The sequence below is a fragment of the Lycium barbarum genome, chromosome 9 (genome assembly GCF_019175385.1).
Source record: "Lycium barbarum isolate Lr01 chromosome 9, ASM1917538v2, whole genome shotgun sequence".
Taxonomy (NCBI): Eukaryota; Viridiplantae; Streptophyta; class Magnoliopsida; order Solanales; family Solanaceae; genus Lycium; species Lycium barbarum.
Genome location: NC_083345.1, coordinates 9,600,619 through 9,672,707, shown reverse-complemented (window position 1 = coordinate 9,672,707; position 72,089 = coordinate 9,600,619). Strand labels below are relative to the sequence as shown.

At 34.7% G+C, this 72,089-nt stretch overlaps 2 protein-coding genes and 1 long non-coding RNA gene across 6 annotated transcripts; 1 reads left to right on the top strand and 2 right to left on the bottom strand.

The window, feature by feature from the left end:
- Positions 1–17,699: 17,699 nt before the first annotated feature.
- Positions 17,700–20,294, bottom strand: LOC132610202 (uncharacterized). Its single transcript, XR_009571062.1, has 2 exons — positions 19,898–20,294; positions 17,700–19,806 (listed from the first exon to the last, which is right to left on the bottom strand). It is a non-coding gene; the product is annotated as an uncharacterized LOC132610202 (long non-coding RNA).
- A 28,687-nt stretch (positions 20,295–48,981) lies between these two features.
- Positions 48,982–54,512, top strand: LOC132610078 (protein unc-13 homolog). The gene is made up of 5 exons (XM_060324329.1): positions 48,982–49,701; positions 50,624–51,511; positions 52,125–52,577; positions 52,746–52,932; positions 53,222–54,512. The coding sequence occupies exons 1-5, from the start codon at positions 49,147–49,149 to the stop codon at positions 54,193–54,195; spliced, it is 3,057 nt and encodes a 1,018-aa protein (XP_060180312.1). The 5' UTR covers positions 48,982–49,146; the 3' UTR covers positions 54,196–54,512.
- Positions 54,513–54,645: 133 nt separating this feature from the next.
- On the bottom strand, positions 54,646–69,439 carry LOC132610079 (protein NRT1/ PTR FAMILY 5.2-like). 4 transcript variants are annotated; one of them, XM_060324330.1, is made up of 4 exons: positions 69,087–69,439; positions 61,610–61,827; positions 56,559–57,124; positions 54,646–55,874 (listed from the first exon to the last, which is right to left on the bottom strand). In XM_060324330.1, the coding sequence occupies exons 1-4, from the start codon at positions 69,217–69,219 to the stop codon at positions 54,956–54,958; spliced, it is 1,836 nt and encodes a 611-aa protein (XP_060180313.1). In that variant the 5' UTR covers positions 69,220–69,439; the 3' UTR covers positions 54,646–54,955. The 4 variants fall into 4 exon arrangements, with proteins under 4 accessions (XP_060180313.1, XP_060180316.1, XP_060180315.1 ...); XM_060324333.1 differs by lacking the exon at positions 61,610–61,827 and having other exon boundaries at positions 69,087–69,222; XM_060324332.1 differs by lacking the exons at positions 61,610–61,827; positions 69,087–69,439 and adding an exon at positions 69,017–69,064.
- Between the last annotated feature and the right edge of the window lie 2,650 nt (positions 69,440–72,089).

Sequence of the window (72,089 nt, the reverse complement as noted above, 5' to 3'; positions counted from 1 at the left end):
CATTTAATTCACCCCCAACTTAGGCATTTTGCCTTATCTATCTAGCAGTATCAAGGAGGGAACGGGTGTGAAGATGGATTAATTGCACAAAGGGTAAGGTTTCATAATTGGCTAGCCAAGAAAAAGGTCAAAAGGCTCAAAAAGGAAAACTAGGGATATTTTCAATTTTTGGTGAGGCTTATTTAGGCAAAGTGACTAGTTATACAAAGAAAGCCTAAGATCATCTCACAACCAAACTAACTTTCGAATTTCAAACACGACTAACCGGGCAAGTTCTAGATTATACATGCATAAGCAGGACCAAACTAACAACTCACACACACATTGGCATAAGGACAATTATTTTTACAATTGTGACCTCCTAAGTAGTCATTTATCGTACACAATACCCCACCAATCATAATGTCATATAAAGAATCAATCATGTCAACCAATAATTGTTCTAAGTATGGATTTCTTCAAAAATTCGAGGGGTCCAAAATTTTCATCAAATGATAACAACATGCCATTGTCACACCCCATTTTTATCCGGATTAAGGGTAGAAGTATGACGTATTGGAGATTCCTGTTTTTTATTTGTTGTTAAGGAGTCGCCACCTAATTATTTATGGTGAATTAGGACACCTAAAGTTTATTAAAGTTAGGTTTAAAGTTAACTCTGTTTAAGGTCTGCGAAACTTAAGATTCTAGGTAAGGGTTCAATTAGTCTAAAGGGAAGGTATTAGGTACTCTTTAAGACCCGTTAACAATGATTAACCGACCGGACTAAAATTTAATTAGGCTAAGTGTAAATACAGTATTGTAAAATATTTAAGAAAATATCTTTAAAGTATTGCTAAAGTTTTAGATAGAAGTAAAATGTTATTTAAAGTAAAAAAACTTGTAGAAAAATAATGATTTAATAAAAAGAGTTTAATTATAAATAAACCAAAAGAAATGGAATGAGTGATGTTCATATGTATTCTGAATGTGAATTACGCCAACTAGCAAATTAAAATGTATTTGTAAAGTTATTGTAATATTAATATTAATGTTTTAACAAATGTGTATTTCAAGTGTTGGAAAGGAACTAAAGTGGAAAAGTTATCCATTGAAATTTGTTTGCCTTTCATTTCTTAAAATAAGCTAACGTTAGTGTAAACTTGTGACATTTTAAACTTCTAAGATAATAAGCATAAAGTATGATTCCCTAAATATGTAGTCGTGCTATTTTAAAAATCAATTATTCTAAAAAGATAATATTATAGATACTATAAATAATTTTAACATAAAAGGGAAATGAAACCGATGGAGCTAATTGTTAGTTTCTCTTTGTATTAACTACCCATTATTAAAACTAAACCCCACTAATTTCGCTAAGGCATCTAAATTAACAAACACAGAGTCAGTCACACAGTACAAGTTAAATGTACAAAGAAATAAAATGGAGGAGTAAGATGATTTAAATGGGCTCAGCCCATTTAGGAGTGCTGCTATCCGCCATTGTTGCTGTTGGGCTTCGACCCAGAATCTTTTATATATTGTTGCTGAACGTTGTTCCTGTCTATTGGGCTTTGGCCCAAAAATTTGTTTTCTATTTTTTTAGCTGCAGACGGGCTGGACACGAAAAGGTCATGTTGGGATTTTAGCCCAACGCCAAACACGGAGGAAGACGAGTCTGAGGGACTCATATGCGATAGTCATGCATAAACACGAAAGAAACCGATTAGTATGCGATCAATAAACAAGGTTAAACATGTAAAATATAACTCAAAACAAATCAGTATATTATGCATATATCGTGTATATTTAAGTATATTCCATGTGTACACCTTCATAGTCAACAAACAGCAACATGGATCAAGTAAAGTATTATGAGGTTGATTGAGCATATAACAAGAAAAGCAAGCACTTAGAATAATTGTAGACATTTGTGGAAGCACTTTCAGGATGCAAGACAGTAAATACCAATTGTAGTTCTATATAACGTTTAGACAGTAAGGCAAACAGATTGAACTAATATGGACCAACTAGGCCAGTCCCTACATTGATCATATTTAGTTAAGGTGTTGATAAAAAGGGGCAATTATCCTCAGAGATCAAATGAACAAACATGTACATATTCAAAAAAAATAGAGGTGCGTGAAAATGAAATACAATGACTTAGGCATGTGATACACTTAGTTCCTTATAATTAATCATGTAAAATCCTTATGCAAGTGATCTGGCTCAGTGTATGTAGGTAGAATCATAGCATAGGTCCCAACAGCTTTCAACTAAAACAGGGTATATTAAACATGTAATGAGAAAAGGAGTTAAACTCACATAATGGATCCTCGTCCGGATTAGATGTACACAAAGAGTTTTAATAAGCTACACGAGCAACTGAGCAGCAGCCCATATCAATTAAGCAACGACCGACACCAATCAACAATGTTTGGCCAAAGTGATATATGACAGCAGGGATTCAGCCAGCTAATACAGATAAAAAAAAAAGATAAGGCTCCGTATACACTCTAACAGAGGCAGGAAAATGACCAAAAAAAAGGAGCAGAGGAAAGCAGCAAGCAGCAGTATCATTACTATCACTTAAGTCTTGTGAAGGACAGAGTATAATCTATATATGAGATGGTTCCCAGGAATTCTACTTGGCTCAAAACAAAGTTTCTGATATTGTTGTTTAGAAAAAGTACTGGAAACTGCTAGTTTCAAAAAAAAAAAAAAAAAAAAAAAAAACAATCTTTAAACCAGCTGAACCTCCATGATAGACAAAGAAAGATGTATGCAAACAGTAGGCCAAATATGCATTGTTGGGACATATGCAAGTAGTAGATAAAATAAAAGTATGCGGACAATGCTCAAACCAACAGTTTTGATTATCTGATAAGCAATCTCGATTCCTTAACTTATTCTAATTCAGGCAACCCACCATATAAGCATTGAATTTAACATAAAAAAATAAGCGAAGCAACTGAACAGATATGAGACTGGTCGAGTCGCCTGAAGAATTAAACTGTGATTCAGAGAGAATAGCAAAGAATACAGTGACTAGTCAACCAAAGTAATGAAAGTAGCAGCAAAGAGAGGAGTGATAATGCACACAGTGATGATTAACAGGAGAACACAAACAGGGAAAAACAAGCAGATGTAAAAGTAAAACTTACTCAATAACATGAAGGAAACAGAAGGTAAATAGACAAACACTGAGTATCAAAGGGAAACAACATTCAGGCAGTGTGAGCAGTCAAATATGGCTACTGGATTTATGTTCACATTGACATATGCAAACAAAGCTAATAATACTACATAGATGAAATGATTCCTGCGATGTATACAAACTAGTATGCAGCTTATCATGAAAAAGGTTCAACACACCACAAATTTTAAACCTCTTGAGGCCAAACAAGAGAGAACCGATCTAGAACTTTATTAACTCATAAAGGGAAAACATCTAATAAACCATATCTGTTATAGACTCAAAGAGAAGCTTTTCCTGTAAAGTTAGGGAGCGAATTTGTTAACGACTGATCCATTTGAGGACAATCACTCAAGAGTTGCAAACTTGATTCAAAATGGGACCAAAACAGAACCAATACCCAAGCAGATAACAAGCTATGTTAAATCAGCATATTCTTCACAAAAGGGTTAGAAAACGACCACATCTGAACTCTGCTATAGACTACTCAATTAACCTAGGATGCGTGTTTAACACAGACTGATTACATAATGCTTAGACACATATTTTAAACTAAACAGGCTAAACTAACCATTAACAATGCTTAACATAATAGGCTACAACACATAAAGTATACAAGAATAATTTCAAAAAATGCTCTACACGGTTTAATAAACTAAATCAAACCAGCATATTGACACATACTTAATTACTAAACAAACACAGCCATTTTAATTATGCTAGCATATAAACATATTTCACCGAATCACAAACTGAACTTAACACAGAACCATTAATACATCTTACGATCTGAACAAATGATAAGAGAAAAAAAAGAAAATAGCACTGACCTTTTATTGGTGCAGTGAAGTGGGTGTCGACGGCGTCGAATCTACGCTCGAACCGAACGAACCAGATTAAAGTAATTAGAGTTTCGAAACCCAAAACGAAAAAGGGTGAGTGATTGTTGGCTGTTATCTTTCGAGTAAGGTTCCCTTTTTTACGATTAAAATTGACGTTTTGTAGGGGATTTCGGGTTCCAAATCTTTGGTTTTTTTTCGATCTGTTTTCCTTTTGTCTATTCTAAGTCGATTCAGTTGCCCTTCTTTTTCGAATCCCGATCCTCCCCCCTTTTTTGTTCGACTCCATCCCCCTCTTTATAAGATTATGATTAGGGTTTTCTAAAGGGAAAGGGAGCGTGGGGAGACAGAGATGATAGCAGCGACAACGGCGTAGGGGACAAGCATGTGTGGAGGTGCAGAGAACGTGGGGAGCAGATGGTGAGTGGAAGGGGTGTGTGGGAGAGAGAGGAGAGTGGGAGCACGTGAGGGAACGGAGGAAGAAGCAGAAGAGAGAGAAGGGAGCAGGGGAGGGGCGGCGATGAAGGAGAAAGAGAGGAAGAGGGATTAGGGTTAAAGGGTTTAAATTTATGTAGTGGGCCGGGTCGGGTAAGATGGAAAATGGGCTGGTCCGTTTGGTATTGTGATGTGGGCCGAAAATATGGGTTGAGAATGTGGGTTGGGTATTGAAATGTGAGTTGTTTATTTGGGTAGGGAAATAATATTAAATTTGTATTATGGGCCACTGATTTGGCTGAAAATTGTTGATCCTTCCTCCGCTATTTAATTATTTTTGGGCTTCCAATTTAATAACTGGTATAATATAAATTATGTAAAGACAATAAATAATTAATATGTAAAATAAATATTTTGCAAAGTGTTGTCTTGTAATTAATTTAACGAGTCCAGACCCGAAAATGAAACGATGATGAACTGTTTAAAATTTATGATAAAGTAATGCTCATAATGTTGAAAAATAAAAGTAGCAAAAATAATAGTAGTGAAAATAAAGTATTTAGCTCGTCAATAAATTTAGACGCCCGAGTGAATAAAATGAAATAAAGGAGGGACAAAATTGGGTATCAACAGCCATCAGTTACAAAACAATACGAAATAAGTCAAGAATACTATATTCAACCTAAGCACATCCTAAACATGCCAGTTTCAACAAAATGACGCCCCTCAGGAAAAGAACTCTGGCAAAGAAAAGTCGAGGGGGTCCTAAACACATATACAATGCTTGAGGAGATAAGGGTGTAAATGATGAAGAGAGCAGGACAAATGAGGGAGTTTTGTAACAGTTGGATCTGTGATGTTTCTCCAATGGCAATGAAGTTACTAGGAGACAACATAAATTAGTCCATGAAGTGCAGTATTGAGTGGAATTCTGATACAGGATATGAGGTGCTTCATGGACAGTATAGGCATATTGTGGATCTTCCTAGGCAAACTTGTACATGTAGAGCATGGATGTTGAAGGGCATACCATGTCCTCATGCAATAGCAGCTCTTCACCATAGGAAGTTTAACCCAGTGGACTACATTTCTCATTGGTATAAAAGAGAAACATAAATGAAGACATACAGCCACTTCATTCAGCCAGTTCTGAATATGAAGATGTGGCCAGAATCAACAAATCCTTTTGTTATACCACCTGAAGTAAGGAAGTTGCCTGGCAGACCCAAGAAATTAAGGAGGAAAGAAGCTACAGAAAACAAGAAAACTGGAAAATTATCCAAGAGGGGAATTGTGATGACATGCCGCAAATGTCATACCAAGGGTCACAAGAAAAGGAGATGTTTTAGAGAGCCTAATACTACTGCCCAAATTCAAGTAATGCAGCTGCTGGCCCAAATTCAAGTAATGTTACTGCTACTGTCCCATATCCTACAACTGTTGTTGCTGTCCCAAATTCAAGTAATACAGCTGCTCCAACTAGCAGAGGAAGGGGTAGACTAAAAGGTTCAAAGAAGGTAAATCTACTTTATAATTCAATAATAGGTTATAAATTAATAGCTTCTAATGCTTTCTTTTGTTTTGTAGAATATTGGTATTAGCAGGCCAAGTATGGTTGGAATGGGGGTACTGCACACACAAAGTGGGCAAACTATCATTAATGTAAGTTGTTTATTAATCGGCTATCATTTTCTATTAACTCTTAGTTACTTATAAATATCATTAACTAGCCTTTTTTCATTTATGTAGCTTGGGCTGCCAAGTCAAAGGTTTAGAGTTGTTAAGTCTTCAGCAGTGGTAACTAGTGTTCTTGGACATAACACAACATGTGGTGTGAAGTGGAAGGGAAAAGATGCTATGACCTCAAGGCAGCTTGGAGAAATGAGAGGGGGGGGGGGGGGGGGATGGCCAAAGCTACACAATCGAGCCAAGGAAGTTCCACTACTCCACTATGACTGCATTCTGTTGGTGTTACTATTTCAGCTTTGACTGCATTGTAAAAATTAACTTTGAAGGTTTTTGGTTAGGATTTAGGATTTTCCTTGGCAGCCGAGATGCACTTAACACTGTTTTTGGCAGCTGTGATTGCAATTCACTTTGTTTTTGGCGGCTGTGACTGCATTTAAGACTATTTTTAGGCAGTTGTGACTGCATTTAACTAGCCTTAGTGTTTTGTACTGAATTGGCATAGGTAGGGCAGCTGTGAATGCATTTAACTAGCCTTAGTGTTTTGTACTGAATTGGCATATCTGATTAACTATCTTTTGTGAATGAAAATTAATGGTCAACACTTTGAACGTATTGGCATATGTGTACTGAATGGTATTGAATGGTAGCGTAGTGAGTGGTTATGGTGGTCTAACTTTGAACATATTGGCATTTGTGTATTGAATGGTATTGACTGGAATTGAATGGCAGTGTATTAACTGTTATTGAATATTAGTGACTGATTAGTTAGTAGTTAGGGACACTAAATGAATAACACATTATAAATAGGTCTAGCCATTCTACCTAATTCACTCACAACTAATTATTCATTCTCTAACTTTCACTCAAAACTCTTTCACTCAAACTCTCATTCATTCTACACTTCACTCTAAGATGAGTCTTCAGTCCAAAATGTTGGCATACTTCGAGAAAACATTAACGAGATCGTACGTTGAAAATGATGACTTCGTAAGTGTTAAATTCATAATGACGAGATCATTTTTTATTTTCAATTGTTTTAGTTTTAGTAATAACATGTATTTTTTGCAGATCCTTCCTAATAACGTTTTGGAATTTCTTCCAAATTTTGACCATGAAACTGTTGTTCTCTATGACTATCACGCGTACCATATGAAGTACAAAGTTGGTGCATATACGCCCCTATCTCAAGGCTGGAAACAATTTATTGATACTAACAGATTGAGGGCAAGGAATGTGTTGTGTTTCCAAGCCTGTCAAGGTAGGACCTGCGTAGTCTTCATTGTTAAGAAAAAGAGGGAGATCATAATGTTAGATTAGATCTCCGTGTTTGTCACTTTTAAAGTTTATGTATGAAATTTCTGTCAGTTTGTAATTTATTTATGTTTTATTTCCGAATTTCTTTACTTTTCACTTTCCGAATTTTGATACATACTTGGCAATACCAAACATTAAGGGTTCCAAAAATCAAACTAAACCAAACATTAACAATACCACCAAGAAGTTCTAATAAACATTACCAATAGCCCCAAGAAGTTCTAATTAACATTAACAATACCACCAACAAGTTCTACTAAAGACTTAACAAGTACACTAACCTCTTAGGGAAACTTCATATAATAAACTCTTAAGTACATGCTTTGAAACACAAAACTTAAAACTAAAATGCCAATACAAAACAAGGCAATCCAAACTATTGTCTCCCTTTTGTTGGACTTGGCTAGCTGGCTCTTCCACTTCTTCTCCTTTTCTTTCATCTTCTTAATTTGTTCTCCAAAATTATCCATTTCCATCTCTATGCTTTGCATATCAATTTTGCTTTCTACAGATTTTGTAGACATAGTAGGCTTGTCATCAACTTTTGCGGAAGCTTCAAATGATGCTTCAAGTTCACCAATTCTTCTCACTAGTTTAGGAATCACAAATTTGGATCTTGGATCAATCTCATCATCCTTCCAACGATAAAAATCACATGATCTAGCACCCTACAATCAATCAAATATAGGTAAAAGGCATAAAAACTTCCAACTAGAAAAGTTCAATTCTTGATGAAAAATCACTTACACCATAGTATGGACAACTTCAATATCTTCTACTCGGGTTCCTTGGGGTCAGAGAGGTCATCAAAGGCAATAAAAACTCATGATTGCATCGCACTTCAGAAAGCTCATGATAATCTTCCTCCTTACAAATCTTAGACAAGACAAATCTAGCCATTATGGAACCTTCATTACCCAAAATCCAAAGGCATAAACGAAGCTCGTCAGACACGGAAAAAACAACGGAAAAACACAGGAACTAATACAAAAAAATGAACAAAGCATACATTAACAAATCGATAAAAACAGTTCCTACAGGAGAACAAGAAGCTTTACAATGTAGAATAAGAAGCTTTACTATGGAAAACAAAAGGGAAAATTAGTTGGAGAGGAACTAATAAAAAAATGGAGACAAAAATTACCTTTACTTCAAATTGGGGCAGATTTCACGAATTTGGGAGACAAAAATTAGGGTTCTTAATATTTGATGGATCAGGTATATTTGATGTGTGGGTAATGGTAATATGACCGTTTAAGTGGAGGGATTCGAATTTTAAATGATTTTTCCTTCTTTTTTTTTTAAGTTTAATGCGTAATAAATAATTGTTCACGCGCACAAAAAAGTCGGCACACACGTGCTTGGGTTTGGGTGTCTGGAGGGGTAATTAATGTCACTTTTTTTATATATTAGGTGTGTAATAGGTCACTACTAAAGTTTAAGTGTGAAAATGACTTTTGGGGTATAGTTTAAGGGTCAATTTATGACTTTTGCCTTAATATACATAGATTCTTAGTCGTTATAGTTTTACTCTTTTTTTTTTTTTTTAATATCCCTGCCTCCGTTCATCCTCCTCCGGCGAACTCCATGAAAATAGGTGGTTGTGCGTTGCTCTGTTTTTATTTGTACCAACGATGCTTTATTTTTATTTTTTTGACTTCCTGTTGCTGTTGCTTTACTACTACTGCTGCGCTGATTTTCTTTTCCCATTTGATTTTTTGGTATTTTATCTTTCTTTTTTGGTGGTTGTTCGGATTTATTGTAGCTCTGTTTGTAAAAAATTTGATTGTGTTTATATGAGTTTACACGATATTTCATCCTATTTTGTTGGTTTTCTTATTCCTGGTATAGTTGATATTTAACAAATACTACATTTTTGGCCAATGAAAAAATAACCGTCGATTTTTTAGGCCTTCATTTTCAAAGACGAATATATATTAATTTTATCAAGGATGTTGTCCAAAAAAAATCATATGTTTTATAGTTGTTCTCTGTCAAAGTTTGCATTTTATTTATTTATAGGTTACCTTTTTTTTTTTTTACTAACATATTCGTCTCTTTTATTTTGCGAGGTACCCTTTCAAGTGGATTCATTTTTTTTCAGCCGTACAAGTTTAAGATGTGCCCCGTTTACCCGTTTTGTATTTCCCATTCTTAAATGTATACAAAACTTACTAGTATAGTGGATATTTATTTTGGGGGTGCCGGGTGGGGATTATTTATTTACTTGCCCGTTTATTATTTATCGTAGCTAGTATTATTTATAGTTGTCATGTTTAGTTAGAGTCTTAAATTTACGTTCTTAGCAAACTTGAGTAAATAATTAGGGTGGCTTACCCCAATCTTTAGATTTTTAGAATGTGCTTCATAATTGATTAATTAGGTGTATATGTTGACACCCAATTTTGTCCCTCCTTTATTGATTTTTATTTACTCGGGCGTCTAAATTTATTGACGAGCTAAATACTTCATTTTCACTACTATTATTTTCACTACTGTTATTTTTAACATTACGAGCATTACTTTATCAAAAAATTTAAATATTCGTCATCGTTTCATTTTTTGAGTTTGGACTCGTTAAATTAATTACAAGACAACACTTTGTCAAATCCTTTATTTTCTACATATTAATCACTAATTATCTTCACATAATAAATATTGTACTAGTTGTCAAATTAGAAGCCCACAAATAATTGAAGCATAAAAAGAAGAACTCATTTTCGGACCAACAAACGGACCAGCCCACATTATTCCCCTACCCAAAACAATTCAGCATATACTTAAAATTCAACTCAGCCCCATGCCAATTTCGGACCAGCCCACTATTTTATACCTGACTCGGTCCACTACCTAAATTAAAACCCTAAACTCACCCGCCTCCTCTTTCTCTTCTTTTTCTCTTCGGCCCCTCATCTCTTTCTCTCTTTTCTTTCATCGTTCTCCGCCGCCCCTCACCCTTTTCCGCCTCCTTCTCTCTCTCTCTCTCTCTCTGTGTCTTTCTCCTCTCCTCACGTGACACCCACTTCATCCCTGCCACCTCCACTTACCCTGTTCCCCACCTTCTCTGTCTCTCCCATACTCCTTTTGCACGCCTCTGCCATTCCTACTCACCTCGCGCCTCTGTCACCCACTCATCCTTGTCTCATACGCTCCTCTCTCTCCTTTCTTAAACTGGAATCAAAACCCTACTCTTAGTCCTATATATATGAGTATTCAGAGTTCATAAAAGGGGGGATCTAGCATTTTCAGAAGGGAAGAAAAATGAAAAATCAATCGACAAAGATCTGGAACCAAAATTCCTTACAAAACATAAGTTTAAATCAACAAAGGCAACCAACAATAACTCTATTTGCCTTTCCCTTTCTTCTGTTTTAAAACTCTAATTACTTTATAGGGTTTAGATTCGGATTCTCCGAGTTCGAGTGTAAATTCGACGACGTCGGCACCCACTTCACTGTACCACAAAAAGGTAATATCGTTTTCTATTTAGTTTCTTTAGTTGATAATGCTGGTTTGAAATCATGTTCGGACCTGAAACTGTGTACATTCTGTTGCTGTTCAGGTTTATTGTCGTATTAAAATTTTTGTTAACATAGAGAAATCATGTTTTAATGCCTTGTTATGACCAGTCGTGATTCAAAAGCATGTTTGCATTTCTTATTTCGTGTAGCTGTTTATAGCTGTTGGATGATTTAATTTAATCTGGGAGTCTGATTTATGTGTAAGGGTTAAAGGTGATACGAATAGATTTCATGAATTCGCGTATGTAGCATTGTCCCTCTTTTGCTCTATTTGTTCGAGATAATGTATACTGTTATGAATGTAATTTACCTAGGTTTAGGTGTGACGAAATGATTATATGACATATCGATATTGGTTGTTGATTTTATTTGGTCTGCAAGATCATGGTTGTTTGTTTAAGCTGATAAGATTAATGTTGAATGATGAGTTTGAGACTTAGGCCAGTTTACCTTGTCATCGCTGTGTGGTTTAAGTCAAATTCGATTAATGCTAGATGATAGTAGCTCGTCTAGTCTCTTGTAGTCTCTGTTACCTTCTGTTGATTAACATATTGGTATAATGATATTTGGTTTAGCATTAGATCCCAAGTGTGATTAAGTCATTATCCTGTCATGGTCTTTGTCATGATTAACTGATTAGTATGTCTTTAACCCAGCTTAATTATTGCCTAGCCTAACCATGATCATATGATGTTGTTTGGTTCTGGTTTAACCCATAATAGAAACTGTCTGTCTATGGTGATTCTAGCATATTTAGAATTGTTTCATTTCTGTTTTGACTATAGCTTAATAATGTAGTCTTAAGTCGTTAAGGGTTATAGGTATCCTCTCTAGGCTTCAACTTGGACTCAGTCATTATTAAGGCATCAGTGATTCTTTCACGTGTGTAAGTTAGCTGTAGTTAGGTTTGTGTATGTTGCTTTGGTTGTACTTGTTCAAGGGTTGTCAAAGCTATATAAATTGTTCGTCTTGGTCTGGTTTGACCTGATATGCCTTGATTAATGCATGGGTAGTTGTGAACTTGTTCATCTTGATCTTTTAACTTGAACCAGACCTGAGCCTAATGTCTCAATACCATGTTTATGATGTGTGCTAGCATGATAACAGCCTTAAGTTTTGGCTAAATATGAGGTTTAAGTTAAACCCCCTTCTCCCCTAACTTGGGTGACTAAAACACTTTTTTTTTCCTTGTTATTGTGAGTGTGAGTTAAATCTTGAATATGTTGTATGCCATGTCTCCCATAATGAAACTATCAAAGGTTCTCGGTCATGGAATGTGTTTGTTTCCATTTAAGTTTAATAGATTGAGAAGATAATGATTAGTTGTATGCATTGTGATCCTTTTATTTCATGCCCACTCTGAATAGAATGGGATATGCTCAAGTGTTTATCTTTGATTGATTCAAAACCGTATCAACCTATGTATTACCAATATGCGTTATCCCCTTTGGATATTGTTTGAGGTTCAAAGGGAAGTACTTGGTTGGACTTGTAAGATTCAGTGAGGTTTAAGCTGATAAGTTGAGGGATTCATATTGATATATCTCATGTATTGTTTAAAGTATGACCTGCTGGTCTGTCCATCTGAGTGTGTTAAAGCTTATGAGTTGAACTTAGACAAAACTGTGCATGCATAGATATTCTAGTCTATTGATTAGTATTTAGCATGAGTTTGAGTTGGTGTCCAACACATCCGACATATGCCTAACTTGCACTGCTACAAAGCCGCCTATCATCCTTAGCCTTGCCTTATGTGGATACTCACGTATATACGGGAAATATACAAGATATACACCATCTACCAATCTGTTTCGCGTTTATGTTTTACGTGTTTAATCTCATCCATTGATTATATACTAATCCTTGTCTTTTATCTTATGTATGAACATCGCATACGAGTCCGTGGGGACTCGTCACCTCCCATTCGGCGTTGGGCTAAAGCCCAACAAAATCTTCTCCCTCTGTTCCAGTCTCTCTGTCCGCAGCAAGGAAATAAGATTTGGGCCAAAGCCCAATCAATGTGAACAGCAACAGTAGTCGGGTCACAACAATCCAGAAATGGGCTGAGCCCATTTGAACCATTTTACTCTTCTATTTTATTCTATTGTGCATTCAATTGTATTACATGACTAACACTTTACTTGTTTATTTGCTTAGATTAAGTAAACCTTAGCGAATTAGTTGGGGTTTGGTTTTAGTCATGAGTAGTTAATTTGAGAAAATCAACTATTAAATCCGTAAGTTTAACCACTTATAATATCTATACTGTCATTTTCTATTATTAGGATAATGTATTTCAGATAACATGACTACATATTTGAGTTAAAATATTCAAGATTCGTTCTCACTATCTTAAGAAATTTAAAACATTACACATTTGACACTAATGCTAACTCATTTGAGAAATAAAAAGGCAAACTGATTTAACGGATAACTCTTTCACTTTAACTCTTTTTCAACGCTTCAAATGTGTATTTGTTAAAACAGTCTATTGAAAGTCTTACTTTTAAATAGCATCTAAAATCTTGTTTTATGCAAATAATTTATTTTTCTACAAGTTCTATTTTAAAATGACACTCTTACATGTCTATCTATAACTTTAGTCATACTTACAAAACTACTTTCTTTTTTCTATAATAACATATTTATACTTAGCCTAATTAAATTTTTAGTCCGGTCGGTTAACCATTGTTAATGGGTCTTAAAGGGTGCCTAATACCTTCCCTTTAGACTAATTGAATCCTTACCTAGAATCTTAAGTTTCGCAGACCTTAAACAGAGTTAACTTTAAACATAACTTTAATAAACCTTAGGTGTCCTAATTCACCATAAATAATTAGGTGGCGACTCGTTAATAACAAACAAAAAACAGGAATCTCCAATACATCATACTTCTACTTTAACCCGGTTAAAAAGGGGTATGATAGTATATACTTAGAATAACTTCATGTTCATTCCTTATATCTTTTCATTTACTCAATTCAATTAATCTGAAGATAATTTTTAGATTAATTCTTTTTCCATATCACATATATTCTTTACTCTCTTTTTCATTCAAAAGCATCATTCAAAATAAAAACTTTCATATCATATTCTTTTAAAGCTAAAATTGTTAGTCACTTTAATTGTAGGTTCTATTTACTTGAAAATAATTCTTTTCATACTATATTTGTTCCTTAATTAAAATCCTTTTTGTTAGCTACGGATTTATTATAAATTTTCTTTCGTCCTTAAAGCTTTCTGTATATATTTTATTTAAATAGTAAATTGTATTCTTTTATTCTTTAGAACTTAAAATACTTCAAATTTTAATCACCAATATATATATTCATTACTTATTTTTTTCGCCCAAATGCTTTTTTACATATTTTATTTATTGATATTATAATACTTGTTATACATATGAAAATATTTGTAGCTTTTACTATATAACAATTCATGTTAATTGCTCTTTTATTCAAATTCTCGTTATATTTTTTTGTGAATATATATAATAATCAAGCATTTATGCATATCTCTCGTATAGTTAAAATGGTCCAACCGGGAATCACATTTTGCGGATTCTGAAGGATGCTTAACACCTTCCCTTTGAGATAATTTGAACCCTTACCTAGAATCTCATTTTTTTTTATTTATAAGTTACTCTTTTAGCCACAAATATGTTTAAACCCGCTGGTAACTGCATTTGCGGATTTCTTGGGGTGCTTAACACCTTCCTCGAGGATCATTAGAACCCTTACCCTTTCTGTGGTTTTCAAAAATAAGGTTTCGCAATTCCTTTTCAAAGATTGGTTTCCTAATTCCGTAAAAATTAGGTGGCGACTCTGTTTTCACACAAATAGCCAAGTTATGGACGTTCTTGCCGCAAGGTCAAAAATGTATCGTAACAGTCCCCATTGTGGGAAAGACCTCCTTCACTTGACGTGCTGGAGGAGGCTCTCCCGGCGGCTCCATGAAGGAGGAGCGTGACTGATACGCGCAAAAATAGTCGTTATGTGGACGTTATTTTAGGAGAGATGAGAGAGAATTATAGAAAATCTTGTTTTTATTTTCAATAATGTATTATTTAAGTTAAAAATTTCACATTCACGAAAGGTTGTATGCGCGCGCTCAATAAATGGTATCAGCGCATACAGTCGCGCTAGATACGCAAAAATCGCGAGACAATTAAACATTCATTGTATCAATGTATACAATTGCGCTGGATACAGTTACAATACGATGTATGTGTTCTCTCAATTTCGTTCCATCAACGCATATAGTCACGCTGGTCACATTCACACTAAGTTGTATACGCGCGCTCAATAGACTATATCAGCGCATACAGTCGTGCTAGATACGCAAAAATCACGGGATAATTATACATACGTACAACATACAATCTTCCGTCATTGAAGATACATACAACATGCAGTTGAAGAAACGAGGACCCACATCTTTACTATTCTCTGTAAATGTCGGGTTTTGGGTTTTCCCTTTCTATGTGGATTTGGATTAATAAAATCCAATCCAATTTGGACCAACCCACTTTTGTCCGAAAATCCACTATATATAGGATCAACTTAAGTCTTATTTTCATAACACAAGAGTGAATTCATAGTAACCATATAGAGAGAAAAAGTGAGAGAGAAGTGCAGATTTTAGTCCAGATATTTCCTGCTACAGCAGTCCAATTCAAACAGCGTTTCCCGATTCGTTAACCGTTGGATCGTTCTCAAATTTGAAATGAGGGTTCTCAACATCTGGTTCTTCGATTTCAACGGTGTAGATTGGATTTTGTGGTTTGTAGCTCCAGTTTTAGAGTACAAATAGTAGCTCATTTTTTAGGTTATTTTTCTTCTTTCTTCACTTGTTTTGGTGCTATCTTTTATGTATTGCTGCTCCGTGTTTGGCGTTGATGTTGTAGCCATTTGGAGAACATTATTGTAACTCTTGTTGATTATAGTGGAGCTTTTGTGGGCCGGAGGTCCCGTGGATGTTGCCTCTTTACCTTGAAGGGGTTTTACCACGTAAATTTGGTGTCTCTTGCATTCGATTTATTTTTGCTTGTTTTGCTATTTTATTGCTGGTATAGTTGCTGCCCGAATTTCCATGTGTGCTAGTGTTTATTGTCTTCTCTTGATTTAAATAGTGTGGGAAGTTTTTAACTTGGGTATTTCTTCCGCTGTTACCTCATCGCGCAATTTGGTTATTGCTTGTTTCTTTCCAACAAAGATGATGGTAGCACACCCAACAGTACATACATATGAAACCCCTCTCTGTTCCGCCATTACGTACATATATAACATACATTCGTCGAAAAAGAAGAAGACTCAGATCTATGCTATTACATACACAAGAGAAATTGCTCATCATTTTCATCCTCCACATCCCAAGAATCATTTTTCCCCTGAAACCGAATGTCTGAAAAAACCCAATCCCGAAGAACCCCAGTAGATAAATCACGGAGGCGATCCAAACAATGGCACCCAATTCAGAAAGTGTAACCACGTGGAGAGGAGTGGAATTCCTGATTTTCTCATGCTACCTGGAGAAAAGAAAATGCATAAAGGAGCAGGGGGGGAATTTTGTGAAACGATCTTTTTATGTGTAGTAAATACAGCGTATATATTTGCTAAGCTAGGTAAATTTATGAAGCTTCGTTTTATAATGCCAAACCCCTTAATTATTAAATTTATAATCAAAACAATGTATCGTTAGATAACTTGTGAAGTTGTGGAAGCGAATCCTTTTACGTGAATTGTGGATTTTCCCTTTCAGAAGCGAATCTTTTTAAACAACTTGAATTGATAGTTCTTATTAAAAATTCTCATGAAACAGATGGAGATCCTTATTTCCAAAACTTATTAAGCTTCTCTTCCCACGCACCGTACGTTTTTTAATTAATTAAATCTTCATTTATACTTTTTCACCAAAAATGTTCAAAAAATATACTTTCACACACTCATCATAATGTATCATTAGAGCTGTCAATATGGGCTTGGCTCGCGAGGCCAGCCCAACCCAAAATTTGAAGTGATCTCATGTTGGGTAAATATAACCCCGCTTCGCGCGGTCTTGAAATACCTCATTTAAATTTACCAAATGATCTTTTCCTAAACCGTAAATATTAAAAATAACCCAAAAAGTAGATTCTGCAACAACTAATATTGTTGAGTAGTGACCCTTGATCAATTTTATCCTATCTCCCTGATGCACGCAGCGCCAAACTGAAAATTTGTCGTAAAAATGGTCCCGGATAAATATTGGGCAGGTAAGTTCTCCATGTAAAGCATGGTTACCAGTAACTGTTACTTATATGTCAAAGATTTTCTACTAACATTCAAATTAGAATTGGCTGCAATAGAGTTCTGTTTTACTTCAAATTGAATTCTGCTCCAATAGACTTTTGTTTTACTTACTGCAAATGGGTTATATTAGTATGATATGAAGTATGCTCTTTATGCAGGTATTAGTGAAATAAACCATTTGTTTAAGGAGGAAAACAACATGCTGAGCATAGTATAAATGTTCTCATTGTTAATACCATCATCAAAAACAATATTTTTCAATGCAGATGACTCTGGATAGCTAGAAGTACCAAACAGCCAAACGATATTCAATAAGAACCAACTACAGAAATGAACATCTATTGCAGAATCTAATCAATAATAAAGCTATAGTAACAACATTTTTAGCAAATTAAAACTAAACATAGCAGGAATCAAGCATATGGCACCTCATATGTACAAAACTGATATGTGTCTAATTTGTTATTACATGAGAATCAACAAAAGTAGCAATTAATGCTTTTACTGTGTCCAAGTCATAGAGTATTAGAGAGATATAACTACATGACAGATGAAACTCTTACCAAGCTAGCCTTGAATTATTCGAACTCTATTCATTATAATTTAAGTACACAGGAAATTAAGAAATTTCTTTTACAGCCCAACTGCCCCGGAATGGAAAAAATTCCAGCGCTCACCAGAATTCAAGTAGAGGTATTTACAAACTATTGTTAAACCGATTGAACTCCCACAATGATGCACTGTTCTTGAGGTTTTTCATCACCTTATTGCCAGATATCAAGAAAATAGAGTGGTGGTGTCAGTCCTAGTCTTCTTTGTCAAAAGATCGGTTGGCATTTGATGTTTCTATAAATCCTCCTTACAAGCATATTTCATTCCAATAATCCAACTTTAAAACTAAATGACAAAATGGACATGGTTAATTAGAAACAACATGAAGAAGCAATTGTGTATACTGAGCACAAGTAGACATAGGCAGCTGTAGAGGCGGCTGAGAAAAATGAATTCCACTGCTACTGATATTTCTCAGCATTTAATTAGTATAAAAAATTTGTTCTGATAACAGTCACACACAAACATTAACAACAATAATCAAGAAGACCAAAGCATATACCCAAAAATACAATACACCGGCAAAAGCAATGAATCAAAACAGTGGAAGAGCAGAAATTTGAGGAAGTTAATTGGCCACGTCAACGTTTCCAACTTCTAGTTAGAAGTTAGCCCGTATGAAATGTAATTGTATCAACTTTGCAAATGTTTTCCATGATTAAAAATACATTACATGAATCACTACACATGAATTTAATTGTCAGTGAAAGCAGCCAAAAGATTCTAAAGATAAACCCCAAACTCGTTTTCCATATTCAGTAGAGCACAAAAGCATAAACCTTTTTTTCCTTGAGAAAGTAAGAATGTTGTCAAGAAGCAATGATAACTTGGAACGCAAAGCCTTAACAAAATGTTAATAGGTAGAAGTAGGAAAAGAGCACATGACTTTTTTTTTTTCCATTAGTTAGCAAGGATAATTGTGCCTATATGACTGGCCAAAAATCATGAATAAACTTGAAAAAACCGATGAAACATCAGTTGAAATCACGAATGAATATAAATATGAGACATCAGTTAAATTCATGGATGAATGTAAGTTAAATCAATAATGAGCAGATTAAAGTATTCGCATCAGTAATAGAAAGTTTAACTATATAGAAAAAATTAACAAACATAAAAGGAAAATGGATTGTTGGAAAACTTTCAAAAGTTTTTAGGTAGTTACATTTTGTTGAACAAAATATTCTTTATACATAACCTGAAATAATTAAGTAGAACACTCTACTAAATAAAATAACACAGAGAACGAGAGAATGGGAAAGATTTCGGGCACTAATTCTCGATGATGGAATCCAGTTGCGATTTTGGTCACTATTTCGCTACTCAGGGGCTTCGTGTACACCTTGTTGGCTTTCCCACACCGTACGTGTTGAATTTGACAAAATGTACTTTAAAGCATGTGTAAATGTTAAATTAATCAATCATCAAAGAAATGTCTATATTAACTATAAGTATTATGAATTGACACCAGAGAACTACATTCCTTTAATACCAAATGACAGATCAATTGGAAGAATTCTAAAAGAAAAAAACACGGGAACTTACAATTTAAGAAGAAACATAGTAAATTTTCATGAATATTAAGATTGATATTCTCATAAGCAATTAATAACAAGAAAAATAACTTGAAGAACATTAATGAACGCAAATCCATGCGAGCAAGAGACACATAGGTAACCAGAACGTACAAAAGATATACCTTATCTCCACGCTTCATCGATGTAATCCCTTTGAGCTTATCCTCCGTATATTCTCGCTTTTTGAAAAGGATTTTCATAGTAGTATGAAAAGGTATCATAATCGGATAGATACTTTTCTTGAATACTGCTCTCAGATTCATACGATCGCCTCCAGTTGTCTCATCGTCAGTGCAATCTTGGTTGAAACTTTCTTCTCATGCCAGAATCATAGCCTCAACCATTTTTTCGATTCTGAAGAACAGTAAGAAATCGATGAGTGAAGAAGAGAGGAACTTTAAAATTGAGGTTGAATTTAAATAAATTGGTATTTGAAGATGAATACCTTCATTTTGGTCTAAGTGATGGTGCTTGATCCATGAAAGAGAGAGAGACAGAAATGTGGAAAACAAAGCGTGCAAGGGTAATTATGAGAAGAAGCAACTGTTGGCAACGGGAAAAGAAAAGAAGTGACTGTTAGGGAACACGTAACATAAATCGGTTAAATTGAGTAGATAATAATGAATTAATTAATGAGGGGAAAAGGCCAAAAAAAAAAAAAAAAAAGAAAAAAATAAATAGTGTTTCTGATAAATGAGACATGTCACGTCATTGAGCATATGTTCTGCAATTATATATATGTATAGATTACTAATACATAAATTTTTAATTGAACTAAAATACAACTGTTCGATCTTTGGCAAGATGTAATCTACAACTACTACATAGAACTAAATATTACTCCAGGGAGTCATTGGCTACTTTTGCACAGAACACTCAGTTGCCACGGGTTTTTAATCTTTTTCATTTTTTTACGCAGGTTGCCCGTCAAACACACTGGTCTTTAATTTTTTGCCCTCATATTTGTGGTGATCTTTAATTTTTGGCCATGTTACTTATTTAATGAAAATATCCAGATCTACTTCACAAAGCATAATTTATGTAACATTTTTATCTTCGGAAACTGAACTTTTGCCTCGCTCGGCATATGCGGCATAAGTTTTGTAATATTTTTCAGATTATGTCGAGTGTTGAAAGTTTTGTCTTATACGGCATAATTTGTGTGGATGTTATGATACATATGCCGAAATTAAACGTAAACTATGCCTTGCGAAATCTAAATTATGCCGCCCCAAAAATGCTGAAGGACCAAAATTAATGACCACTAATTTAAGGGCCAAAAATTAAAGACTACCCGAAATAGGGGAATTTGTGCGAATGACCCTTTTTTTTATGCAGTCCCTGTTATTACAAAGGAAAAATTACTTGGCACATCTGTCTCTAAGAGGTAATTATTGATAATAACTATCTTTTAATTTATTTATCTTTAGTAATTACAGTGATTTTGTAAACTATCATTCGTAGTCATACCAAATACATTAGGTTTATGGCTTGTATTTCTCCCTCACTCCTCTCATCTCACTCACCCCTCTCTCTTCGTACTCATTTATTCACTGACGGTTGACTACCGCCGTCGTTCCATCCGGCACCGGTTCCTAGCCGGAGCCACGCGAAACTTGACTCACTATTCAAATTGAACTCAAATCTGAAAGGAAACTGAACTCATATCTATATTTGACCGAAGATTTTACCGGAATCTTGGTTGATTCAGACTCACTTGTCATGCCCCGAACCATGGCCTGGGCATAACACTCGACGCCTGACTACATGTGACTGAGCGAACTACATGGCTTGCTGAATCAACATGGGCATGTACCGAGGCGGAATATAAGTTAGATCATGAAAATCTGAATATAGCATGAATTAAATAATCATAATCCTGAAAATCCTGTTTATATCATGAATGCGGAAATAGTCTGAAAACAATGTAAGGTAGCCAACAAGGCTAACCCAATTGAAATATCTGATATGACATAACTGAACTAGTCTATGAAACCTCTGACATGAGTCAGACTACTAAACTATTTACCGGGACAAGGCCCTTGGAATACCTTAACTGCATAAAATGATGTAAGCATGAAATAAAGCTAACACCCCGAATGAAGAGGGGCTCACCAATAGCTGATACGAGTGAACCTAAAGAGCAGATCCGTCGTCTTGTAAATCAATACCTGCATCGTGAAATGCAAGCCCCGAGGAATAGGGACGTCAGTACATTTGAATTGCACTAGTATTTTCAGTGTTTTACTCATGTTATATTATATTCATGTCAGAGTATGTTCATGTTCAACTTACAGTTTCAGTTTCAGTTCTATTATTCCATGTGTCATGTCTATTCATTCAGGCGGAATATAAGTTAGATCATGAAAATCTGAATATAGCATGAATTAAATAATCATAATCCTGAAAATACTGTTTATATCATGAATGCTGAAATAGTCTATAAACAATGTAAGGTAGCCAACAAGGCTAACCCAATTGAATATCTGATATGACATAACTGAACTAGTCTATGAAACCTTTGACATGAGTCAGACTACTAAACTATTTACCGGGACAAGGCCCTTGGAATACCTTAACTGCATAAAATGATGTAAGCATGAAATAAAGCTAACACCCCGAATGAAGAGGGGCTCACCAATAGCTGATACGAGTGAACCTAAAGAGCAGATCCGTCGTCTTGTAAATCAATACCTGCATCGTGAAATGCAAGCCCCGGGCAATAAGGACGTCAGTACATTTGAATTGCACTAGTATGTAGAACAACTGAATGAATAAACATGACACATGGAATAATAGAACTGAAATTGAAGCTGTAAGTTGCACATGAACATACTCTGACATGAATATAATATAACATGAGTAAAACACTATTAAATGGGAGAGCCTTAGTATAACCGACATGTAACCACCACGTGAGCATGTGTCGCCTGATCTCTGCCCGATCAGATAAGCCATCTCATATCTTGCCGGGATACGAGACATGAATGTTGACACCCAATTTTGTCCCGCCTTCCCCGAAATATCTATTTACGCTTCTAATATTTTTGGCAACTTAAAAATAATTATTTATACTTTACTACAATTATTAGCTTTTATTAATACCGGCGTTTCATTATCCTATTATAGTCACTGCTGTTATTATTTTTATTTTACTACCGTTACTACTACCATTACTATTATTATTATTATTATTACCAGTATTATTATGAGTTGCATTGTAACCATTTCAGCATTTTTTACCACCTTATGCGCACACACCGCATCTATTTTGCGCAGTTAAAAAATAGCGTTTATTTACTAATATTATCGCACGACCATTACGACGTCATATAATTTTATCTTTATTCGAGCACTGATAAATACATAGTTTTTAATAGGTAATATTTTAATTAAAATAGGTCTCTCATTTAAATTTAGAAGCCCAAATTGTTTCTTTCATTCAGCCAATATTAGCCCAAATCTGAGCCCAATCAATCCATATTATTTTTCGGACCAGTCCATTAATGACCAGCCCATATTTTTATCAGCTACCTGGCCGGCCCATATTTTTAATTCACTTAACTCACTACCCGTTGAATAACTCAGCCCACATTTTAAAAGTCCGCAACCCAGCCCACTACCGTTAATAACCGGTCCAACATCAACAGCCCATACCCGTCTAATTTGCACCTGACCCGTCCCAGTCCTCTTATTTCACCAACCTAACCCTAGGGAAAACTAAACGCCGCACCCCCTCTTTCTCTCTCTTCTCTTTCTCTGCTCACCCTCTCTCTCTCTTAAGTGTTTAAAATGGCAAATCCACAGAAAACCTTCGCGATTACAAGCCGTGCATGGCCATCTTAGGAAAGAAAATTAATGTTCGGTCCAGAACGTCAACGGTTGAAGTGTTGGTTTTTGTTTTCTTTTCCTTTCTCCTCTGCTTCGATCTGAAACCATTTTAATGGGTTTCGTCGATTTGTGAGGTAAAAATTGTTTCTTCATCAGCTGCTTTTCATTTTCGAGTACGAAGTTTTAATTGTTTGTTGTCTTTGTCACACCCCTTTTTAACTCCGGAGGTTAAAATTAGAAGTATGACGTATTGGAGATTCCTGTTTTTTGTTTGTGTTATGTTAAGGAGTCGCCACCTAATTATTTACGGTGAATTAGGACACCTGAAGTTTATTAAATTAATTGTCTAAAGTTAATTCTGTTTAAGGTCTGCGAAATTTAAGATTCTGGATAAGGGTTCAATTAGTCTAAAGGGAAGGTATTAGGCACCCTTTAAGACCCATTAACAATGGTTAACCGACCGGACTTATGATTAATTAGGCTGAGTGTAAATATAGTATTATAGGAAAAGGAAAGCAGTTTGTAAGTATGGCCAAAGATAGATATGTCAGAATGCTATTTAAAATAGAACTTGTAAAAAATAATAATAATTTGTATAAAAGACTATTTTTTATGCTGTTTAGAAATACAATTTATAAATATTGTTAAAGTTTTAAATAAAAGTATAATAGTGTTGTTTAAAGTAATACTTATATAAAAAAAAACATAATAATTTGCGTAAAAGAAGATTTTAAATGTTAAATGAGACTGGAAGATATTGCTAAGGCATTAGATAAAAATATAATAATGTCATTCAAAAATAAGATTTGTAAAATGGGATGATTTGCTTATGAATAATAGCATTTTTAAAGGATAGTTTGACAAAAGTGATCTTCAAGTAAAAAATGATATTACATGAATATGATAATATAAAAAACGCCTAGACTTAAATATGATAAAAAGTCCATGAATTTCTTTCTATATTTTTATCTCTTTATTTAACATTATTTGCGCTAAAATATGCATGATTAAAAAGTGTGTTCATAAAATGTATTTGAGTTTATATTTTTTGTGTATCCGTGATGTAAGACTAGAAACGTGATCTTAATTCAAAATATATATTTACGACCTCACGTCCTTGAAAAACCGATTGTTCTAATATAGATAAATATTGTAGGTATTGTAACTAATTTAATATGAAAAATGAAACTATGAAATTAATTATTGGTTCTTTCTACCTATTTTACTAAAATCAAAACCCCACTGATTTCGCTAAGGTTCACCTAATCTAAGCAAATAAAATAAGTAAAGTGTTAATCAGGTAATTATAAATTAAATACACATAAAAAAAAAGGGCAAAATGATTCAAATGGGCTCAGGCCCATTTTCGTGTTGTTGCTGTTTGCTATTGGGCCACTGCTGGGCTGAAGCCCAGCAGATTTATGCGCTGCTGCGGATCTGTTTGCTGATGTTGGGCTTGGCCCAAATTTTATCTTCTATTGGTGCTGCAGGCTGGGCTGAATAGAGAATGGAATCATGTTGGGCTTTTAGCCCAACGCCAAAATACGGAAGAAAACGAGTCTCTCGGACTCGTGTGCGAGATGATCATGCATAAAACGAGAGGAAACGATTAGTATATGATCAACGAATATGTAAAATACACACTCAAACCAGATCAGCAGGTTGTATATATTCTGTGTATATTTAAATATATCTCATGCATACATATTCATAAGGATGTGTAAAAGGTTAAGGTTGGAAAACTTCCTCTCCATCTTCCCGATGCCGCACAAGTTCCAAGGAATTTTCATGAATCCCAGGCATGGCTAACACCGGGAAAGGCTTGGATGACCCCAAACTGTCATGGTCCATCTAAAAAAAACAAACATGTCCAAAAATGGGACAAGGGAGCGCAGGGAACTCGAAACAAAACTCAGAACAACTCAAATGATAACAGCAACATTCAAAAGAGTATTGAGCATATAGGATTTCTAGAAAGGAAAGAGGAAACGACCTATTAGCATGACACACACATATTAAGCATAGAAATTAAGTCCATGACTTAAGCTGGTCTAGGCAAGAGTGTTAAACCAAGCAACTTACTCAAAATAGCATAGATGATAGTGTACAGTCAGACTTCAACTAGACAAAACAGTTAAGCATTTCTATTCTTTTAAGTATAGGAAAGGAACAAAGCATAAAGTCACAAATGGGAGAAACAGCAGCCCAATGTTATTGAGGGCACAACGAACATAGCACTCGAATAAAAAAAATCCATGGAATAACAGAATTAGAACAATTTCCAATAGTTCAGATAATGTAAAAACAGAAGGAAAAGGTGTGTGTTCCCAAGAGTTTCAGGTTTCAGGACTGAGACAACATACAACATAAGATCAATATCTGGTCCATAGAAGTTGCGTCTCATTTTGTAGCCACAGAGGAAAAGATGAGAAGCCTATCAATTGCAAGAATAATTAGGGTGACATTCAGACATGAGGGCACAAAAAGAAAGCATAGGACAGTGGCAAATATGAAAAATGAAATACCTGATATACCCTATAGCTAGCAGAAGCATGTCAAGGAATTACTAATCTATTTAAACACAGTTGCATACCCAAAATTTTTACACAGATCATGGTAAAGCTCAACTAGTGCACAAAAGTTTCAGAATTTGACTAAGATTAACATGCACTCTGTGATCAAACTAGTCATGAAAACAGTACAGAGATACAAAACATACTAGGAGATACTGACTTAAGCATAGATAGAGGGTGTTCACATCCAGGCCCAGCAACAAATCAAGAGAAAAACAGAATGCAGTGTTATCACAGGAATGAAGGTTCATACATACATTACAAGGAAAAAGGAGATAAAGAATTAGTATTCTACATGGTGGACTGATACTAAACTTGATTCAGGACAAATTAAACAATGTAGATATATTTAGCTATTAGTTCAAATGCAAATTCAGTTCCAAGAAACAAACGCAATGAGAGATAATCATTAACGACCAGGGCAAGACTAAATTAGTTAGAAGTAAACAGTAGCCTGCATAATACTACTAAGATGCTGAACTTAATCTAACCAACTGAAAATGGAACAAGGTTTGATAAACGACTTGTTAAGGAAACTAAACATAGAATTCAGATTTGGAAACAAACACATTTCAACAACCAATACCGACATGTTAGGTAATCTTTCATTGTATTTAAATCTAAGCGGATTACATTTATGATAGGGTATATTACCTGAAAAAATAGAGTAAAAGCAAGGCAATGCTGGCCTGTTCTAATTACATACGGAGTATACCTAAGATATACACACAGTGATGTGTATATCGAATATATATTGAATGTATATTTTCTTCTTATCCCGGTAACCTACTGTATATCATATGTATATCTGACTCTGGAACAAATTATGAATCATGGAAAGTTCAGTCTAAGCCTCCAAACTACTACAGACACCTTTCAAATTCGACTAACGATTAATATCCTATCCTAACAGCTCCCAAACATCAAACAAATAATGCGACAACAACGAAACTACATAATCACTAAACATACAGCAGGATAAACTAAAAATCTTAACCAAAACAGAAATTAAAGCTTACGAGTGATAAGGCATCGAAGTTTACCTTTTTTGTGCGCAATGAACTAGGGTGTCGAAGTCGTCGAATCTACACTCGAACGTTAACAGATTAGGAATCGACAAAAATGGATTCGAAGAGTTCTATCGCAGCCAAAGTCCACCAAGACAGAACGAACATTTACCAATCTTAAAGTTAGAATCGTAATCAAAATGAAAGTCCTAAAAAATGCTAAAGATTTCTGGGTGATTCTTGTTGTATCCCAAACAAACTCAATCCGTCCTCTCCTCCTTTTCTTAGTTTGTTTTCGTTGTTTTTATACTGAAAAAAAAAAGGAGCGGGAGAGAGAGACAAGTGGGGGACAGGGGTGAGTGGGGAGCGGAGAAGAAGGAGGGAAAGGGGGTGAGTGGGAGCGGCGTGAGGCGGCGAGTGGAAGGGAGCGGAGTGAGATGGGAAAGGAGAGTGGGAGGCGGAAAGAAGGAGGGAAAAGGAAAGGAAAGAGTGAAGGGGGAAACCCTTTAGGGTTTTCCCTTAATTTGAGTGAAAATGGGCCGGACCCCGTCCATTTGTGGACTGGGTCAAATTTTGGACTGAGTATTGAAAGAAATGTCTAGAATTAAAAACATAGCCTGGTCTAAAAAATTGAGATAAAAAATATGGTTTAGTCTAAAAGATATTAGGAGTTAATCGGACTTTGATTTGGGGTCCGGTAAGTCAAAATACGGACCGAGTGCAAGAAATAGTTTGGCTTCTAAATTTGAATAAGAGACTCATTTTGATTAACGATGTACTAAGGGTGCCAGAATATCACCTAATACGGAAATATGTAATTATAAAAAGACCCGGGTAAAAATTATATGATGTCGCAAATGACCGTGCAATAATATTTAATAACAAACGCTATTATTTAAATGTGCGAAATAAATGTGATGTGTGTGCGGAAGTTGGTAGAAACGTTGAGAAATGCAAATTTCAATAATACTGAATAATAGTAGCAAATAAATAGCGGTAGTAATACTGATAAATAACAATGATAATGGTAATAATGATAATGTTGATGATAATGGTGATAAAAAAAAATAATAGTAGATATAATAATAATGGTAAATAACAAACATTGATAATAAAAAAATGATAATAATTAATAATAATAATAATAAAGATGATAGAAATTAATAAATAAAAAATAATAACGATAAATAACAATTATTGATAAAATAATGATAATAATTAATAATAAAATAACGATGATAATGATGATAAATAATTGATAACAAAAAATAACGCTGATAATAATGATTAGTAATTAATAATAATAATAATAATAATAATAATAATAATAATAATGGAAATAACAAGAATGATAATAATAAATGACAACTAGTAATAAATGATAATTTAAGAATAATAATAATAATAATAATAATAATAATAATAATAATAATAACAATAATAATAATAATGATAATAATAAACTGCAGAAGAATAAATAAAACGTGGGTGTTAATAAAAGACTAATAATTATAGTAAAACTTAAATGCATATTTTTTAATTTCTCGAAATACCAGAAGTATAAATAGGTATTTCGGAGGAGATGCGGGACAAAATTAGGTGTCAACAGTATATAGAATGTAAGGATTTACAAAGTGTTGCCTTGTAATTAATTTGACGAATCCGAACCCGAAAACGAGACGATGGCTAACCGTTTGAAATTTGTGATAAAGTAATGCTTATAATGTTAAAAAAAATAAAAGTTGTGATATTAATAGTAGTAGCAATAAAATATCGCGAAAAATAAAGTATTTAGCTCGTTAGTAAATTTAAAAACCCGGGTAAATTAAATAAAAGAGGGACAAAATTGGGTGTCAACAGATGCCCCTCTTCGGCCGGAGATGATGTAAGAGTCTTCGGGCGAAGAAGTTGACGTAGTAGCCAATTTTGTTTGGACTGACGAATATGAGTTTGTAAGAAAGTACGGTTTAGGAAAAATTGATGGAAAATATTATGAGGACCGAAGGAAGTATGGAAAATTATGGTCGAACCCTGTTGGGAGAATGTTATTTATGAATTTTATAACTTTGCAAGGATTGTAGACAGGCGACGAAAATGGAACATATGCTTATAGCTTCCTGGTTATAAATGTGGCGGGCAATACACCCTTGAGTAGGACTCTACTAAGCACGATGCGTATTCTTCAAAGATGCCCCAGTGTTGAGTTAGGGAGACACTGGGAATGTAGAAAGGAATATGAGATTGTGAAAAGAGTAGATTCAGTAGAGTTTTAGCGGTGAATATGAAAGAAATTTTTGGATAACCTACGTAGCACATGTTTATGGATGTAGGCGGAGTCGAGTTCGAGAGTAGATTCGTGACCTTTGCTTGTGAGTTTGGTAATCCTCTTCAGCAAATTTTCCCCAGTTCACTGCGTAAGATAAAGTTCCACGTTGTGTTGCGTCCCTGCAGGTTGTATTTTCTGCCGAAACTGAAATTCATGTCAAAATTAGTAATAGAGTTGAAAGTGTAAAATTGTGAAGAATGTAAAATGATAGTAAATATGAGCGTGGGAATGAAAATGAAGCCGTGTGGCCAATGTTGTCTCTGGTTGTCTTCAGGGACTTGAATGAATGCATGATGCGTATGCTGAGGATGTGATAATATCTCTAGTTGCAGTTGAAGATGATAGTGATAAGGTCTCCGGCTGTCTTCCGGGACTCGATGATAAATGATATCTGCGAAATTTAAGGTAAATTCGTTAAAGTAGGTAAAGTAGATGATGAAATAAAGAAATGAAGTAAGGAGTAAAGTAAGTGTATAGCCGTTTGGCTTATGCGAGTGAGGCCGTATAGCCATGCGATGTCTCCGGTTGTCTTCGGGGACTTGATGATGCGTCTCCGGTTGTCTTCGGGGACTTGATGCTATGTCTCCGGTTGTCTTCGGGGACCTGATGTTGTGTCTCCGGTTGTCTTCGGGGACTTGATGCTATGTCTCCGGTTGTCTTCGGGGACTTGATGTTGCGTCTCCGGTTGTCTTCGGGGACTTGATGATACATCTCCGGTTGTCTTCAGAGATTTGATGACGTGTCTCCTTTGAAGTTCAAGGAAAAATCGTTAGAATTGGTGAAGTAAATGACAAGTAGAGAGTAGATTCATAGTGTAGCCGTATGGCTTATGCATATGAGACTGTATAGCCGAATGATGCCCCCGGTTGTCTTCAGAGACTCGACGCCAATCCTGTAAAATTCAAGATAAAATGTGAATTCTTATTTTAGGGTAGAATGACCCAATATGTCCTATTTTAGGGTGGACGAACCCGATGTATCCTATTTTAGGGTGGACGAACCCGATATCCTATTTTAGGGTGGAAGAACCCGATATGTCCTATTTCAGGGCGGACGAACCCAAATATCCTATTTTAGGGTGGAAGAACCCAAGCATCCTATTTTAGGGTGGAAGAACCCAAGTATCCTATTTTAGGGTGGAAGAACCTAATATCCTATTTTAGGGTGGAAGAACCCAAGTATCCTATTTTAGGGTGGACGAACCCAATATCCTATTTTAGGGTGGAAGAACCCAAGTATCCTATTTTAGGGTGGAAGAACCCAAGCATCCTATTTTAGGGTGGAAGAACCCAAGTATCCTATTTTAGGGTGGAAGAACCCAAGTATCCTATTTTAGGGTGGACGAACCCAAGCATGTCTCCGGTTGTTTTCGAGGACATGATGCATATGTCGTGTGAGGCATTTTGAAGAAATGATATCCAATTAAAGGCGGACGAGCCTAAAATGTCCTATTAAAGGCGGACAATCCTAAAGTGTCCTATTAAAGGCGGACGAGCCTAAAATGTCCTATTAAAGGCGGACGAGCCTAAAGTGTCCTATTAAAGGCGGACAATCCTAGAGTGTCCTATTAAAGGCGGACGAGCCTAAATGCTGTGCGTTTGCGAACAATGATGTTGTCCCTTTGTCGGGCATTTGAAATCAGTAGTGCATATGCGATGCGATGCTTTTGAAAAAATGATGTTCCTATTAAAGGCGGATAAGCCTAAAATGTCCTATTAAAGGCGGACGAGCCTAAAATGTATAGTTATCGTCGGGGTGTGATATTGATGCCTCCAGCGGTCTTGGGAGATGCCTCCAGCTGTCTTTGGAAACTCAACAATGATTCCTGCAAAGTTCAGAGTAAAATGGTTAAAGCTGGTAAAGTATATGATAAAATAATTGATAAAGTATGGAGTAAAGTGGTGGAATAGCCGTCTGGCTCATGATGTTGATGGTATCGTGACAGGCCAAATTTAGGACACGTAATCCTGATTTAATTCGCCTTCGATCTCGTCAACCTACAAAAACAGGTGTATAAAGTTACAAAATTATTTTGACAAAAAATAAATTAAAAGACAAGGTTGGAAGTAAAGCCGTATGGCTTTTTGAGGCGAGGCCACAATGGCCCTGATTGATAGACTTGACTGTTGATCTCGCGATTTTAAGTTCCTGCACTCAAAGAAAAATTCTTAGTTTGGGAGGGGGAAGTTGATTCGTGTTGACTCGAAGCTCGACGTTATTGGCGTTCCATTTGTCTTGTTTGTTTGGATCTTGTGATCTCCGTTCAAGCCTCGGTAGATGAACAGTAGTGAAATAATTGAAAGAAAGTATTTCATTTGAAAGGTAGGTATGTAAGTATATGTATAAAAATGTAACTATATGTATATAAGTTATGAAATATGTATATGTAAATGTACGTATGTAAGGAAATATATGTATATGTAAGTTGTGAAATGTTCTGTCAATTTCGGACTGTGACATTTCTAAAGCAATTGGTTTATAATATTTCCTGTCTGGTAGCCTTAATCTTGTCAATGTCCCCGTTCTTTGTCTATATTTTTTTCTCAAAAAAACTATGCCCCAGTTTTGGTTCTGAAGGGTGTACTAAATTTATGTTGTGGTGTGACCGAACCTTATATAGGTTGCCTACGTATCCGCCAAGGAATCAGGTCAGCGTAGTTCTGTTATATCTATGGTAAAGGGTTTGTTGGATTTTTATCTAGGTGTGACGGGTCTGTATGTTGATAGTCTTCGTGTAAGGTTTTTTTTTTTTTTTTTTTTGAATTTTCTGTTATAGCGCAACCGAACCCTATGTGTGCTGCCTACGTATCTCACCATGAGAATCAGGTCAGAACGTAGTTCGTATGTATGCAAAAATCTTTTGATTTTTGTTCTAAATGCAACCGAACCCTATATGGGCTGCCCACGTATCCCCCATGAGAATCAGGTCAGCGCAGTTCGTATGTATGCAAAAATCTTTTGATTTTTGTTCTAAATGCAACCGAACCCTATGTGGGCTGCCTACGTATCCCCCATGGGAATCAGGTCAGCGCAGTTCGTATGTATGCAAAAATCTTTTGATTTTTGTTCTAAATGCAACCGAACCCTATGTGGGCTGCCTACGTATCCCCCATGGGAATCAGGTCAGCGCAGTTCGTATGCATGCAAATGGGAAAAATTCTAACCTAGTATGACCGAGTCCCTATGTGGGCTGCCTACGTATCCACCGAGGAATCAGGTCAAGCGTAGTTCGCACGGTTGTTGAAGGAAAGGTTGCAAACTAGGTTGTCTAACCTAATGTCGTACTTTGATTTCTTCTTGGATTGCCAGCTTTCAGGCTTATGTCACACCTAGCGGCTATTTCAATTTCTTTCGAGTGGAATCTTGTCTTGTCCCCTAGTTTCTTTGCTACTCTCTCGGGATGTATGTTTGTCTGTTCGTACATTTCATGTCACAATCGTAGAGTTGATAGATTTGATAACAATAATAGATGATTAAGGAAAATCAGAAATGCATTCATAGTTTTCACGATTAAGCATCCAAAAGATGAAGCAAAGCAAACAAAAGTTTTGAGCATGATTCAAGCTTTTAAAAATAAAAGTTCACTACATGTTCAGTCCACCAAGACTCCTGGCGAATCAGGGACGGAGTACAAGTCCAGTTCTTCAGAGTCTCTCCTGGTTCTGCACCCTGGATGGTTGGTGTCTCAGTAGTTGTTTCAGCAATCTTCACTGGCACTTGTTTTCGGATCATCCCCACAGGCGCAACGAACGTTGATGACATGCCTCTCTCCATCCTTTCCAATTGGCGCAATGGCCTCCTTCTGATTCTTAACTTTTCGATAATTATCATATTCACGTTGACGTTTTCGTGAGTAGGCAAAGGGATGGGGATCCATATCGGGTCGAGCTCTAGTGAGCTGGATCGCTCCTTCCTTAATCAAGGTTTCGATTTTGTTTTTGAGGCCATAGCAATCCTCAGTGGCATGCCCAGGAACTCCAGAATGATATGCACAATGCTTGGAACTATCAAACCATTTTGGAATAGGATTGAGAATTTTTCCTTCAATAGGTTGTACCACGCCTGCCGCTTTCAGTCTTTCAAATAGTTGAGCCAAAGGTTCAGCGAACCGAGTGTAATTGCGGGTGTTTTTTAGAACAGGGTTTGGACGGACTTTACGTGTGGTATGTGGTCGATTTTGGTAAGTGGGAGCTTGGACAAGTGGGTTTTGATAGTGAGGTGCTAGAGGTTGGCGGTGATTTGCTTGAGTATTGTAGACAGGGTAAGGGAATAGTGGAACTTGGTAGGGTTCAACGTAATGATAAGGGTAGAAAGGCTGTTGTGGATGGTCAGAGTATGTAATGGCTTGGTTCGGTGGGTTTAGAAGAGTAATTGTAGGTGGTGGATTAGTGTTGGTGGGTAAATGAATGTAAGGAGTATGACCTAGTGATTGACTTGGTGGGTTGATGGGTGGTGAATCAGGAGCAGCATAGGTAGTGTAGGTTGGAGGTAAGTTGTTGTTGGTAGGTACAGTGTTTTGTGGAGGAAAATGTTCAGGGACTGGAGATTCAAGTGATGGAAAACGAGATGGGTTTGATGCGACGTTCTTAGGTTCAGGAGGCGGACTTTGGAGTGTAACCGATGAGTTGGTCACGTTTCTCACCCGATTCAGTTCTCTGCGTAGATCCTCAATTTCTTGAGTTAGGCGGGCGATATGTTCATCCCGCTGGAGAGTAATGCTATGTTCAGAAGTCTCAGGGGGGCCATTAGAAACCATGATGTTTTCCGGACCAGTTGAAATAGGTGTGGCTGGATCAGACGTAACATTTGCCTTTCCTTGAACAACCCAGCTGCGTTGAGGTAACGATGATGTCTTTGACCTTGTGATGTAAGGATGGTCGGCCATTGAGTGTCAACACGAATCAACTCTCTTTTTTTTGGGAATAAGATAAAAGAAACATATAGTATAAACGATGTTAGTCTCACGAACATATCTAGGTAAAGTCATGATCACGTAAAGTCAAGTAAGGCATGTAGCAAATAATTTATCAAGTAGAGTCAACTAGTTGTCAAACAAATGTAAACGATCACATAATAACGCGTCCTAATATGCATGTGACCTCTTTGTGCCAGAGGTGGGCCTAACGTTGTTTGAAGGGTAAAGTGTGCCATAATATGTCATCCCGTTGCTTTGATTAATTAAACAGATTCTATTTTCTCAAAAGTAAAAAATAATGTAATATTTATTACATGTCAAATGAATACAACATAAAGTGTTTCCTAATCTAAATAAAGTAAATAGAATTTCTATGCCTAACTTCTAGCTCCATTTGTGATGCCCTTGATCTTCGTCATTTGTTGTACTCCGATGCAAATGCATACCTGTCATAGAAATGTTAGTCATTCCCTCCTTTCCTAAAGTTTAATTAATTAGAGCGAATAGTCAATATTTAGGCACAGTTATCCTTCAAACATGCATATAAAGTATGATTGGTATCACTCGGGGTCATGAACCCACTTGGACGTTTTGGGTAAAGTCATCTAATGGATTTAATGCACCAAGGGTATTAAACCTCCTAGGTCATGAAATGTATGCTCTTAATAAAGGGTGTTGGTTCAGCTCTATCTTAGGCTGACTAAGAGTTGTTTTCCTATGACACAAGGTTCCCCCAAGCGGACAACTTGGGAGTGGAAAGTCTGTGGCCGTCGACTGCACCGCCGATCGACTAAATCCACAAGATCGATCCAACTAAAAGGTAATTTAATAGTGAACGGGCGCGAACCGCGAAGCCGTTTTGAGTGTGTGAATATGTGTGAGTTTTCCAGGAGTGGAAGAAATATGAACGGAATGACAGTTTATCAAAGCAGTAACACATAAACAGTTTATATCAAACAAACAGTTTATATCAAACAAACAATTGATAGCATGTAAAAAATAGTTAATAAATAAATAAAGTGATTTCAAATAAGCACACAAAGCCTATTTAAACTAAGTCCGTTATGGTTAGAACCTGACCTGATTCCCCAGCGGAGTCGCCAAGCTGTCACACCCCTTTTTAACTCCGGAGGTTAAAATTAGAAGTATGACGTATTGGAGATTCCTGTTTTTTGTTTGTGTTATGTTAAGGAGTCGCCACCTAATTATTTACGGTGAATTAGGACACCTGAAGTTTATTAAATTAATTGTCTAAAGTTAATTCTGTTTAAGGTCTGCGAAATTTAAGATTCTGGATAAGGGTTCAATTAGTCTAAAGGGAAGGTATTAGGCACCCTTTAAGACCCATTAACAATGGTTAACCGACCGGACTTATGATTAATTAGGCTGAGTGTAAATATAGTATTATAGGAAAAGGAAAGCAGTTTGTAAGTATGGCCAAAGATAGATATGTCAGAATGCTATTTAAAATAGAACTTGTAAAAAATAATAATAATTTGTATAAAAGACTATTTTTTATGCTGTTTAGAAATACAATTTATAAATATTGTTAAAGTTTTAAATAAAAGTATAATAGTGTTGTTTAAAGTAATACTTATATAAAAAAAAACATAATAATTTGCGTAAAAGAAGATTTTAAATGTTAAATGAGACTGGAAGATATTGCTAAGGCATTAGATAAAAATATAATAATGTCATTCAAAAATAAGATTTGTAAAATGGGATGATTTGCTTATGAATAATAGCATTTTTAAAGGATAGTTTGACAAAAGTGATCTTCAAGTAAAAAATGATATTACATGAATATGATAATATAAAAAACGCCTAGACTTAAATATGATAAAAAGTCCATGAATTTCTTTCTATATTTTTATCTCTTTATTTAACATTATTTGCGCTAAAATATGCATGATTAAAAAGTGTGTTCATAAAATGTATTTGAGTTTATATTTTTTGTGTATCCGTGATGTAAGACTAGAAACGTGATCTTAATTCAAAATATATATTTACGACCTCACGTCCTTGAAAAACCGATTGTTCTAATATAGATAAATATTGTAGGTATTGTAACTAATTTAATATGAAAAATGAAACTATGAAATTAATTATTGGTTCTTTCTACCTATTTTACTAAAATCAAAACCCCACTGATTTCGCTAAGGTTCACCTAATCTAAGCAAATAAAATAAGTAAAGTGTTAATCAGGTAATTATAAATTAAATACACATAAAAAAAAAGGGCAAAATGATTCAAATGGGCTCAGGCCCATTTTCGTGTTGTTGCTGTTTGCTATTGGGCCACTGCTGGGCTGAAGCCCAGCAGATTTATGCGCTGCTGCGGATCTGTTTGCTGATGTTGGGCTTGGCCCAAATTTTATCTTCTATTGGTGCTGCAGGCTGGGCTGAATAGAGAATGGAATCATGTTGGGCTTTTAGCCCAACGCCAAAATACGGAAGAAAACGAGTCTCTCGGACTCGTGTGCGAGATGATCATGCATAAAACGAGAGGAAACGATTAGTATATGATCAACGAATATGTAAAATACACACTCAAACCAGATCAGCAGGTTGTATATATTCTGTGTATATTTAAATATATCTCATGCATACATATTCATAAGGATGTGTAAAAGGTTAAGGTTGGAAAACTTCCTCTCCATCTTCCCGATGCCGCACAAGTTCCAAGGAATTTTCATGAATCCCAGGCATGGCTAACACCGGGAAAGGCTTGGATGACCCCAAACTGTCATGGTCCATCTAAAAAAAACAAACATGTCCAAAAATGGGACAAGGGAGCGCAGGGAACTCGAAACAAAACTCAGAACAACTCAAATGATAACAGCAACATTCAAAAGAGTATTGAGCATATAGGATTTCTAGAAAGGAAAGAGGAAACGACCTATTAGCATGACACACACATATTAAGCATAGAAATTAAGTCCATGACTTAAGCTGGTCTAGGCAAGAGTGTTAAACCAAGCAACTTACTCAAAATAGCATAGATGATAGTGTACAGTCAGACTTCAACTAGACAAAACAGTTAAGCATTTCTATTCTTTTAAGTATAGGAAAGGAACAAAGCATAAAGTCACAAATGGGAGAAACAGCAGCCCAATGTTATTGAGGGCACAACGAACATAGCACTCGAATAAAAAAAATCCATGGAATAACAGAATTAGAACAATTTCCAATAGTTCAGATAATGTAAAAACAGAAGGAAAAGGTGTGTGTTCCCAAGAGTTTCAGGTTTCAGGACTGAGACAACATACAACATAAGATCAATATCTGGTCCATAGAAGTTGCGTCTCATTTTGTAGCCACAGAGGAAAAGATGAGAAGCCTATCAATTGCAAGAATAATTAGGGTGACATTCAGACATGAGGGCACAAAAAGAAAGCATAGGACAGTGGCAAATATGAAAAATGAAATACCTGATATACCCTATAGCTAGCAGAAGCATGTCAAGGAATTACTAATCTATTTAAACACAGTTGCATACCCAAAATTTTTACACAGATCATGGTAAAGCTCAACTAGTGCACAAAAGTTTCAGAATTTGACTAAGATTAACATGCACTCTGTGATCAAACTAGTCATGAAAACAGTACAGAGATACAAAACATACTAGGAGATACTGACTTAAGCATAGATAGAGGGTGTTCACATCCAGGCCCAGCAACAAATCAAGAGAAAAACAGAATGCAGTGTTATCACAGGAATGAAGGTTCATACATACATTACAAGGAAAAAGGAGATAAAGAATTAGTATTCTACATGGTGGACTGATACTAAACTTGATTCAGGACAAATTAAACAATGTAGATATATTTAGCTATTAGTTCAAATGCAAATTCAGTTCCAAGAAACAAACGCAATGAGAGATAATCATTAACGACCAGGGCAAGACTAAATTAGTTAGAAGTAAACAGTAGCCTGCATAATACTACTAAGATGCTGAACTTAATCTAACCAACTGAAAATGGAACAAGGTTTGATAAACGACTTGTTAAGGAAACTAAACATAGAATTCAGATTTGGAAACAAACACATTTCAACAACCAATACCGACATGTTAGGTAATCTTTCATTGTATTTAAATCTAAGCGGATTACATTTATGATAGGGTATATTACCTGAAAAAATAGAGTAAAAGCAAGGCAATGCTGGCCTGTTCTAATTACATACGGAGTATACCTAAGATATACACACAGTGATGTGTATATCGAATATATATTGAATGTATATTTTCTTCTTATCCCGGTAACCTACTGTATATCATATGTATATCTGACTCTGGAACAAATTATGAATCATGGAAAGTTCAGTCTAAGCCTCCAAACTACTACAGACACCTTTCAAATTCGACTAACGATTAATATCCTATCCTAACAGCTCCCAAACATCAAACAAATAATGCGACAACAACGAAACTACATAATCACTAAACATACAGCAGGATAAACTAAAAATCTTAACCAAAACAGAAATTAAAGCTTACGAGTGATAAGGCATCGAAGTTTACCTTTTTTGTGCGCAATGAACTAGGGTGTCGAAGTCGTCGAATCTACACTCGAACGTTAACAGATTAGGAATCGACAAAAATGGATTCGAAGAGTTCTATCGCAGCCAAAGTCCACCAAGACAGAACGAACATTTACCAATCTTAAAGTTAGAATCGTAATCAAAATGAAAGTCCTAAAAAATGCTAAAGATTTCTGGGTGATTCTTGTTGTATCCCAAACAAACTCAATCCGTCCTCTCCTCCTTTTCTTAGTTTGTTTTCGTTGTTTTTATACTGAAAAAAAAAAGGAGCGGGAGAGAGAGACAAGTGGGGGACAGGGGTGAGTGGGGAGCGGAGAAGAAGGAGGGAAAGGGGGTGAGTGGGAGCGGCGTGAGGCGGCGAGTGGAAGGGAGCGGAGTGAGATGGGAAAGGAGAGTGGGAGGCGGAAAGAAGGAGGGAAAAGGAAAGGAAAGAGTGAAGGGGGAAACCCTTTAGGGTTTTCCCTTAATTTGAGTGAAAATGGGCCGGACCCCGTCCATTTGTGGACTGGGTCAAATTTTGGACTGAGTATTGAAAGAAATGTCTAGAATTAAAAACATAGCCTGGTCTAAAAAATTGAGATAAAAAATATGGTTTAGTCTAAAAGATATTAGGAGTTAATCGGACTTTGATTTGGGGTCCGGTAAGTCAAAATACGGACCGAGTGCAAGAAATAGTTTGGCTTCTAAATTTGAATAAGAGACTCATTTTGATTAACGATGTACTAAGGGTGCCAGAATATCACCTAATACGGAAATATGTAATTATAAAAAGACCCGGGTAAAAATTATATGATGTCGCAAATGACCGTGCAATAATATTTAATAACAAACGCTATTATTTAAATGTGCGAAATAAATGTGATGTGTGTGCGGAAGTTGGTAGAAACGTTGAGAAATGCAAATTTCAATAATACTGAATAATAGTAGCAAATAAATAGCGGTAGTAATACTGATAAATAACAATGATAATGGTAATAATGATAATGTTGATGATAATGGTGATAAAAAAAAATAATAGTAGATATAATAATAATGGTAAATAACAAACATTGATAATAAAAAAATGATAATAATTAATAATAATAATAATAAAGATGATAGAAATTAATAAATAAAAAATAATAACGATAAATAACAATTATTGATAAAATAATGATAATAATTAATAATAAAATAACGATGATAATGATGATAAATAATTGATAACAAAAAATAACGCTGATAATAATGATTAGTAATTAATAATAATAATAATAATAATAATAATAATGGAAATAACAAGAATGATAATAATAAATGACAACTAGTAATAAATGATAATTTAAGAATAATAATAATAATAATAATAATAATAATAATAATAATAATAATAATAACAATAATAATAATAATGATAATAATAAACTGCAGAAGAATAAATAAAACGTGGGTGTTAATAAAAGACTAATAATTATAGTAAAACTTAAATGCATATTTTTTAATTTCTCGAAATACCAGAAGTATAAATAGGTATTTCGGAGGAGATGCGGGACAAAATTAGGTGTCAACAGTATATAGAATGTAAGGATTTACAAAGTGTTGCCTTGTAATTAATTTGACGAATCCGAACCCGAAAACGAGACGATGGCTAACCGTTTGAAATTTGTGATAAAGTAATGCTTATAATGTTAAAAAAAATAAAAGTTGTGATATTAATAGTAGTAGCAATAAAATATCGCGAAAAATAAAGTATTTAGCTCGTTAGTAAATTTAAAAACCCGGGTAAATTAAATAAAAGAGGGACAAAATTGGGTGTCAACAGTCTTCTTCTTCTGGGTTTTCTGATCGATGACAGAACTCTAACGTTGTATTTGAACGAAATCGACCTAAAACCCCGCCTAATTTTCAATCTTTGAACCCTAAAAAAAACCTAGTTGCTTCCTATAAATAGTGGCTTATGAGTCATTTAACGAGAGTTCTTTTTAGCCGCCGTGAATACCCTAAAAAAAAAGTCTGGTCAGCCGCCCAAAAATTCCCTTAAGAAATACTAATTTAGCAGTCCAATTCTTCTTGATACTAAGTCATCATTTTTTTTTCTTTTGCCTCTGGAAGTATTTCGAGTCCGAGTGTATGCGAGTTCAAATTTCGTAGTGTTCGAGTGCAGATCGAAGGCTTAAAACTCAGTTCGCTGCACTCGGAAAAGGTAAACAACTTTTCTGTAATTAGTTTAATTCCATTACTTAGTTGTTTAATAAGTATTTATGTGTTCAGTATGTCTGTTGTTCATTTGGTTTAATTTTAGTTCAGTAGGCTAGTAGCATTACGCATGTTCCTGCTTCAGTTAGTTTAGTTTCGTTTTAGTAGTTAAAATGTTTAGATATTCATGTTTTAATGTGGTTTAGTTTCCAGTTTGGTAGTTAGCAGAATCTATCTGTTTATGCCTTAATTCAATTAAGTTAATTTTAGTTTTATTAGCATGTTTGTGTCCGTATGTAGTTCATGTGAGTATACTGAATGTTCATGCCTCTGTATAATTGAACATTTATATAGTGTTGCATTTCTGTTCTCATTTAACCTTGTTGAGTATTTGAAAACCGTGAGATCTTGTTATAACCTTGCATGGTATTTGAAAGAGCTTGAATGAGTTTCATTTAATGAATCAGATAATGCTGGAAGTTTAGCTCAATTAACCTTCTTTTTAAATAACTGATTTTTTTCCAAGTATTCTGAATGTCATGTATGTCTGTGTAGAGCTTTATTTTGCCTATGTTCATCGACACTAGTATGTGTGCATATCTGATTTCAGCCTTTGTCTTTCCTTCTAATAAGAAATGTAGTCGTGGGGTTGAATATTCTGTTGGAAGTCCCTAAGTGAATGAAGAATTTGGTAATGGCTTGAACATGTTTCACTTAGGAATAAGAAGTGCCTTTGCCTCTTAGTAATTTGCATGCATGTGTCTAAAACTGTCCATTTAAGAGTATGTGTTTGTTCTCTTAGTTTTTGCATTTGTTCATCAGATCATGCCTATTCTGCGAGTTGTTAAGTATGTGTAGATTGGAAATGATCATGATCTTAATGTGTTGCTACTGTCAAGTCTCTCCAGATGCATGTTAAAGTGTTATCAATGTCTTATATCTACCTCCTCTATCCCTTGTAGCTTCTTGTGTGGAATCTGGATAGAATCTTATAACTCCCCCCCCCCCCCCCCCCCCCCTTTTCTTTCACCTTCGGTTAAGAGCATATTATCTGTATGCTGATTTAAGAAAACTGTTTGTGTGGAAATTGAGGGGTGATTTTGGTTTTGCTTGTGTACAAACTGGGTTCGTCTTCGCTAAGCTTTTGGTTAACACTGACCTTAATACCATGAAGCATGTTACTTAGTTTAGTGTACTTGTTTTAGTTCTCTATGTGTTGGCTACCTTGCATGATTATTTCTGATTCAAAGCTAAGTCTGCATGTGTTAATGGAGTGTGTTTGGTTTGCTGATGATCTATTTGAACCATGCCAAAATATCTGGGTATTCCTTCTGGTTATATTTGTAACTGTTCATTGTGCTTGCTTTGGTATGTTTTTTTTTCTTGGGTTTGAAATATATGAGATGCCCATGAATTTCCTTTCCTCTTTTTGCGTTTTTTGAATCTGTTCATGTTGGCTTATCTCTTCATATTCCCTATCTGATTTTTGTTTGTAGTATGATATACCTCGAAGTATACATAGTATATAAACCTTAGTATATACCAAGTGCATACAAGGGTCGTATATTAGTGTATACCTTTCAGGTATACCATATATACTTTGAATATTATGTGTATACCAACCATTGCATATGTCTGAACTCTACACACGTCTAAGTACAATAAACATCACACTGTTTGATTCTGCCTATGTTTTGAGTGTTTGGCCTGTTTATATGTCATAAGTGTATGGTGGCTGAATTGTGTATATATGTGTATATTGCTGGTATACCTTCATTAAAGGACGTTAATAGGGAGGTTAGACTGGTCATTATGGATCAAGCTTGAACCCTCCCCGGTGTTAGCCATGCCTGGGATTCATGAAATCCCTTGGAACTTGTGCAACATCGGGAAGAAGGGGGGCGAAAGTTTTCCAATATTAATCTTCTATACATCCTTATGAATGTGTATACATGAGATATACTTAAATATACACAGTATATACATAATCTACTGATCTGTTTTGAGCTTATATTTTACATGTTTAACCTTATTCATTGATTATATACTAATCCTTTTCCTTTCGTTTTATGCATGACCATCGCATACGAGTCCGAGGGACTCGTCTCCTCCCGCATTCGGTGTTGGGCTAAAGCCCAACATGACCTCTCTCGTGTCCAGCCCATCCGCAGCATATATATATTAAAAAAAAAGGAATTCCGGGCCAAAGCCCAATAGCAAAACAGATCGCAGCAGTTTTAAAAAATGGGCTGAGCCCATTCCCAACAGCGGACCGATCTCAGTGGCCTTAAAAAATGGGCTGAGCCCATTTAATTACATTTAATTTGTGTTATACGACTAACTCTTTATTTTGTTTTGTTTTCTTAGTTTAGTTGAATCCTAATGAATTAGTGGGGTTAGTTTTAGTGTAGTGGGTAGTTAATTTAAGGGAGAACTTATAATTAATTCCATAAGATTCATTTTCTTCTTTTTATGTTAAAATTATTTATAGTATCTATTAATATTTATTTTGTTAGAACAATTGATTTTCAATAGCATATTTGGAGTAAAAGGAATCATGTTTTACTATCTTAGAAATTTTAAAAACGTCACTAATATCGCAAATATGAGTTCAAGTATATTTTACAAACAATTTTCAAGAGTTACCCAATTGTGCATCTTTTTAGCCGAGTATAGTTAGATAATAAAAGGAGAAAGAAAACTCACATCTTGTCTTTATTCTTAAACTGCAAAAATCAATTAATATCTTGCCATTTAAGTTATTTCAAACATTTATAAAAAACGCTGCATAAACTCACATTTTCTTTTACTTATATGCAAATTATTATATTTTTTGCAAGTCTTATTTTAAATAGCATTATTATTTAAAGCTTTAGCAACATTTATAAGTCCTATTTCAAATAGCATTTAAAGTCTTCTTTTATGCAAATTATTATATTTTATATAAGTCTTATTTTAAATAGCATTATTACGTTTTCCTTAGCAACATTTACAAACCATCTTCTTAAAATTTAATTGCTATATTTGCATTCTTTAGCCTTAATTAACTAACCTAAGTTTGACCGGTAAACCGTAGTTAACGGATCCTAAAGGATGCCTAACCCCTTCCCTTTAGGATAATCAAGAACCCTTACCTAGAATCATAAGTTAAGCAGACCATTAACAGAGTTTTAGTTAGGCTTTACCTTAGTTAATAAATTAGGTGTCCTAATTCACCATTAAATTAATTAGGTGGCGACTCCTTAAAATAAATAAATAAATAAATAAATAGGGATCACCAATATGTTATACTCCTACTTTAACCCGTTTAAATGTGGTATAACAATGAACATGACATGAATGGATCCATCAAATAACCCGTGATGGGTAAACATGAAGGAATCGTCCTAACTGGGCGGAGCGATCCTTATCCTACGTTGGCATTCGTAGTTTCAGGTATTAAACCCTCTCGGTAATCTGTGCAACTCCCAAAACATGAACAAAAATATAGTTGGCTTAGAAGCCCATGGATTTCATAAACATGACTCGGAGACATGATTTGTAAGTATAATATAACATGAATATAGTTTTCATAATACATGAGAAATCATGCAGGATTCATGAAGTAATTCTATAGTAGTTCATAAATACTTGCATTGCATGCTTGAAACTCATGGAATCGATATTATGAGCATTCATGGATTACGTGCAGGTATATGGCATTCGAAATGATATATCATGAACACAAACAAAGAGATTATAACTTAACTATAACAAGGTTTGGTATTTTCATAAGCTAGGGCAATTATAGGAAATCATGGAAGAACCGTGGCGTGGGGAAGAACAATGATGTTTCCATACGTGAATAGAAACCCTACATACCTTAATCACTCCAAAACTTGCAACAACGTTTGTATCTTGAAGAAGAAACCCAAAAGCTTGAAACTTGAGATGGGTTTTCTTGAAAACCCTAGATTAGAAACAAAGGATTTCTACTTAGAATCTATATATATAATAAAGCTAGACATAAAAAAGGTGATGTGACACCTCTCTATGACCTGCATTGCAATTTATCTTTTTTGTCAATTTTTTGAGCTTTTTTGTTATTGTTTTGTCAAATTCTCTTTTTCCCGGATTTTTTTTTTCTTTTCATAAGTACTCCGTACCATTTATCTGCTACATTAAGAAGAAACTTAAATGTCACTTTAAATTATTATGCGTTATGACTTATCTTTGCATCTTCCACTGCCGGTTACATTTACTTTCCAAACTAAGGAAGGTGTCTTTTAAAAGCTCCTCCGTATTAGAGAAGTCCAATTGCCTAGATATTTTCCAACTACAAATACTTAAAATAAGTATAGTATTTGCTATTACTTTTTTCTTTTTCCTGTTTTCATTGATTTTAGTTGGAAATATTATGCTTTTGATCTTTGTTTGAGGCTTCCTGTTAGTTTTTGTGTGTGTGTTCTTTAATTTGTTTATGCTTTCTCATATTTTATTGACTTTAGTTGTGTTGTTTTTTGCAGGTTAGTGGTAATTGTTGCATCGATCATTATCTTTTGTTGTGAGGAGTAACTTGCTTCTCTTTTTCCCTCCATTTTTGTTTTTCTTTTTCCTTTTTCATGTAGTAAAGTTTCTATACCTATGAAAAAAAATCAATGAATGATTCCTTGCTGTAAATTCTGGTCAATTTGTTATAGTTTGTGAAGAAAAAAATATACCTCTTTTTCTTTTGTTATTAAAGCAAGTGGAAAATCTATATTAACTATGCATTCATTGACCTATTACAGCCCTTTTATATTCCTAATCAGTAGTGTAATTTTTATTTTTTGTGATAATGTAATTTAAATTTTTGAAGTGACTTATGAGTAACAACAACAAGGTGGAAAAAGAACCGGCGAATAAAATGGAACAAACGAATAGGAAAGAAAAGGAAAATAAGATTGGGGATTGGGGAAGAGAGAAAAAGTAGAAGTAAAAAAGAACAAAAGTATTTAAAAAAATTCCATTTTATCTTCTTCTATTCTTTTTTACGAGTTACATTGATTCATCAATCCAACAGAATAATTTCCATTTTATCTTCTTCTATTCTTTTTATTTTCTCTACTTAATATTATAAAAATATCATTTAAATTTATCATCATACCGCGCGAAGGGCGGCCAAATACACTAGTTCATGTTATCTGTCAGAATTCACTTGGAATACTTAGGAGTGACTTACCTTGATGTAGGAGGATGAGGAACTTCGTGCTAGGGCTTGAGGAGAATGAAAAATATGGAACAAAAGACTAAAAACGTGAATTTATATTGTTCAGTCGGCAAGACTTTTACGGTCCGTAAATATTTTTACAGTCAGTAAAAGTGACCGTAAATCGGTTACAGTGGCTTGGTTTTCTCCTGCTACTTATACGGTACAAAAGACAGTCCGTAAAATATTTTACGATACAAAGTACAGTCCTTGAAACTTGTACGGACCGTAAATCGGTAACAGTGAGTTGGATATTCTGAGGTCCAATTACGTTACAATTACGACCCGTAAAACATTTTACGATCCGTAAAACCTGGCGTAAAACGTTGATCACTGAACTGAAACGGATTTTAATCCTAAAACTCCCTGTCTTGGTTTTCTAACTCATGGATCATGCATAAGGTTCAGTTTGAAGGTATGAGGTGTTACATCACTAGATATAGACTTTTATTCCAGATTATTGATTTAATACAAAGTGTTTGCTCGGATCTAGAAAATGATTCCAGATTTGGAGTTGGAGTTGGGTAAAGAAATATTTTCTTTTTACTGGAAAGAAAATAGGGTTTCTAGACTCTTCCAGCGCCAGTTCCTTGCTGTTCCCTCCGGCCCCGGTTCCTCGCCGGAGACAAGATTCATCAAACTTGGACTCATCATTCATAATCGCCTACTTGCTTGCCCGATAAATTGCTGAACAACATGAGATCTTTGAGTAACAAACATGAGATCTCATATCTGAGTGTATTCGTCATTTTTTTAGTGTATTTTTTTGTATTTGATCAGAGATTGGACTGGAATCCATGGCTTCTTCTCCTTCTTGTATAGCAGATCTGGGTGTATTTGAGTATATTCATCATTTTTTGAGTGTATTATTTTGTATTTGACCGGAATCCATGGCTTCTTCTCTTTCTTGTATCTCAGATCTAAGTGTATTTGAGTGTATTTCTTCATTTTTTTTAGTATAAATATAAGTTTAATGTATTTGGCTGATTTTATTTTTGGGCAAACTAGATGTATTTTTAGGCAAACTAGATGTATTTAACCGTATGTGTTGTTTGAATGATCTATATAAAGCCAAATACAGCCAAAACAAAAAGATACATCAATATATATATATATATATATATATATATATATATATATATATACAATAAAATACACAGCTCCGTCTTGTATTTAAATGCACTGGTATCAATCTTTTTTAATAGACATGTATTCAGAGAAATTAACATTTCATGTATTCCAATACAGTCAAATACACCTGACGTTAAAATAAGATTGGATACAACTGAACAGTGTATTCAAATACACTCAAATACAGTGAATTTTCCATAAACTAGCTATGAATTGTAAATTTATAAAAGATAGCTACTACTTGTTAACAACCCTTAAAAGATAGTTATTCCTGTAAGTTACAGTAGAGCTATCAAATGGCTTGTCCAGCCCAATCAAGCCCAGTCTTCACGAGCCATAAAATTTGATGAGTTGGGATTGGCCAACCCATTATTTGAAAGGGCCTTACAATAGCCTGCTAAACACAACTCTACGCAGACTGCGGGGTAGGACGGACCAATCTTTTAAAATTTTAGTAAATTAACTCAAATAGTAGCTTGCTAAAAAAAAAGGGGGGCAATTTGCACGATTGCCCTTAAAAAATGTTGGTCTTTAATTTTTGCCCTCGCCTATAAACCCTTGTGTTCCGGGTTCAAACTCCCACTCAGTCAAAATAAAAAAAATAAAAAAATTGCATGACAGAATTTGAATTCGCAAGGCAGAGTTCTATCTTATAAGGGAGAGCTTGCCTTAAGGTAGCAACTCTACCCTTAAGGCAGAGTTTGCAACTCTGTCTTGCGAATCCAACCTCTACTTTGCGATTTTTTATTTTTTTTGACTAAGCGGAGTTCAAATCTGAAACCTCAGGGTATTTTCGGTCAATTTTTTAAGCGAAGGGCAAAAATTAACGACCAACAATTTGAGGGGAAAAAATTAAAGACCAGTGCCTTTGAAGGGCAATCTGCGCAAAAAACTGAAAAACAAATATTTGCTAGTGACTATATATTTTTGACCAAGTGGCCTAATGTGTAACTTTTACTTTATTATTTCGAACTCTTTTTTGTCTTTAAGAATTTATTTTTAAATTTAAATGCAGTAACTAAAACGTTAATGCCAAATAACAAGCAAAAACATAGAATAACTAGAATCCATATAGGCTTGTTTTGGAGGTCTCAAGATTTGATAACAAGAAAATGAGATTCAATAGAAAAAAAATTATATTCATAGCCATGATAATCCTAAATCAGTCCAACTTTTAAACTGACTAAATTGAATAAGCAAAAATGAGCTGAGAAAATATATAGGCTTTTCAAAACTTAGGGAAATTATGTGGTTCATGCTTTCCTGTTTCACCACCCCTAGCCCGATTTAGGCATACTTTGATTCCTACTACTGTACCACTACTTTTGGATTTCAATAAACAAGTAGCAGTCTGTCTAAAGTCTAAACCGGGTATGAAAATGATGTTAATTTGGGGTGGGGTAAAAAAGCAATATATCCTTGGTGGGACCTTTGGGCTAGTTAGGCCGTCTCTTATCTGATGCTTTTCCATATCACCTAGCATTAGATATTAACTCATGGTAAACCAAATAGAGATGGAGCAAATTTTTTAATTTCTCCACCGGTTGAACTGATGGAAAGATTGTAACCTTTCCTCATGTACATTTTGAAAATAAATAAACTAATGGTCAACTAATTAAATGAATAAGACAAAACATAACTTTTTTTCCTTACTATTTTCAAAAAAATATTGGAGGAATGTGTCTAATTCTCTCTTCTTTCACCACCTTTGGTTCTTCGTTTTATTCGGAGAAATACAATAAGAGTTTCCCATAACCATCTATTCTTTCCCTCTTTCTCTTTCTTTTTCTCCACCAAAAATAGCTCTCTCTCTCTTGCTTTTCTTCTCTCTTTCTCTCTTCTTTCATTCTTTGCCTCGAAAAAAATAAAGTCTAATGCTCACCGGCTTCTCTCTCCGCCCTCTTCCGCCGGATATCTAACAAAAATTACATATCCGTCGCGGAGTTTGTCATAGCCGCTAGCCCATAAATGGCACCTACTACGACCACCATGACACAACATCCTCGCCATGCAAATACTATTGGCGAGGATGTTGTGTCTGTTGACTTTGACCTCGATTGGCCTTTCGAAAATATTGACGGTCTTCACCGTGACCATTTTCGAGACGCGGCTTACGAGATATTCTTCACTGCATGTCGGTCATCCCCCGGGTTCGGGGGTAGGACGGCTATCTCGTATCATAATCCGTCGGAAGGAGGAGATGGAAGCGGGTCCGGGGCTGGATCTACCAGCCCCGGATCACCGGTGAAGCCATCCGGGGTGGGGATGGCCGTGACTAGCAAGGTGAAAACGGCGTTAGGGTTGAAGATGTTAAAGCGGTCACGATCACGGAGAACCAGCTCTTATGGAGGCACCCCATCCTCGCCTGGGGGCGGCACAAGCCCCAAGGTAGCATTCACGGTGCCCCATACGAGGGCGCGGAGGCCGATGACGTCGGCCGAGATTATGAGGCGTCAAATGCGGGTGTCGGAGCAAAGTGATAGTAGGCTACGTAAAACTCTTATGAGAACTCTTGTTGGCCAAGTACGTACATTATGTCTATTTTGCATGTTTAATGTCTTTCGCATGCATTACAGAAAATATAAAGAAAAACAAATGAGGAAATGATTCGGCTTTGCTCCATCGAGAGACAATTTAATTGAACTTTTAGAAATTAATCAAACTTAAATTAATGGATGTTTTGAATTGTATATATAACATTTAAATGTTGCTATATGAACATATAATATGTTTTTCAAAATAGTGAACAATATAATATGCTACATTGTTTAAAATGTACAATCAAAATTCATTTTGGTTAATAGCTGAATGTGATTAAGAAGTCTTATATTTTTCATGGGGTATTTACATTAGAAAGCTGAAGGACTTGAAAACTGGAAAATGATCAAAGCATAAGAGAAATTGAAATTAGGAGACATTTTTGTTATTTTCTCACATTTCAGGTGGATTTTTCACCAAATTCGGTCAGAGTTACTTTTTTTATTATTATTTTTTTATTTATAGCCGAAGCAAAGTAAGATCCATTTTTATGTAACAAATGAAGTGAAGATCCATTTTTATGTAACAAATGACGTGACTTTTGGGTAATGCTGTAATGCACAAACATGGACAACCACCCATGAAATTTTTCCTCTTAATATTTCCACAAATTCTTTACTCTCTCTCTCTCTCTCTCTCTCTCACAAACAAATATTTTATGAGAAGAATGAAGCAAAATTTTCTTTGGCAAATGTTCTAAATATCTATTCATCAGCATGATTCTGATATATGGTTTTCTTCTAAATATCTATTCATCAGCATGATTCTGATATATGGTTTTCTTCCTTATCAGTTTGTTGTTTTATAGAATTACACTTATTGTATAGCCTATAAGACCTTTTCTATGTTAATGAATTCAAGATTAAAAGAGCAGACAAATTGAACAAATGTTGTGAAATTTGAGCAGATGGGAAGACGAGCAGAGACAATTATCTTACCATTAGAGCTATTACGCCACCTTAAACCATCCGAATTCAACGATACACACGAGTACCATCAATGGCAAAAACGTCAGCTTAGAATCCTAGAAGCAGGCCTTCTTCTTCACCCTTCAATCCCAGTAGAAAGATCAAACACATTTGCGAAACGCTTCAGAGAAATCATAAAATTAGCCGAAAATAAAGCCATTGACACTGGCAAAAATTCAGAAACAATGAGAGCTTTATGTAATTCTGTAGTGTCCTTAGCCTGGAGAACAGTTGATGGTTCCCCTACTGATATTTGCCATTGGGCTGATGGATTCCCTTTAAATATACATATTTACTCTGCTCTGTTATCCTCTGTTTTCGACTTAAAAGACAATACGATGGTTCTTGATGAAGTCGACGAGCTTCTTGAATTGATGAAGAAAACATGGGTAATTTTGGGTATCAACAAATCAATTCATAACTTGTGTTTTACTTGGGTGTTATTCGAGCAGTACATTGCGACAGGCCAAGTCGAGCCTGATCTTTTAGGCGCATCGATGATTATGTTGAGTAGTGAGGTTGCTAGTGATGCTAAGAAAGTGGACAGGGAGCCTGTTTATGTTAACATGTTGGCAAATGTGTTGGCTACTATGAGGGAATGGTCAGAGAAAAGATTGGTTAATTATCACGAAAATTTCAACAGGGGAAGTGCTGGATTAGTGGAAAACAATCTTCCTCTGTTCTTCGCGGCCACCAAGATATTAGAGGAAGATGTTCCGGGATATACATCTACTCGTTTTGAGAAAGGGGACGAACTCGCAGATGAATCAGCTGGAAATAAAGTCAGTTACTTCATCCGTTCGTCCGTGAGGAATGCATTCGCTAAGGTTAGTATCCTGGATTTCAGTTTAATATACTGACGATGTAAAGAGTTTCTATACTATGGTTAGTGTATTTAATCGCTATAGCATGTAATGCGCCTTAGTTTCCACTTGTTATAGACAGTAACTTATTTTCCGTAAACTTACTAATTCTATTCGTTATAGCATGTCGCATGACTTAGTTTCATGTTACTAATTCAACTTGTTATAGACAGTTCCTTATTTTTCTGACTTTACTTACTAATTCCATTCGTTATAGCATGTCACATCCCTTAGTTTCATTTTACTAATTCCACTTGTTATAGACAGTTACTTATTTCTTTACTTCACATGATACTAATTCCACTCATTATAGGCGGTAACTTGAAGTTGACAATAGAAGTTAAACTTCAGTATTTTAGCCCTTCTTTCAACCTATGTTGCTCGGACTCTATACTATCGGGTGTATGTTGGATCCTTCAAATGCTATGCATTTTTCGAAGGATCAAAAATGGGTCCGGCAACATTTTTGGAGGGTCCGAGCAATATAGCTTTCAACCCTTTCAGTTTTTTTTTTTTTAATTTTTAAGGTTTCCTTAATGTAACATTATTATTTTTTCTTTCTTCATGCGCAAAATAGATGTTGGAAGAAATGAGCATAGATGGTGCAAGTTTTGAATTGGAAGAAGTGAGCCAGACACTAATTAAGTTAGCCAATGAAACTGAAGAATTAGCAGCTAAGGAGAAGGAAACTTTCAGCCCTGTACTGAAGAAATGGCATCCTATTTCAGCAGGAGTAGCAGCTGTGGCATTACATTCTTGCTATGGAACTTTGTTAAAGCAATATCTCACGGGCGCGACTTTGCTCACGAAACAGACAGTTTTGGTATTACAGAAGGCTGGAAGACTTGAAAAAGTTTTAATTCAAATGGCTGTGGAGGATTCTGTTGAATGTGAGGATGGTGGCAAAGCCATAGTGAGAGAGATGGTTCCTTATGAAGTTGATTTAATCATAATGAGTTTAGTGAGGAAATGGATTCAAGAAAGGTTGAAGAAAGGGAAGGAGATCATTATGAGAGCAAAAGAAACTGAAGTAAGTCTCTTTCTTCGTGTGTTTACTTCTTTATATTTTGAATTCTCTTAGTGAAAATACTGAATCCGCCTGCCATTGTAGTAGGCTTTCTAGTTTCTGGTTAGGAAGATTTCTATTTTGAAATGCTCATACTAAAAGGAGTTCATGGTTAAAAACTTTGATATGCAGACATGGAATCCAAAATCCAAAAGTGAGCCATATGCACAATCAGCAGTTGATCTAATGAGACATGCCAAGGAAGCTGTGGACAATTTCTTTGAAATCCCAATGGTCATCTCAGAGGATTTAGTAGGGGATCTTGCTGATGGCTTTGAGCATCTGTTCAAAGAGTATATTACCTTTGTCACATCATGTGGTAAGAGCCTATTCATGGAACTTATTTATTTCCATACCTGAAGAAGCATTAGAGGAAAAATAGAATCTTTACACAAATAGCTGACCGGCCGGATTCACTATTTACTTTTCCTAGCCAATAGACATAGATTATATACATGGATTATACATGTATTATGGATCCGCCGGGTATCTCTAGTTTAAATAGTTGGATGTGGGCAGCTATTTATGTTAATTTTTCCAAAAACTTTCTTTTTTTAAGAATGCTCAAATAGTTATTTCATTCTTTTGACCTTGGGATCCTTTTATAGGGTCAAAACAAAGCTACATTCCTACACTTCCTCCTCTAACAAGATGTAGTCAAGATTCAAGGTTCTCCAAACTGTGGAAGTTTGCTATTTGCAGTGTAGGAGCAGATGAACAAAACCATCATATAATAGATGAAGGCAATCATCCCCGCCTTTCAACAAGCCGAGGGACTCAACGCCTATATATAAGGCTAAACACTTTGCATTACTTTCTCCTACAACTCCATTCCCTTGATAAAACACTCTCAATCTCCTCGAAAATCGTGCCTTCTCCAAGAAGTCGTCACAGCAAGAATAGACAAGTCGGGAGCTACTCCTACTTTGATCACACGCGTTCAGCCATCCAAATAGCTGTACAACATGTATCAGAAGTTGCTGCTTATCGTCTCATTTTCTTTGATTCTCACTCCGTATTCTATGGTAGCCTCTACGTCAGGGACGTTGAGAACACACGTATTCGACCAGCATTAAGGGCACTTAAGCAAAACCTCACACTTTTGTGCGCGATTCTCACCGACCGGGCTCAACCATTGGCCTTAAAAGAAGTTATGAAGGCTTCGTTCGAGGCTTATCTTATGGTTTTACTAGCAGGAGGAAGCAAAAGAATCTTTTCGAGGGCCGATCATCAGATAATAGAAGAGGACTTTGAGAGCTTAAAGAGGGTTTTTTGTACTTGTGGTGACGGATTGATAGTAGAGGATGTTGTGGACACGGAAGCTGAGGCGGTTGAAGGGGTGATAGCTTTAATGGGACAATCAACTGAGCAATTGGTTGAAGATTTCAGCATTGTGGCTTGTGAAGCTAGTGGAATGGGAGTTGTGGGATCAGGACAGAAACTACCTATGCCTCCAACAACAGGAAGATGGAACAGATCAGATGCCAACACAATCTTGAGGGTAATTTGTCATAGAAATGATAAAGTTGCTAATCACTTCTTGAAGAAAACATTCCAATTAGCAAAGAGGAGGCCATACTAAGTAAACAGGCCAACATATCTTTAAAAATCATCATGTACTGAAAAATAACCAGGAAAGCAGAAAAAAAAAAAAAACGAAGAAGGAAGGAATTTTTGCAGTGAATCTGCTATTAGGATGATAATTGAAAAGCCTTCTGGAGTACTAGAGTTACTTGAGAGAACAGTGTACTAATTTTTCTTCTTCTTTTCTTCATTGGACTAGGCATTATCAGTACTTTATTCTTCGTGGTGGTACGCGCTAATGTATAATACTTTTGCTATCTTCTGTATAATTTGAAGATTATTACTTTGACCACATAGTATTGTATATAGTGAAAGAATAGAATTATATTAGCATACGAGTTGGAGAAATAGACCATCAAATTCTACTCATATCATGAACTATTTCCTTTAGAGATATCAGAGCTATGGAATTGAAAATGTTGTTCAATAAAATACAAATGACCTTCCATATCTTGAAATAACAATAATTTAACTGATTACCATTGCAATCGTGTGAAAATCATAACAAAGAGAAAGGAGGTGAACAAGACTATTGCCCCATATAGCTATGTTGCTCCGATTCTCAAAAAATATTGATGCATCAGTGTCGGATCCTCCAAAAATGCATAATATTTGGAGGATCCAACAGGGTGAGGCTACATTTTTGGAGGATCTGACTCTGGTGCAGCGGCATTTTTGGAAGATCCAAGCCTTAGCCATATAGTACATTACCTAGCTAAAAACAGAAAAGATGTTTAAAGAAAACTAATGTACGTTAGTTAGGAGGCTAATGTAGAGCCAGCAACCTGTGCGTTGGTTGAACCTTCTTGGCTATTAGTTACCCGATGTCTCGATCCGATCTCCAATTCTTGCCTTAGCACAGCCAGTGAATCCGAGACTTCAGCTTTATACACATAATACTTGCTCACAAACAGGAAAAAGAAGAAGTTCAATAAGTTGAGTATCGCGAGGAATGCATAATAATAGTCAAGATGAGAGGCATTAAGGTTGTTTAGGATCCATCCTCTATGATTCCCACGCTTCTTGGTGATATGAGAAACCGTCGAAAGCAAGAAGCTACTAATGAAATTCCCAACACCAAGACTAGTCATTGAATAAGAGGTTCCTAAACTTTTCATTCCTTCTGGTGCTTGATCATAAAAAAACTCAATCTTGGCTACTTCCAAGAATGCATCAGCTGTTCCCATAAGAATGAATTGAGGCAGCAAAATGAATATGGATAATGGTACTTGTTTCCCATTTTCGACTAGGCCATTGTCCTTTGCTACACTAAGCCTATGCCTTTCAACGAACGATGCAACTAACATAATCACGATATGGAAAGCCATTCCAATTCCCATTCTTTGAAGTATATTGATGCCTCTTGGATTATTTGTCAATCTTTTGGCGATTTTCACGAAGAAACGATCGTAGAGTACAACGGAGACTAGCAACGATATGGTAACGAAAGCACCTAAACTAGCCGGAGGGATGCTGAAATTACCAATGTCTCTCTTAAGAGTTGTGCCTTGTTTGATAAAAAGTGTGTTGATTTGAGCTATCATTGTGCTTGGAAGGAATGTAGCTATCAAGATTGGTATCATCCGTAGCATTTGCTTTGTTTCTTCCACTTGAGTAACTGGACATGGCATCCATGGATCAGTTGTATCAATTTTTACACAAGCTTTGTTCAGAAACCTGCATCAAAATGTTTTACATGATTATTCTGTCATCAAGAACAAAGGAATGCAAAATTAAATACTCTCGGGATTCTTTTCCTCTTCTTTATTACCGTCTTTTTTAGTGTGTGTTTTCTTGTAAAAATGTTTAGCTGTATAGGCTCAATGGCCCATATAATTTTTATTGGATACTTATAACAAAACAAGTAATTACTAATTTCTAATTTATATGACACTCTTTGTGTTTTGAAATGTTCAAGAATTTTTTATACCTATACAACATTTACAATTGTAAAATCAAATTCATTAAACTAATCACACTTTATTATGTATTTTCTTCTATCTTCATTAATATATTATATAAGTCAAACTAATATCTTAAAACTTTTGTGCCTAGTAAAATACTAGTCTCACATAAACTGAAATAAATGGAGTACTTGTTTATAGTAAGTGTGACTTCTGAAAAGAATAAGGTAACCTTTAGCTTGTTTGTATAAATTTATCTTACTCTGTTAGTTATAACTAATTTTTTTGTATCACCGAGGGTTGTGATGGGATGTTTTTATCACCGAGGGTTGTGATGGGATGGACATGATCCCAACATCCTTAACCAGAGACCTCGAGTTCAAGCGATCACCTTCTCCTTTAATGGTCGAGTTAAAAACCAAAGGAAAAAAAATCTTTTTTAAAATTATTTACAAACCTCAAAGTAGGAGTGGAGTCAATTCTGACTTTTCCATTCTTGGTGTATTCTCCCAAATCAAGCTCATACAACTCTTTTGGGTCACTAGGGACTTGAACCTTCCATTTCCTTAAGGCAGCTATAATGACCTTGGACATTCTAGTAAATGGGCTTCCTCTGGGCTTTTTATGCCTATAAAAAGGTGATCCAGCCAAAAATATCATTATTGATATAGCAAGGCCCAATGTTGGAAGCCCATATCCAAGGGACCAGCCCACATTGTCTTGAATGTACACAAGCACAGTGTTAGCAAAGAGTGTCCCCAAGAAAATACTGAACATCCACCAATTGAAGAATGAAAGTTTATGAGCTTTTTCCTTGGGGTGAAACTCGTCGAATTGGTCTGCGCCAATTGTCGATACGTTGGGCTTCGTGCCACCAGTGCCGACGGCTAAGGTGTAGAGTGCACCTAAGAACACAGCTAGTTGAAGTGTGGATGCTTTTTTGCAGTCAGTTGCTGTTGGATGGGCACAAGGAGGAGGCTTTAGGCCATGGATTGATACTGCTAGTGTCAGTAGAGACATACCCTGTGACAATTGTAATGAAATTTGGTTAATCAGACTATAAATTAAAAGGCTACACTTGAGATGCTACTAAAAAATGCGAATTTCCTACGGACGTTCCTATCGAAATGTTGTTAGCAATATGGGATTTCCGAGGAAAAGTACGTTGGGAATTCACGTTTTTTAGCAATGACATATGCAGTAATAATCGAGCTGGCATAATCATTAATAGGAAGATTACAATTTCGAGACGCCAAACAAATTCCTAGAACTCTTATGACATAGTTGGCCCATCAATATGCATATGACAGATCAATTAGCCCCCTTAACATCTTTCATAATTCGTTCTCAAGTCAAGAAATAAAAAGTTTTATTGGTCAAACCTCATCAAAAGTACGTGCTCTTAACGTTGTCAACCAATTGATGTAGGAAGAACCCTCGGGACCTATTCATTCCTCCTCAAACTTCTTAGCAATCTTTTTCATCGTAAGGTGGTATTTCTTTCAAATCTTTTTATAACCGAGAAATCCTTGAGGTCAGCTAGCAATAGCATAGGATTAAAACTTGGTAAGTAATTACCGGTCTCTTTTTATCTTTCTCTAGTTAAATATCAACTTTTTAACACTCGTGATCAGTGGCGGAGCCAAGTAGCCTCCAGGGAGGTTGAACCCCCTCGGCCGAAAAATTACACTGTATTTACAAGGTTAAAATTATTTTTTTACATATATATATATATATATATATATATATATAGTGGATGTTGAACCCCTTGACTTCTTCGTGTATTTATTTCTTTATATATTTGAACCCCCTAGGGGAAAATCTTGACTCCGCCACTGCTCGTGATATATGTCTAATCTACACATTACACGCTCTTCCTATTGCAAATGATTAGTATTAAAGTATACCCAATAAAATTGTATACTACTATATATGTTTTTTTGTTTTCCTCGTGAACACTTCTAATTTTTCAGTTTAACATATATATCTTTTATGAAACTTCAAAATGTCTTAATATATGAGTATGAAACTTCAAAATGTCTTAATAAGACAGAAACTAATGTCTATCATGTTTACAACCAAGAAAATCACAGTCAAAACCAGATTAATTTAAACTAATTTTCTAGATTACCGCACCAGCTTCGAACATAATTTAGATGAAAGCTACTTGCAGAAGAAAACAAAAGAAAGAAAAGAAAAGGCATATGTATCCAAAATTCCAAAAATAGATTCTCTAGAGTCAATAATGGACTGAGCTGACAAATGCTAGTACTATAGTATTGCCTTTTGTCATGACTGGTGATTTCATCTTTTTTTTATTGGTACTAATCTTCTTGATAATCACGTCATATCTAGCAGACAAGGATCCCGTTGTTCAGCAAGTAGTCCTTTCTCAAGTTGCAAATTAAAAAAATTATGAGCATGACCATTCATGCATTCTAGGTCTATCTTTAATGTTGATAACTTATAAATATGAGTAAAACCTCCTATCCAATTAGTACATCTTGAGTGGACCAATCATGTTACCAATAATTGGACATGAATTTGCTAACATTAAAGTCAACAAGTTTGGTATATGGAAATTACACCCCATTACAATCGATCACATAAATTTTCTAAAAAAAAAAAAATCAATAACTTATGGAGATTATGTTTTCAATATAATTGTAGGCTGGAAAATAATTTATGACATATTTCCTACTTGCGATTAGTCAATCAACTATACCAAATTATCCAATAAATCCATTTATGTTTATTTTATACCAATAAAGTCACTCAAGATACAAAATAAACAATAGTAATAACCTTGGTGAATAATATTACTGCATAAAACTTGAGTAACTTTATTGATGCTTCATTATATCGGTGTTGCGTTGCTATATTCTTTTATGACATGATAAACGTAGTGGCAGAATCAGAATTTTCAATAAGATGATTCAAAATATAATAAAATACACATAGAAATAAGCCAAGGAGATTCAGCGTCAGTATAAATTTTTTTTGACAAAGGAAATTCGACTAGACCCCTGATATTTGGCACAAATATCGATATTTAGACTTTACCTCTCGTTCTTAGCACTTTAATCACAATTTCTATGATGGAATCGTTGTATTCGTGCTTATGTTGGTATGGTTTGTGTGTTTAGGTACAATGAGGACAAATGACTAGAAACCGAGCAGTTTGGTCGAGTTTTGGAAGCAAGGACTAAGTGTGCATGAGAAGGAGCGAAGAGGAGAGCTGGACAAAACAAGAATCTAAAAATCCCTCTTGGGGCGCCGCCCCTGCACAATTGTTGGTGAAAAAGCTCAGAAGACCAAAGGGCTGGAAATCCCTCTTGGGGCGGCGCACCAAGCCATTTTCCGCACAGTTTTCCCGGTTCGATCGAGATTAGGATTACTTAATTTGTTTTTAGCCCTAGACTATAAATATACATTTTATTAAGTTGTAAACGGTGTGCTGGGATATTCTAAGACTTGTAAGCCACCGTTCTACTTTCTCTCTCTAGGGTTATTCTATTTTTCCCATCTTTTCAACCCTAGATTATTCATGAATTAAGAATCATGAGTAGCTAAACTTCTTAATTCTGGGGTTGTGGCGAAAGACATGATAGTTGGTTTGATGACAAGTTCGATCAATTAAATTTCCGTATTTTGGGTTGCTTATTTATTCTTGATCTTAATTGTTTGATTATCTGGCCAATAATTGAACACTATCTGTGGCGTGTGAATTGAACTAGGGATAGGGAATTTACATGCGTAATAAGAATAAATAGGGCTTGTTCGATATAATCGTTTCGCTAATGAGGATAGGAATATACCTTTAGCCTTGCTTAGCTGAATACGGAGAAGTAAATGTGTTCTTGCTACCTCTGGCGACCATAGGGATATAGGCGTTATAGTAGCGTCTACAGGCTTGTGAGCAACTCGGGAGATACTCATAAAGCTATAATTAACCCGTCAACTAGTAACCCACGAAATAAGATAGGTGGAATTGTCAGAAGATTAACTGGATTGTCAAAAGCCATGACCCTAGAACTCTCCATCATCTGATAAACCTTACAATCTTTATCGAAATATTCTCAGTCACAAAAACACCCATCATAAATTGTTTACTTTTCAGTTTCGTTTAGTTACAACAAACATTTTGATTTTCACTTTTTTGAATAGTTTTATTCGGATTTGAATTAGTTTAACAGTATTATCTAAGTCTCTGTGGGATCGATATCTGGACTTAAAAGTTCTATATTACTTGTACGACCACGTATACTTGTGTATGCTTTTGGAAGCAACAAGTTTTTGCCGCCCCTTTCGGTATATACTCTTAACTTCGCCCACAGGTAGACATAGCTTTTATACATACTAGATTAGTAGAACCATAATACACACGATATAAGTACTACACAATAGCAACAAGTAATGCAGATTAATTAATCCTAGATGAGTTGAGTTATATATTAGAAAACCTATATGTCGCTTCATTTAAATTTGGCTCAACCAAGGTGGTGGTGAGGGGGCGGGGGGGGGAGGGGGTAAGTGACGTACCAAGAGATAGGGTTGTTCAAAACCGAACCGCCACCGATAACCCAACCGTAAAATTGGCTTATTGGCTTATTGGTAGTGGGCTATCGGATTAGCGGTTGGGGAATGGATTAAAATTTTATAGTTAACGGCTTATCGGTGTGGGGGCGGATTACACAATTTTCTTATTGGGCAAACCGTTAACCCGTTAACAATTTATCATATTTATATTTTTACCCCTAAACATATAAAATATGTATTGTAAACCTAAAACACTAAAATCTAAAGCTAAAGCACTAAAGTGAAAAGTCTGAACAATCAGTAATTATCTTCGGTAAACTCTTCCATTAACCATAAATTATTATTATTATTATTATTATTATTATTATTATTATTATTATTATTATTATTATTATTATTATTATTATTTTGTGTTGGAAGTTACTATTGCAATAATTGTGGTTCCGGAGAAAGGTGGTGAAGTGATCACCATCGGAAGAGTTGAGATTAAACTTGTGAATTCTTAACTGTTAAGGCCTACCCTATGGCTATGGGGCTTAATTGACTTCCTAGTTGTTAAATTATGAATAAAACGTTTGTCTTTCAAGGAAAAAAAAAAGATAGTAGTTACGTAATTTAACCGGTACACCGCCCGATAACTGTCCGATAATTGCTAACTCGATACCGAACTAACCGATATCTTATCGGTTGGCTAGCGGATTAGTACTTTTAAAAGCCGATAACCGTTAAGCCAAACCGTTAAGCGTAGTTATCCGCTCAATCCGCCCGATAAGCAGCCCTACCAAGAGATAAATGGCACAGGCAATCAAGAAAGTCCAATAACGGCCAAGAAAGGCATCAGCAAAGTAGGCGCCTAAGATAGGGTTCATCCATATAGTGCCCACCCAATTTGTCACATTTAGGTCGCTTCATTTAAATTCGTCTCAACCAAGGTGGTGGTGATTTGGGGGGGGGGGGCTAGTGACGTACCAAGAGATAAATGGCACAGGCAATCAAGAAAGTCCAATAACGGCCAAGAAAGGCATCAGCAAAGTAGGCGCCTAAGATAGGAGTCATCCATATAGTGCCCACCCAATTTGTCACGTTGTTTGAAGATTTCACTGTCCCTTGATGCAACTTCTCTGTTAAGTATATTACCAAGTTTGATGATATCCCATAATACGCCATACGTTCGAACACTTCATATACTGCCAATTCATTAATTGCCAACAAGAATAAGTCAACAAGAAAAAGTTTTAAGTAAAATAAGGCACACCTGTTTACACTATGATAGTAGCTAGTTAGATTTGTGATGTGGGTAATCAGCGGAGGCTAAATCAAAATTTAAAATTTATGAGTTTTTATAGCGTCCTCATATTAATATACAATAATAATTGAGTTCACAATTAAATATTTATAAATACTTAGATTTTTTTTTTTGATACATATATAGAATTTGGACTACGTGAACATGTAACTTATAAGCTGTGTTTCGTTCGCCGGGTAATGTGCTCCTCATTGTTGGGTTGTTTTAACTAATTATGGTTTAGTTTGCTGGGACTGAGGATTGGTGGAACTCAAAGCAAATGTAGGAAAAAGGTATTAATTCCGTCCCCAAAAAGCTGATGTGGAAAGTATAGCATTTAATTTTGATGTGATTGGACGTTCAAATCTTAATCTTTGATTTAAATATACAATTTGCACTTTTGGAAAATTATGTAAAGAAAAAAACTAGTCCTAAGTACCTATAAGATATTTCCATATTTTGAGTGCATCTTCTTTATTTAGAATATGCGTCCAACAGTTACGTGGTACTCTTGATAAAATGCAACTACATGACTTTTCAGAAACTCTTTGGTGAAGAAGATCACGTCACTGATCTGCCAAACTTAACCTACCATATGAGATAAGTTCTAAAAACTTTTTATAGTTTCGTTGGCGTAATAATGAGCTGATTTCTTAAAGATAAAAGAAACGTAAGATATTTATTTTATTTGATTTAATGTAGATGTGGGGATATTCTTTATCACTGTGTGGGACGTAGATTTTAATATAGTAACATGGGATGTATGCATTATTGGATGAGTGAAGTCAGAACAACCCACAACACCCAAAACAACGTGTGCACATACACTCTGCTAGAATTTGTCTAAAGATGACCTTCAAAATCTCTTCGATACTTAGTAGGCGTTTGGCCATGAAAATCAAATACTTTTCACTTTATTTAGAATTTTGAAGTTGGAGTTAAAGATGGAGTTGTGTTTTATTATAATTTTTGTAACAAATATTTGATTGTTTGAATGTGTTGAAAGTGAAAACAAAGGTTTTGGTGTTTTCCAAATTTGTATTTGAAATTTTCATGTCCAAACCAGTGGCGGATCTAGAAATTTCATTGAGGGGGTTCGAAAACCACTGAACCAAGCCTTACTCTTGGGTTCAGGGTGTTCAAAATCTATATATGTACATAAAAAATACAAAAATACCTTATATATATAGTGTAATTTTTTACCGAGGGTGTTCGGGTGAACACCCTCACTTGTGTGTAGATCCGCCCCTGGTCCAAACGTTGATTTTCAAATAAAGTGAAATAATTTTTTGGAAAAAAGTAAAAAGTTCTCATGGCCAAACTGGTACTTAATTATTCATTTGGAAGTAGGGGTGGGCATTGTATGGTAGATATCGATTACTATACAGAAAACAAAATTTTTTATACCGCAATTTCGGTATTTTGGTATTTGGTATGAATTTTTAAAAATTTGGTATTCGGTACGATATTCAATATTCATAAAGAAAATACTGAATACCACACCGAAGTATATAATTACGTATACAATTCATATATCTTAGTGTTATAATACTAACAAATATATAAACTTGTATTATTAGAAAACTAATTGTTTAAACGTTGGAACTTTGACTACTCTATCTTGATTTAAATATTTTTTTTATGTAATTGATTTACGAAGAGATTGCTTGTACTATCTTTTGAATATTTTTATATGAGTAAGGTGTTTATTACATAACAATTGAGATGTTTCTTAAGTAGCGGAAGTCATAATTTTTCACGATATGAGTATATGTAAGTTGAAGTCGGACAAACTATGATACCGATTTACCGTACAGTAAAATAACGAAATAGAATTTTAAAATACTGAACCAAACAAAATTAATTTGATACGATAATAATATAATTTTAAAAATTAAAAACTAAAATTACCGTACCAAAATTTTAAATATCCTATCATACCATACCATAGTCACTCCTTTGGAAGTATCAAAGAACACGTTCGGAGATATTTTCTTTTTAGTCAACATCTTTTCAGATTTTTATATTTTACTTTTTGTCTAGTTTTTCAGCCGATTGATTCGATGTTGTTGTCATTAGCTGTGACTGAACCAGTTTACTACACGACAAATGACAAGTGAGGTACTAAAAGGTTTTTCAAAGGGAAGTTTTTCAAAAAATATGTTTAAATCAAGCACAATAAGCAATGATATCTTTAATATATTCTATTAATTCGTCGTTTGGAAAAAAAATCGTCGTTATAATTTTACATAGTTTGAGCATATATATATATATATATATATATATATATATATATATAAAGGCAGTCCGGTGCACTAAGCTTCCGCTATTCAAAATTTGAAAAAAAGCCGAATCACAAGGGTCTAAGAAAGGACCGGATTACAATGATCTATTGTACGCAGTCTTACCCTATCAAATTCTCAGAGAGAACCAATTCATGAGTATTATTATAATTTTTTCACCTTAAATTCCGGCAAGAACTCAGTGGTTTTTGCTTCTTTTTGGATGTGGTGTGGTGTTAGAGAATATATCATGTCTTTCATCGATAATATTACTACTATATATAAGTGTCAATACGGTTTTTTTTTTGTTTTGCAGTCCTCACATCCTAAAAGCACCCTATAGGAATCTTACACGTGGGTTTTATGAATTATCCTTGCATATTTTTTTTTATTTTTTATTTTTGTCACATTCATTACTAAAGGCCACTTCCCATATAGAATTTTATAATTGGTGTGTTGTATAACTCTTTTAAAAATCTCTTCTTGTTGCTTATTAGATTATTCTTCTAATCCATATTATATGGTGGTTTTAATTTGTATATATAGTTTAAATAAATAATTATTTATATAACTAAGCAGGTATTATTTGTTTTTTTTTTTAAATTACCCTTATTTTTCGATAAGTGCATTGTTACATAAGTAATACTACTATTAAATTGATAGCGTTTAATTAAAGATATATATTTTAGTCCAGGGTGAGTAATTTTTTAAAGGGTGTGACCAAACTAAAAACATCATATAATATGAACCAGGGAAGTAACTTGTAAATTTTTTGTTCTTAAACTGGTATAATTTAGGTAACTTTGGCGCCAAATTTTCTTTTTCAACTGAAGCATTTATTAAATCTTACTTTACATTTAAACATATCTTACGTAATATATTCCTCACCAACATTTCCTCTCTATTATATTAAACTTCCAAATTTTTACTTCTTTAGTGCAATCACATATGCTTACAGATACAAAAAGTAAAATTTATTGAATGACGTTGTATAGTGTTGAAGATGAAGGTAGCATTATTAGTCAAAATTAAATTAGCTATATAATCATGTTTGATTAACTAGGAGCTAATCCTTTTAAGCATATAGTATATATGAAGAATTAAATTAATTCTTAAGAAGTAATCCTTTTAGCATAAAATAAATTATGTACGACCCTTTGATATTTGCTAATTTTCATACCAAACTTGCTTTCTCATAAATAATTTATTTGTTAAAAATTATCCAATTATATGTCAAAGAAACTCAAATAATTATGAAAATTTATGGAGAAGATATGTTTAACCTGCAATTACATTAAATTAATTATGTAGCAAACATATGTGACACAAATTATACTTATTTGATAAAATTTACGTACTATTTTTATATTTTAAATTTGGCCCGGACTTCGCACGGGCCTACTGCAACTAGTATATATACTAGATGTCACCCAACAACTTAGCTACTACCATTTTTCCGTACAATTTTTTTCATAAAAAAAAAAAAAAGTCGAATAGCGCTTGTCTGATTACACATATGACTGATTTTTGGAAAAACGAATTTGAAGAGGAGTTTCAAGTAAAGCATGGCTTTCACCAGTTTTTCAAGTGATTTTTTTTCCTCTACTCACAAAAATTCAAACTTTTTTTTTCAAGTTAAATGCATATCCAAACACAAAATTAATTTTAATCTTTCAAAGAACATATTAAAATGCTTACAAAGAGGGGTTTGGACAATTGTAATCTTAACCCGGAATCGTTATCCAGTCAAATTATCTTTCATCATCATCCACATAAAAGAAAAATATACTCCCTCCGTTTCAATTTATGTGAACTCATTTGACTAGGCACGACATTTAAGAAAGAGGGAAGACTTTTAAAACTTGTGGTTCAAAATAAGTGTTGAATATTTGTGTGGCTGTAAATCATTCATAAAGTGAATTTGTTTCCAAATTAGGAAAGAGGTCATTCATTTTGACACAGACTAAAAAGGAAATAGGTTCACATAAATTGAAATAGGGGGAGTAACTAATTTTGAAATCCTTAAATATAAATCTCTAAGAACCTAAGTACCTCCTATCATCTCAACATCTGTTTTAATGTCTTTTTAAGGAAACAAAAGATACGTATAATATGTTAAATAAACAAATATACGATGAGCATTTGTTGTTACTTACTCTAATATCACATTTAAAAAAGATTTCAAATTACAGTTTTAAAGTTAGTAAGTTGAAATAAAAGTCCTTTATTTTTAACCATCTCTAGGCAATCTCCCTAAAACATCATATACTTTCTTGAATTCTCCATCAGTTAAAAAATTAGAGTCCAATTTATCGGCTTGAGTGTTAATCATTAGTTTTTTTTCAATGTTCTTAAATATTTTGAATAAATGATACTTAGTAACCAAAAATATAAGTGGAGCTTTTTCAGAAACAAAGTGGCCTTAACGAGTATTAGACGTGCGCACTAATCACTAATCAGTAGCCCTTTTTTTAACTGAGAGTAGTACACAAATTTACTCGAAAATGTGATTAGGAAAGTATAAAATAAATCCAACCAACTTTAGAATCCATATCAAATAATGGCACGTGAATTTCTGACGGTACAAACAAAATAAGGATCGATGGGGGAGCGGGACACACCTATGGGAATCCGCGACTTAAGTTAGACAAAAAAAAAATTGAACCAAATTAGTATAAAAAAAACACATTAATAGGTTTCAAGCACGAAAGGACCAAACTGCAAAAATGCACTTTGGGCCTTTCATGATGCCATTATCCTTTTCTTTTTCTTCTGTGTAGTACACTTCTACATATAATAATAAGTGATCCATAGGTTATGCATACATCCATTCTTCTTCATTATGCCATTTTTATTACACCATTTTTATTTAGACACTTAAGTTTTAATTTAACAAGTATCTTTTTATTTTTTGGAGATTGAATAAGCATCTTAACTATAGTTAAAAGGCTAAATTATTGAGAAGTACTTTTAACTTTTGTTATTAAAAAAAAAAAAAGCTATCCCTCCACAATGTTTGGTATTATATCATTAATTACATTTTCTAATTGGCTAGATTATTGAGAAGTACTTTTAACTTTTATTATTAAAAAAAAAAATCGGGCGGGGTTAGGATGGGTTGAAAGAAATTAATTTTTTTTTGTATTTAATTCTGTATATGATTGTGGTACGGGTCTCAACATTCTAAATTCGAATCTACTTTCACCCACCCAAAATATATGATTTATATGATTGGAATTTTAGATAGCAATAAATATTTTAGAGTAATCATATTTTATGTCATGTTTTTTTCAAAATCCTTTAAAAATCATAAATTACGTATTAAATGAGTTAGAGCCCGTTTGGATTGACTTATAAGTTGCTTATAAGTTGGATATGTGACAACCTTGTATATATGTGTTTTGTTATGTAATTAATGATATAATACCAAACATTGTGGAGAGATAGCTTCTTCTTTTTTTAATAACAAAAGTTAAAAGTACTTCTCAATAATTTAGCCTTTTAACTATAGTTAAGATGCTTATTCAATCCCCAAAAAATAAAAAGATACTTGTTAAATTAAAACTTAAGTGTCTAAATAAAAAAAGGTGTAATAAAAATGCATAATGAAGAAGAATGGATGTATGCATAACCTATGGATCACTTATTATTATATGTAGAAGTGTACTACACAGAAGAAAAAGAAAAGGATAATGACATCATTACATTCACGCATGAATTTCGTGCGTGAAATGCCCAAAGTGCATTTTTGTAGTTTGGTGCTTTCACGCACGAAGTGAAACCTATTAATGTGTTTTTTTTTGTACTAGTTTGGTTCAACTTTTTTTTTGTTCTACTTAAGTCGCGGATTCGGACATCTTTTTGGGGACTTGGGTCATTAAATAAGTGTTAGTTGGGCTTATCGTCTGACAGAGGAAAGGTACCAGTGTAAAGCACCTAGATACAAAAGTCCTAAAGCATGAAAATCAGTAAATACCTACATTACCCTTTGAAGGCGAGCAGGCATGACTACCTTGAGCTGCTTCAAGGCTCTTCTATATTACTTCCTCTGTTTCAATTTGTTTAAACCTATTTCTTTTTTAATTCGTGTCAAAATGAATGATCTCTTTCCTATTTTGAAAACAAATTCACTTTATGAATGATTTACAGCCACACAAATTTTTAAGGCTTATTTTAAACCACAAATTTCAAAAGTCTTCCCTCTTTCTTAAATATCGTGTCCAGTCAAATATATTCGTATAAATTGAAATGGAGGGAGTATAATATTAGGAATATACAAGAGTTTTTAAAGGTGTTTAATGAACTGGTGTACTCCACTTGTTGAGTAGCCAGAGGGATATACAGGTGCAGAGTTATCCTCGCCCAAGAAAAGCCAATTGAATCTCTTTCGTTGAAGAATTACAAAGTGTGCATATACACTATTTTTTAAGTTCACTTGACGTCTTCGTGTATTTACTTCATTAAATTTTAAACTCATTATTGAAAATTTTGAATCCACTAGGGGGAACATGTACTATTCGGTAACATATGAGAAGATGAGATTTATCCATTTTACTCTAGACAAGAAGATTGATCAAGTGATAGAAGGTTAGTAGAGAAGAAATTTCCTGCAGTTTTATAAAGGAGGGTTAACCTGAAGAAAGACACTAGACTAATATGGTTCATGGAGCTAGCTTTGGCATAACTAAATTTGTCCTCTGTGGGCTCGAAGAGTGTTTACATATCGCTCTGAAAATGTCTATTTGTGTGCTTATGAGTGAGACTGGTTTAAAAATGAAGCGATTATTCGCATAACTGACTACAACTTACTTGAAATATGAGATGTACTGTTGTTGTGTGCATATAAGAGTGTTGGGCTAAGAGGAAGAGAGTAGCATACCAACAATGAAAGAGCAAGCTTTCCATCCACCTGTCTTGGATCTAAGAATGGGATTGCCTTTGAGATCTACAGTTCCATCTTTTGTGTATCCATCATCATGCCCATTTTCATCCACATGATTAGAAGTTGCCATAATTATAGGAAGTATTGGATGACTCCTTTATTCAAGTGTTATGCAAACTTCAAATTAGAGTGCATTTAGAAAGCACAACTAGCTCGTTCACTTTCTGCTTGGCATAGAAAGTCTGCTCTCACTACTACCTTTATATAGACCCAGCTAGCTGCTCTGCCTTAAGTCATTCAAGAGTCTATGTAGGAGACATATCTAAAATTTTGAGTTTATTGATTATGAATTTTTTAAAGATAGCTTACTGAGTTATAAATATATCATACGTATCAAGTAAATTTTTTTAATATAAAAACAGGATATTAGCCAAAATTACTGGGTTATAACTAAAACTCTAGTTCCGCTATACACTAACCGTGCGAATACATATTTACACAATCGAGTTATTTATAAGGTGTAGGCAAATCTCAATGACAAATATTAATTATTACTGTAATTAATAGAAATCGCAGATTAACTAATCCAGTATCATGGTCATCTAAAGAGTCTTGATGACATTATCGGTATATATAACTTAAATCTGTTATTTAATTAAACCTTAAGCTTACTTTTGTTTTACTTTTTTCTTATTTCTCACCTTATGTACGATATTTATTTTAGGGTCTGATTAATTCGGATTTGCATTAGGTAAGATTCATTAAAAAGATAAACTTATTTTATCAGGATTTTTTTAATTCTTAGAACTCGAATTCGAGACACGTAACATTAGTATTAAAAAAAGGGAAAAGGGTAAAAAGTATTCCTCTACTTTGAAAAAATGGCTAAAAATATCCTTCAAATTATTTTAGGTTAAAAATACCCTTCCCGTTATAAAACTTTTCAAACATACCCCTTTATTAACAGAAATATTCATTCCCCCCAAAAAATCATTTTTTGACCCGATCAAAATTTAACCCGATCCAAATAAAATAATAACACCTTACTTCACCAAACAAGACTTAAACGTTCAAATCCTCTTCACCAACATTACAGAGTTCAAATCCTCTTCACCTGGCCGTAGATACTTAACAATAAAGTAACCAGAAGGAAGAAGATCTGGTGTGTAATATGAAGCTTTGTTGTTGACCACCAACAACGGAATGGAACCTAACGTATATATAGATAATTGGTAATTTTGGTAGATATTAGTGTTTGATTTGACTAAAATACTAAACTAAAGATCGAAGTATTTTTGTAAACACATTTCTTGACTAATCTTCGACCTGTTACGTGGCACTTGGATGCACCTGTGTCCCTTGTATAACTTTTCAACCTTGATTTAATGGAAAATGGTACAATAATTATGCTTATTTGATTTATTGTTATGAAGCTTTCATGTCTAACCTCACCTCTTCCTACCAACAAGAAGAATAACTAGTTCTCCATCTCAATTGATGTGATACCTTTTGAATTTTGAGAGTCAAACGAGTTTTCTTTAACCGCGAATTTTTCATATGCCTTTTAATTTTTTGAGTTATTAATTATTGTCATTTATAGTATCTGTTACATAGTTTCTAAATATATGAATTTTATTTCAAAAAACTTAAAAAAAGTTTCTATGTCCAAATTCACGGTAAAAAAATTAAGAAGTTTGAATTATGAAATCTAATAGAATATTTTCCTCACCGTTTTCCATTGAAACCTTGGAATATATACAATATACATTGCATATAATTAGGCTTAATCTAAGGCTACTAAATAGGCAACTAAATATATACAATACTGAAAACAACAACAAAATATATATTTACATATATATCTTAACACACCCCCGTAGTCGAAGCGGGAGGTTGACGGACACTGAGACTGTCCCGAAAATCTTCAAACAGAACACGCGGAAGACCCTTAGTAAAAATATCCGTGATTTGATATCGTGATGGAACATGAAGAACTCGAACCTGTCCACGGGCAACCTTTCCCCGTACAAAGTGAATATCCATCTCAATATGCTTGGTACGTTGATGTTGCACCGGATTACCCGATAAATAAATTGCACTAACATTGTGACAATAAACAATTGTAGCCTTTTTAATCGGACAATGTAGCTCCAATAGAAAATTTCGTAACCAACAGGATTCAGATACTGCATTTGCTACACCCCGATACTCGGCCTCAGCACTCGACCGAGAAAGAGTAGGTTGTCTTTTGGAAGACCAAGAAATCAAATTATCACCCAAAAATACACAATAACCAGAGGTAGAACATCTTGTATCCGGGCAACCACCCCAATCAGCATCAATATAAGAGACAAGCGATGATATCGAAGATAATAGTCTTCCTGATTTCTTAACAAGGGAATATTTGAATTCATAGCTTTTATTCATCTGATTTGCAGGATGAGGCCACAATTTAACCCCAACTCTAATAAAGGACGGGGAAGAGGAACAACATCAAAAGGAACAGGTCGTTGAACTGTTCTTGCTCAAATGGGCAACCAAAGGCTAATAGCCGCTAATATTGCAGAATCTTCTTCCAGTAATACTAAGGAAGAAATGACCTATCAACAATATTTGGATTATATCCGATCCCAAAAACTGAAGGATAATATGCCTCCGTCATACTATGGTGTTCTTGTAGATGACGATCACGAGGACACAGATTCATATGAACAAAATGATAACCGAGAATTAATAATTCTCATAGAAAATGATGATCTCCAATGAAGGAATGAACCTTGGCAAATAATGTAGAGGTATTTTGATCAAGCATCATATGCTACAGTTACTTATAAATACCGTATTAATTATGAAATGGTCCTTTCATCTTTAGGATCTGCAGAATTTCAATATTTTTATCCTGCTACTAGCAAAAAAGTTTATAACTTTTCAAAAATTATTATAAAAAAGATTTTCTCTCCTAATGAATGGGGACCAAGTACTTTGAAAGAAAAGGATTAT

Coding starts and splice junctions, on each gene's coding strand:
- LOC132610078 (XM_060324329.1), top strand. CDS start 49,147: ATGGCACCTACTACGACCACCATGACACAACATCCTCGCCATGCAAAT. Junction 51,512..52,124: donor TGAGGAATGCATTCGCTAAG/GTTAGTATCCTG, acceptor TGCGCAAAATAG/ATGTTGGAAGAAATGAGCAT. Junction 52,578..52,745: donor TGAGAGCAAAAGAAACTGAA/GTAAGTCTCTTT, acceptor TTTGATATGCAG/ACATGGAATCCAAAATCCAA.
- LOC132610079 (XM_060324330.1), bottom strand. CDS start 69,219: ATGGCAACTTCTAATCATGTGGATGAAAATGGGCATGATGATGGATAC. Junction 61,828..69,086: donor AGCTTGCTCTTTCATTGTTG/GTATGCTACTCT, acceptor ATGAATTGGCAG/TATATGAAGTGTTCGAACGT. Junction 57,125..61,609: donor CCTGTGCCATTTATCTCTTG/GTACGTCACTAG, acceptor CAATTGTCACAG/GGTATGTCTCTACTGACACT.